A 72,089-nucleotide genomic window follows, 5' to 3' on the forward strand; every position below is an offset into this window, starting at 1 on the left:
TGCGCTCTAGCTGACCACAACAGCCAGAGGATACTCTGAGAAAGCAAGGCAGGAATCACACCCGTTCTCTTTTGCTTCTTCCCATAACATCCGGCACCACCCAGCTGACTTCTTACAAACTTCACAATCAGTTACTCTATGATCCTTCCTACTCACGGCACTGGTGTCGGATGGAGGGTTTAAACACTTAAATTGAGGCTGCTGTACCTCTCTTTGCTAACAAATACAGGTAAACCCCATTGTGGCCCTTCCACATCATTTTGGCTCATCAAAAACAGCCCACCTCCAGGAAGGTGAAGCTTGCTGATAGATAATCTAGTCCACTGAGCCTAACTATAGCAAGAAATTCTGAGGCAATTACCAAGGGGAGAGACGCTCTGCAGACCAAATACTCAGGCAACAGCGCAGGTAGCGGTTCACAGCAACAGCCTGAAATGCTCACGCTATTTGGTTCCCACCAAGAATAGAAAAGAGAGCCATCTCACAAATCATATGCTGTGTATTTCACACTGAGTCCATACAAAGGCTCCCTGAATTCTCAGATAAAAGTCACAAGAATTCTACTGCAGCAGAGCTAAAGGCAAGTGCTGGCTCCCACATGTGACTGGGAGCAGCTTGTGGGCTTCGTGGGGCAGATTCTGTGCCTCTGGAGAGCAGATGGAGAAGTTCCCCGACTCTTCCCGCAGTCTTCCTATCGACTGAGCCATAGTCCCCTTTGCTGATGTCCACCCTTCTCTCACAGAACTCACAATACCAGGGAGCCGACCAATCTCGAAATCACTTTGCTAGTCAAAGTCTCACCAGCAAGCGTAGAGTACCTGTGCACCTGCCTCTGGACATTTCTCTTCTGGTTACTTCCCAATTCCATTCAAAAAGTCCCCAGACCCAGCATCTTGCTGAAAAAAAAGAAAAAGAAAAAGAAAAGCAAGCAAGGTACATATCATAGACCTAAGACTTCAGTAGGGGGGTCTCACAACCTTAGAAAGTACCATTTTGAGCAATGTCCCAAGCTACCCCTCTTCCTAAGTGTCAGCACTTATGGTAGGAAAGGCAGGCAGTTGGGAGACAGGCTTGGGAGTCATGGACCATCTCCTCTATTAGACTCTGACAGCTCTAACAGGGTATGTGGAGGAAGAAAGGTTTTCTTTGTGCAGAAGGGGCCAGGGTTTGAATAGAATCCCACAAATGAACTCGTAAAACCAAAGAACAAGCCGCCTTAGCAGCAATCCAAACCAAAAGGGGCACTGCTGGATTGAGGGTACCTCCTTCCTCCTCGGGCTGGCTCATCTCTGGATGTCAAGAGGGATGAGACTGGTAGGAAAACGGAAGAGTCAAGTAGACCACACCCTTGAAGTTCTTGGTGATACCCGACACTGCATGTTCAAGTGAGTGAGCCACCCTCTCTGGCTTTTATCCACTAGGGGGTTAATCCAGCCTGGACATCCATAGACATTTGGGGATGGTTTTCTGTTTGTTGAGACAAAGTCTTGCTCTGGATCCCAGACTGGCCTCTGCAGCCCTGGGATGACAGGCATGTGCCATCGCACCCTGGATGTCACAGAAATCTTATGCTGAGCCAGGGATGAGGCAAGGACAGGACCACGGATTACACATGGTGGGCTCTCCATCCTCTGGACACCTCAAGAGTCTCCTGTGAGGGCTCAAGACTTCCCAATCTGAACCAGCTTCTTGAACAAGAGTGCATGAAGCAAGCGTGCACGCATGTGTGTGCATGTGTATGTGTGTGTTGTGTGTGTGAGGGGGGGAGAGAGGGAGAGAGAGGGAGGGAGGGAAGGAGAGAGAGAGAGAGAGAGAGAGAGAGAGAGAGAGAGAGAGAGAGAGAGTGTTTCCCCAGCCCCATTCCATTCATATGCCTTTTCCTAAGTCACCAGGACACACACAGCCCCAGAAACCCCAACTCATCTCTACCCACCACCTGTGTTCACATTTCTGACCACAGAGTCATTTCATCAGCTCCATCGAAAAACACCCAAACCCAACACACTCATGACTCAGTCTGATGATTCTTGTTTGTTTTGAGGATCTTTATTTAAGTGCCTGCGGTGTTGAAGTTTCATCGAGGATTTGTAAGGTCACCGTCCTGCTATTCTTGCCAGAGTCAGCGAGGAGGGACTGGCAGCCGGATCCACGGTGTTCACACATAAGGCAGGAGAATCCAGCTTCTCTAGATGGTCACCTGTAGTCCCGGGACACCTGAATGGGAGGTGACAGTCCCAGCTCCAAGGCTGAGAGGGCAGGGCACAGAGCTTGAAGATGGCCAATGTCCTAGAATCGCCTCTGTGCTGTGACTACACAGTGAGGAAAGCGAGCCACCTGCTCTGCTTCAAGCCCCACCCCTCTGACTAGTAGGGCAGGAGGGTGAGAGAAACCAACTGAGAAGCAGAGGTTAAGGGAGCCCAGAAGAACAGGCCACTCCGTGATGGGTTAGGATTGCAAAGCACCCATGCCCAGCCAGGCTCCAGAGCCAAAGTGGCTCTTTCTACCTACTGCCACCACCACAGCTCCAGCCAGAGACTAGAGAGTCTGATGGTGGGGCCGAGCTGGCCATGGTAGGGGATTTTACACAAAGCAATGGAGCAGGGCACCAAACAGACAAGTACACAAACTCAAGAACAAAGACAGAAAGGAAACAAGGCAATAACAGCCGTTATCTTTCCAGACACACTACACTCCCGGGGTCCCAAAGGCACGGCTATGAGATTTGCACAGCATCCGAGCTACAGCAATATGGGAGAAGACCAAGTGGGAGACCTTCGTTAACCTGAGCAGTTAGTCCAGGACCTGTTTCCTCAGGGCATCTCTGGACTAGAAGCTCTCCTGGGCCCACTGCACCTAGCCTGGGAGCTAGGTACCCAGTCTAGTGCAACCTAGCCTGGACGGGCTGCCAACAGAGTCCCTGACAGTGTCCCTTCTTTCTTCTTTTTTCAGCCAACCAAAGTATCATTCATTTAAATTACCACAGTGATTTCTTCTTGGCATTATATTCCTAAGACAAACAACACAACACTGAGGCAGGAGAGAGAAACATTTTTACAGCACACACACACACACAAAATCACTAAAAGCTACCTGGCACTTTTCATCCCCATGAAGAGAGAGACAGGTATACACACCATACAACCATACACATACATACATACACACACACACACACTCGTGGTCTGATCCCTGAAAATTTGAAATTTGTGTAGTAGCCACTCCTATTTATGCCGAACCTCTTAGAAGGGATGGGGCGGGGTGGGGAGCTTGTATGTTCACTCTGAAATGTCACATAGCTGTCCCCTAAATAAAACCAGACCTGATGATGACGGAAAGATCTGGAATAACAAAATGCCAGGATTCTCCTAGGTACATCTGAAGGCCCTTCCGGCTTTTGAGGGTGTGTGTATGTGTGCTGTGTGTTGGTAAACGTGTGTAGAGGCCAGAAAAGAACCTTGGGCATTGTTCCTCTGAAGTCATCCACCGTGTCTGTGACCAGGTGTCGTCACCAGAACTCACAAGGTTAGGTTGGTTGACTGCCCAGGCATTCCCCTCTTTGCCCTATACTGGATTAGAGGTGTGGGCCCTCATGCTAGTTCTGTTTTATGTGAGATCCAGGGACAAAACTTGTATCCCCTGCTTCTAAGGTAATCAGGCTATGAACTAAGCTATCTTCCCAGCTTTTTAAAATTATTGATCCTCCTAATTGTAGCTTTACTGTTATCTATAGTTGTTCTAGAAAGATTCTTAGAAATCAATATTCCCATCTTTGCTTCTTAGGAAGGTGGAAAACCCCTCAAGGAAGGAGTGCAAAGAGCATCTCAAAGGGGCATTCCAAGGGTGGCCGAGGTGACTCTCATCTGGCGATTGGACACAAGCTTGATGGTGACGTTCCAAGTAGATGCTGGACATACAGAGTGGAGTTGGAGTTTCATAAGTAACATTGGTTTTGGTTTCAACACCTCAGGTGAGAGCCGGTGCCCAGACCTTCATATCTCAGGCTGCAGTTGACCAACGTCCCCCAGGATGCTGACACGCCCGAAAAACTTTACCTGAAAGAAAAGGAAGAAGAATCACCACTTGGGCAGAGCACTTGAAACCATCTGACTCTTCCTGGCAGTCTCCACCCCATGGGCCACACGGTCACACTCTGTCCCTTTTCCTATTCCTGCTGTCTGCGTGGTCATCTTCATCATTATCGTCACCATCATCCTCTGCAGCCCTTGGTGTGCTCAACCATGTGGCTTCTTCATGTGCTGTCTGGAAGGCACATTCCATTCTCCCGTGTCACTCTGACCTTCAGATCTCACACAGGGCGCCCAGGGACCGACCCTCCACACATGGCCTCCACACCCCTTAGAACACAAGCTGCTTTTTCCTTAAATTCCTCTTTCTCGCCTTCCCACAGGTGTTCAGGCCCAGTGTCAACAAAGCATTTCTTTAAAATTTACCCAAGAGTAACTGCCTTAAAGCTTGTATATCCTGCAGTTTCTGTGTCCGCTAGGAATCCTGCTGTCATGACAGAAAAGCGGCTAGAGATGGTACAGAATGTCTGGTAATAGCTGTGTTCCAATAAAACTTTATTTATGGGCAATGAAATCTGAATTACACTCAACTTTGATGTATCCTGAAATATTATTCTCCTTTTGATTCCTTTTCAAACACGGAAATGTAAAAATCAGAGCTGGGCACGTTGGCACAGAACTGCAATCCTAACAGTTGGGAGGCGGGGGGGGAGGGGGGGGAGAGATACACATTTGAGAAAAACCCTGAGCAGCCCAGTGAGACCTGGGTGCACAGAGGATAGAAAATAGAACTCATGCTTGGCTTGGGAGCTCTTGTGAGAGTCTGAGCTCCATGATGCCTCCCCTCAGCCCGCTGAGTTAGAAGGATTAGCACTGTCGGAAGGCAGCAGAACCTTTCAGAGCTGAGGCCCAATGGGAGGCCTCTAGGTCACTGGGGACACAGGGGCAGGAATTCCAGGATTCCAATCTCTCCATTTCGTTCCCTAGCTCATTCCCTAGCTCACGATGTGGTGAAAGGTTTTGTTACCCACCGGGATGTGCTGCCTCACCAGGCGGCAAACCAACCAACCATGGACTGAAACCTCCAGCTCTGAGAGCCAAAATAAGCCTTCGGGTTGATGTCTCGGGCATCTGTCACAGCAACTGAGGCATTTGGCGCACTGGCCGTAGTTTGATGAGCTGGGCCTACAGAAGCATATGAGCATCTGGCTCCTGCTCAGACTGGGTGTTTGGAGCCACGTGTGAGCCTGCTCGTCTTCCTGCTCCAGCTCTAACACAGTGCAGACCACAGCAAGGGGACAAGCAATGCTTTTGCCATGAGTGAAAGCTTACAAGCTGCGCCACAGGAGCTTAGGAAGGGGAAAGCAGACCCATTAGAACCGATTCCTCCATCAGTGTTGGATTACGGGCCTTGCGTAATCATCCACGAAAAACAAAAGCGTAATAGAATTTAAGGACTGGCGATGGTTTCAGAGACCAAAACAAGAATCAGGCCAGAGCACAGAGTACTCTCCATAGCTACATCAAAACAAATGCCCACAAAGGACAGCCAATGGCGGTGGCTTGCTGGCCCCAGCAAGAGCTGGTGGACAGGAACAGCACAGCACATGGGTTCACTGAACAACATGTGGCACTGTCGCCTGCCTAGGCGCTCATCTCACGAGGGTCCCAGATGCACCTGCATGGATAGCTCTGGCAGGCCCTGTGCCTTCCTCCCATGAGCTGCTCACGGCCAACCCCCATACCTGAACATTCATCAGCCGCACATAGACAGGGGAGAGCTGCAGAGCAAAGGGGAACCCCAGCTTTCATGACAGTCTCCTCACCATCAGCTCCTCTCACAGAAGAACTAAAACCCTGGGACAGGAGGTGGGCAGAGGAGCCTCCAGACCCTAACCATTCCCAAGTTCCTTAGGAAGAAAAAGCAGCCAGAAGACGTTGCCATGGGAAAGGTATTAATGCCTTCATGTAAGAAGTACTTAGTCTAAACCTCAACCTGGGATGGGGGCGGAACTGGGGGGGGGGGGCACGGTCAGACCTACCCGCCCTCTGGAGGACAGAGTAGGCACAGTCTCCTACACCATGGTCATGTCACTGGTAGCTAATATTCCTATAGGAAGCTCTAGCCACAAAAGCGGGGCAAGCAAGCCTGCTTAGAATGCTGGTCCACACCCTGGAGGAGCCACACTGTTTCCACATACAGAAAACCCATCTCAGCAGGAAGCAGGGCTGGCAGGGACAGCAGCAATCTGGTACCTTGGGTGGGTTTTACTCAGCAGCTAGGTACCTTGAGCTGTGCTCAACCCATCTGCCAGGCTCCCTGACACACAACCAGCAGCGCTCACGCGTGCCTGTTCTCCAGGAATGCCTAGGCGGTGTAACAAAAGTCTTCCATAATAAACTAGGGATTTGCAAAGACCCAAAACACTGCAACAGTGCACAGGCCAACCAAGCACAAACACAAGTGAAATCCAAATGCCTCCTGAAGTATGGAATCATTCCAAAACTCCAGGCATTTTGTCCTCCAAGTGGTATTTTTCCCAGCGGTATGGAACAAACCAAGAAGGGGTGGGGCTAGTATGCATGAGACCCTAGGATTGATACCCAGGACTGGGGTTGAGTGCTGTACACAGACACCTCCCTGGCCTCTGACCTCTTCTCCCCGTGACTGGAAACTTGGGGAGAACAAACCTGACTGATCCACCCGCGCTCTAAGTCACGAGATACGATCAGAAAGTTGCATATACAGTAAGACACATCGAACCCACCTCACTGCCCTGGTGCCAAGCACATGACACTCCTCTCTCCACTCCATCACAAAACAACCCAAAGCCATGGCTCATTCACATCTGATTTCAATGTGTGTGCTTCCTGGAGAGAAGAAGAAACATTTGGTGGACAGGAAAAACAAGTCCCTATGAATAGGTCAGCAGTGTGCTGACAAGTCCTCAAAACGCTGCATGAAGCAGAAAGGTGACCTTAAACCTTTCTTTCTTCATTCTTTCATACTTACTGACATGAAAAGCTGTTCACAATAGGCTACTCGGGGGGAAGGGGCCCCAAGTCAGCCTTTGTAACATGGTCTATTTCAAAAGAAAAAGAAAGTCCCATAGACATGTACTTACACAGACTCTAGTGGCTACTGCTAAGTACTGAGATGACAGCGAATGCATTCTCAGCTGTAGTTCCCATAAACCTGGACATGAGGTAAAGCTACTTAGCCTCCCAGCAGCCAGTCTTCTCCGGCCTGGCGCGGCCTTGTGTCTGACTGATTCACCTCCAAGGTCATCCACTACGTCATTTCACTTCAACCACAAACAGCAGGAGCATCCATGGGGGAGCTCCCCACAGGTCAGTTCTTCAGGACACAAAGGGAGGCAGGGCAGGGCCTGGCACCAGTCCTGGATGTCTACAGGAGGCTCTGCCACAGGCTGCCACAGAAAAAAATGCCGGTTCCAGCTGAGAAGTCTGACAATGACTGAATGGGTTTCATATTCAGTGGAAGCAGCAGCAGAATACAATTTGCTCAGAGAAAGCTGAGGGATGGTGAACTGGCTGGTTTTGTGTGACAATTTGACACAAGCTTGAGCCCTCAGAGACAGAGCCTCAGTGAAGGAAATGCTTCCATGAGACCCACCGTAAGGCTTTTCTCATTCGGTGAACAATGTGGGAGGGCCCAGCCCATGGTGGGAGGTGCCATCCCTGGGCTGGTGGTCCTGGGTTTTATAAGAAAGCAGGCTGAGCAAGGCAGAGGAAGCAAGCCAGTAAGCAGCACTCCTTCATGACCTCTGCATCAGCTCCTGCCTCAAGGATCCTGCCCTGCTTGAGTTCCTGTCCTTACTTGCTGTGGGACAATGGTTTTTACCCTGTAAAGATTTGTTTCTTGTACTTGTTTAATAAACACCGATTGGCCAGTAGCCAGGCAGGAAGTAGAGACGGGGCAACGAGAATTATGGGAAGAGGAAAGTTTCAGTCTGCAGTCCAGATACAGACAACGCAAGATGTGACTGCCTCGCAGAAAAGGGTACCAAGCCATGTGGCTAACACAGACAAGAATTATGGGCTAATATAAGTTATAAGAGTTAATAAGAAGCCTGAGATACTAGGCCAATCAGTTTATAATTAATGTAGATCTCTGTGTGATTTCTTTGGGACATAACAATTACGGGAACCAGGCAGGACAGAAACCTCTGTCAACCCTTCCTTCAGTGGTAAACAGCAATATGGAAGTGTTAGCTGAAAAAACCCTTTCTTCCCTAACTTGCCTTTGGTCATGGTGGTTTGTCAAAGCAACAGAGATCCTAGCTAAGATGGGAGGCAGACACCAACTGAAAGTTGATCAGCACAGGGGGTATCAAAGAAGCCCCAGGACGATTCTACATGCAGAGAGATAAGATGAAGCTTCCTACAAGACTGAGAAAGGGGGGAAGTGAAAAATATTAAATATTAAATAATGTTGATGCAAATGAGCCAGGCATGGTGGCACACACATTTAATCCCAGAATTCAGGAGGCAGAAGCAGGCAGATCTCTGTAAGTTTGAGATTTACACTGTCTACACAGCCTGGTCTACATAGCGAGTTCCAGGCCAGTCAGGGCTACACAAAGATCCTGTCATTCAAAAAAGACAAAAAAAAAAAAAAGACCATAGCTACTCATATTACACACATTTACAGGATTAAAGAAGAATATTGGGAACAACTATACAAAAACAGATCTGTAAACTTTAACAGACATGGACAAAATGCCCCCAAAACTACTTCTGATCAAAACTGACCCAAGAAGAAATAAAGACTGAATATTCTCGGAACTATTCAAGGAACTGATGCATGCCATTATCCTAAATACTGCACACGGGCTGTCTCGGGTGCAGCTCTACTAAACACTTAGGAAACAAACGGTTCCAATCTGATTCAAACTTGTCTACAAAAGGAAAATAAGGAAACACACCCAACTCGCTTCATGAGGCCAGCATTAACTTGTACCAGAGCCAGACAAACACACTAAAAACAAAACGGAAAAGCAACAGGCCAGTCACAATGCAATGCACATAGAAAGTAATGTATGACCAAGCTCTTAACTCCAGAATCCTGAATTGACTGGAGAGTAGAAATCTAATGAATATAGATTCACTACCATAATGGGTTAAAGGAAACACTCAACAGAGCTAGAAAAAGGAATAAAATTCAAAGGTAATACATAGAGAAGAAAATCCCATGTAGCAACCCAACGGCAAACCTCACTCAGTGGTCAAATATTGAATGCATACCCTTTAAGACCAGGAGTAAGACAGCAAGGCTGCTACCATCACTTCTGACCCACAAGCACAGGCAGAGAGAGAGAGAGAGCTGACTGCCCCTGGTATGGACTTTTGAAACCTCAAAGCCCACCCCCATCACACACCTCCTCCAACAAGACAACACTTCTAATCCTTCCCAAACAGTTCCACCAACTGAGGAATTCACGCACAAGTCTATGGGGGCCATTCTCATTCAGACCAAACAGATCTACATGACAGCATGAGAGAACTGACTCCTGTAAACTGTCATACCACCTACAGCATGTGTGCGCACATGTTCATGCGTACACAGGCATGTACACACATAGACACAAATAACTTTTAAATAAAATAAGGGTATCGGAAATAAGGTCACAAATGTCGTGACCACATTTTATACAGGAACCTGTTTTTGAGACTGTCCCCAAAGTGACATCAGAGAGAACCAGACAGTAGACACTGAGCATAGAGCCCAAGTCCATGGGACTAGGGTTCACAATGGCCAGTATAGTATTAATACAATGGATTTGCTGGGTCCTGAGTCCTGGGTGCTGCGTCCTGAGTCCTGGGTCCTGGGTCCTGAGTTTCTGCCTAGAAAAACTGAGGAACACCAAGGGATTGGGGGGAGCAAACCCAAGTCCTGAATCAGACATCACCAGATACCAAGAGGGGAGTGTCTGAAATGCCAGTATATGGGTACACAGTTTCTCCTCATCCTTGATTCTCACCCTTGCATTAGGCCAGGGGAGGAAGCTGGCCTTTCAGAAAACAAAAGTATTCCCTACTACTTGAATACCTACCAAGTGATTCAGTTTTGTCAGTTGCTTTTTGATGAGTTTCAGAACTAGCAGCAATACCAATCCAGGACTGACAATCAGCCCAAAAAGGGAACTCGGTCTCATTTGAAGAATTGAGACGAGTGTGGATGTATTTTAGGCTACAGCAGCGCTGGCATCCAGGCAGTCAAAGAATAGAACCCTTTCGCATCTCATGTTCTAGACAGAATTTCTAAACAGATTTTAGAGTACCCTGTTTAAGTCTCTCCCCCTTCCCAACCAGTTATTTGAAACAGGTTCTCATTATGTATCTCAGGCCAACCTTGAACTCAAAGCCTCCTGCTTCAGCCTCCTGAGTATTGGAACTATGGCCATAGGCTTGTATATCCAGACTAGGGACTTCTCTTACTTAGTGGCATGTGAAAATAAAACAAAAACAGCCCATTCTGTCATGATTTCCACAGATCCAGGTCAGTCACCCAGTGGATTAGTTGTTTCTCTCTTTGTTGTGATAATGAGAAAATACCAAAAGCAACTGTGCTGGCTGGTTTTCCATCACCTTAACACAAGCTAGAGCCATCTGGGAAGAGGGATTCTCCACTGAGGAAATGCCCACACCAAACCAGCCTGTGGGCAAGCCTGTGGTACAGCCTCTCAAATGATCATTGATGATTGATATGGGAGGGTTCAGCTCACTGTGGGTGGAGCTACCCCTGGGCTGGTGGTCCTCAGTACTCTAATAAAGCAAGCTGAGCAAGCCATGAGGAGCAAGCCAGTAAGCAGCATCCACCCATGGCCTCTGCTTTCGTTCCTGCCCTGACATTCCTGGGTAATGAACTATAAATGCCTAGCATTTCACAGACACTCCCGTCTTGGCACCAGGTGATGCCTGAAACAAGACTTGGGTTTGCTCCCCCCAATCCCATGGTGTCCCTCATTTCTTCTATTCTAGGTGGAAACTCAGGACCCAGCAAATCCATTGTATTGATCCTGAACTCTAAGCTGCTGGGCATTGTGAACCCTAGTCCCATCGACTCGGGCTTCGTGCTCAATGTCTGCTCCTTGGCTTTTTTGAGACAGGGTTTCTCTAGGTAGCTTTGGTGCCTGTCCTGGGACTAGTTCTTATAGACCAGGCTGGCCTAGAATTCACAGAGATCCATCTGCCTCTGTCTCCCAAGTGCTGGGATTAATGGTGTGTGCCACCACCGCCTGGTGCCCCAGGTTGTTTTATCATAGCAAGAGAGACCCTAACTAAGACAGCAACTTAAAAAAGGAAGAGTTGCTTGATTTAAAGTTTGAGGGTACAGTCGATCAGGGCGGAGACAGCAAGGCAGGAGCATGAGGCAGCTGTCATGTGGCATTCAGTCAGGAAGCAGACAGGTGAATGTGGCTGCTCAGCGGGGCTCCTCCTTTTCATCCAGCCCAGGACCCCACCCATGGAATAGTGCTGACCACATTTAAGGTAGGTCTTCTCTTGATTAGCTCAGTCTAGAAACTCCCTCAAGTTTGGCAAGAGATTTGTCTCCAGGGTGATCCTGGAGCCTGTCAAGTTCAGTCAGTATTAACAGTCACGCCTAATATGAACAAGATTCTAGGAGTGGCTCTGAATAAAAAATAAAAAATAAAAAAAAAAAAACCAGCAGGTACAGGCACTTGCTGCTATGCTGAACAAATTGCGTTGAATTCCCAGAATCCACATAATGGAAGGAGGGAATAAACTCCAAAAAAGTCGTTCTCTGCCTCCAAATATACTCAGTGACATATATGCCTGTGTGCAGGCACATATATATACATACATGTTTATATGCATGCATTTATATACACACACATATATACTACTACATACACACACATATATATACATACAGTTTATATGCATGCATTTATACACACACACACACACACACATATATATATATATTACTACATACACACACACATATATATGTAGTACAACTGATTCACTCCCTTAAGGTTCCATACTGCACACCGTGCCACAGGCCTGCAGGAGGACTCGGACCCTTATTTATTGTAATAATAATGAAAGCCTGGAAGCACAGGATGGCCATGCACTACTCAGGAGACTGAGTTCTACACAGCAGGTTCCAGGCCAGCCCAGGCTATGCAACCCTGCCTCAAACAAGAAATAAAAACAAAAGTAAGGTTTAGCAAGATGAGCTGGCAGAAGTAGAGGAGCTCGCTATGCAAGCCTGATGACCTGAATTTGACCCATAAAACTCATAGAAGGTATAAGGAGAGAATAAACTTTACAAAGTTGCCCCTGACCTCCACACACATGTACTGTGACACATGCATGCATACACACACATACCATATACTTTTGAAGTATAAGCGGGAATACCTTTTAAATGACATTAATTTTTTGTTTGTTTGTTTTTTAAGAGGGCTTCTCTGTAACTTTGGTGCCTGTCCTGGAACTAGCTCTTGTAGACCAAGCTGGCTTGAACTCACAGAGATCCAACTGCCTCTGCCTCCCAAGTGCTGGGATTAAAGACATGCACCACCATCACCTGGTCATAATTTTCTTATTTCTATGTACTGACTGTGAAATAGGCAAAAGGCTTAGCAATAAACCCAATACAATCATTAATAACACTATATATGTATTATTTTGTAGTGTAACTGAATATTACTGTTGACTTCACTCTTTTCCTGACAAAATAAAAATCATGGGTTTCTTCCTACTCTAGTATCTAGAACCAGCAAGTCTCAATGTGTGGTTGTTCTTTATAAAATGTAAATGAGCCAGGTGTGGTGTCACACGCCTTTAGTCCCAGCTCTTGGGAGGCAGAGGCAGGAGGATCTCTGAGTTTGAGGCCAGCCTGGTCTATAAATCAAGTTCAAGAACAGTCAGGTCTACACAGAGAAATCCCCCCGCACACACACACACACACACACACAAAAGTAAATAAAATTCAAATGTGATTCATTAACAAACTATTTCTAAAACCAATGTTCCAGGAACAACCATGATAATACGACTTTTTGTTTGTTTGTTTCAGGACAATCATTTACCCACCAGCCCTGTGCTCTTCTGGATTCCTAGGTACTGTTACCAAGACAGTGATAGAAACAGGTCCCACCACAATAAGAACATCTCAGAGACTAACACTTAACAAGAACACAAGAACACTGTGGCTGAACCATCCTACTGGACACAGCCCGGGGAGAAGCCTCTGTCCCCTGCCCGCACCTATACTTGATGTCGAATACTGTGGCGTCCTCATCCTCATCGTCCTCCTCGTTGAGTGGAGCCATCTCTACACGCTCAGCAGGAGTGGTGATGATGTCATACTTGCGGGTCTTCTTTAACCTCTTTCCCAACCTGGAGGAGGAGAAACATTCATGAGACCACGGCCACGAGAGATGCTGATGAGGCCAAGCCTCCCTACAGATGGAGTAGCTCGTGCTGAGATAAGTTCACTTCCTGACATCTGCAGATAAAGCCTGCTACCGCCTCCAGACAGAGGCTGCAGCTGTACCCTGAAGGCTTGGTTAAGGCCCCAGAAGCTGGGGGCTAGAGAGAGAACTCAGGGTACAGCACTTGCTGTGCAGGCAAGAACACTGGAGTCCGAACCTCCATCACTCACCCTCAGCTGCAAGAGAAAGGTCAAATGCCAGATGGGTATAATGGCCCTCCCAAAATCTCAGCATTCAGAAGCCATACAGGGCATCTGGGAACAAGACAGCTAGTTAGACTAGCCCAAGAAGAAGCTTCCAGTTGAGCAAGAAACTCTGCCTTATAAACTAGAAAGTAATTGAGGAAGAACCCACAACAGACACTCATGCAAATGCATACATGTACTCCGCAGATATCTACAAACAAATATACATACATACACATGCACATACCCCACAGATATGCACACACACATAAAATACACACACCACACCAATATACACAGAGAGAGAGACACACACACCCCAAAGGTACACACACACAGAGATACACACCCCCCCCCCACAGATACATACATACATATACACTGGAGAGGAGGACACAACCCAGGTGTCCACAGGGCTGAGCTACAGCTTCCTAACCCTTTTCCTGCCTTTCCAAAGCAGGGCTATCTGAGCACTAACAACTCAACAACTGAGAGAAATAGTAAAAAACGCAGCAGTTCAAAAAGATAAAATTCATGCAAGCAATGCACGGTGAACCAAAGATCATATCATTCTCTGAAGACGAGAAAATGAGAGCCTGGCTTGAGGTACAAGCGCCACCCTAGAGGATCTGGGTCAAAGTCCAGACACAGGGAAGTTCTTTCAGATTCATCCTAAGTGAAATGTGATAGGGAGCAATCTTCCTCGAAGGTGAGGGATGGTGGCTGAGATGGATGATGCCCTTCTAAAGTCTGCATACAGTAGGCTCTTGGCATAAGTTAATTGGAACTGATAATAATGAACAGAAATTACACATCCCCCAGCCTCTCTCCTAAGAGTAGGACTTGTAAAAGTGAGTCAATGTTGTTTCCATGGTGAGGGCTATATTACTACACTGTTGCCTATGGTGTGCCAGAGGGACACTGCGGGTCCCAGGAAAAGAGCAGACACAAGCCCCTGGCATCCGACTCCCTGCATGAAGACTGCAATATTTTTCAGGGGGTGTCTGGAAAGCGCGTGGTGCCATGTAAGGAGAGCCCTCTTCTGATGACCGCTGATGCTCTCTGAGCCTGTTCCTCTGTGGTCTTGGATCTGTTCCCAAGGCTTTGTATTCTCTGCCAGCCTCCTCTTAAGAAAACTGGATGCTCTCTATGAAAAAGCAGCCAATCCAAAGCATCCTAAGTGGGGCACTGAAGAGGCCTCCTGCAGATGGCAAGCTGTTCCCCTGAGACCACTTGTCAAAGACACCGGCAGATCTTCTTACCTCTTGCCAAGAGAAAGCCTCTCAAGTTCTCAAAAAGCATCAAAATAGAACCTCACTTTTAGGTCCTCTAAAAATGTCTTTAGAACGGCAATGTGCTCTTGGCGTACCTACTACAAATTACCAAAAATAGGACTCACCAAACTGCCACGTCATTTGCATAGCAAACTTTAGCACCGTATCTCTAGCATAAATCAACCTGTGCAATCTATGGCGCCTGCTCGTCCAGCCCTTCAGGTAACAAGTCTGGTTTTTTGAGATTGAAGCTTTTCTTAAGGAGGGGAGGAGGAAGGCTTGGGAAACTCACAAGCTACAAGAGAGTTAAAAGCCTCATGATGCTCCTTCCCCAGGAGCAAGAACATGTGCTGGAGGTAGGGGACACTTCCATGGTGTGGATGCCTACAAGCTGCAGGGGGTTTCAGTGCACAGTGGAACGGGCTCTTCTGCCTCTAAATCACCCGTGTCCCTATAAGTGAAATGAAATTCCCAGCACCCGTATGGCAGTTCACAACTGCCTACAGCCGCAGCTCTAGGGGATCTGACACCCTTATACAGACAAATTTTCAGGCAAAACACGATTGCACATGAAATAAAAATAAATCATTAAAAGAAATTTTTAAATAAATAAAGCAACTCTCCTCCACAATGTGAGTGGGCCTCACCTACCCAGGCAAAGGCCTAAGTGAAACAAAAGGCAGTCTCTCCCTCGAGGAATAAAGGGAGGTCTTCCTGCCCATTTTACATCAGGTTTGGGGAGGGGTCGTCTCTTCGTTTGTTTTGTTATATTGGTTTCTGAAACAGTCCTGTTATGGATCCCAAACTTGTCTCAAGACTCATATCCTCCTGCCTCCCTCTCATGGATGTGTACCAGCTAGCCAGATCCACTGTCTTTGGACTCACTGAAACAATGGCTGCTTCTTAGCCTTAAGTATGTCTGCATTCAGACCAGAACCGAGGGGTTGGAGAAATAGTTCAGTGGTTAAGAGCACTGACTGCTCCTCCAGAGGACCCAGGTTCAATTCCCAGCACCTACACAGCAGCTCCCAACTGTCTGTAATTCCAGTTCCAAGGGAACCAACACCGTCACACAGACATAACTATAGGCAAAACACCAATGCACCAGAAATAAAAATTAATTTAAAAAAATACCAGGGTGGCCTACCAGGTGGTGAGGAGAAAACACAACCCTACCCAGCACCATTTAGACTGAGCAGGAGGAGACCCACATGCCTGCCTGCCCAGGGAAACCAGCTGATCAAGCACTATTATCATAGACAAATGGATGGGATGGGAGAGAGAGACAGAATGGTTCATGTCCTGCGTAGAAAGAGATCTGAAGAGGTAAAGGCAGTGAGAAGCAGGCTGAGGTGGGTGGTCTGCTTGCCACCAAGGGCCATGGTGATGTACAGGCCTCGCCTGCTGCTAAGGCCCATGTCTAGGTCTGTGGCCCTGCTGCACCTTGAGTCTGTGTTGATGTCTGTGACTCCTGATACCACTGAAGGTCAAGAGAACAGGGTTGCACAGGGTTAGCCCTGCCTCTCACTGGCTGCAACATTAGGGATTGCTGACCCAGCCCCTCATCAGCTGCAGCACGCAGGAGAGAAGACCCTGCACCTGATCCTGTCAACACGGGTATGGTGTGCCAGCCCTGAGAACGTGAGCACGGGAGATCTGGTCCTTCTCCTCATCTGCCATATGGTGGCATGGGCAAGGGAGAGATGCCTCCTCCTTGCCCCTCACCACCTGCATCAGGCAGGAGAGCTGGCCCTACCCCTTACTGGCTGCAACACTTGGGAACGTGCAAGCCTTGCACCTCGCCTGAGGACATGAGAGTAAGAGAGCTGTCCCTGTACCTCACCAGCTGCAACACTCAGGAGAGCAGTCCCTGTCCCTCACCTGGGCACCACAGTACAGCTGGCCCTGGTGGTATAAGTGTTGAGGAGTGGGCCCTGAGGATGTTAAAACAGGAAACGGGCCCTGCCCCTTGCTCCTTGCTGTGTGACTCACAGAGTCACACTATAGCTTCTGCATTTTCTTTTTCTACAAGGGTAAAGGACAGATACAAAGGGTCAGGGAAATGAATAGGATCAAGATATATGTAATGAAATCCACAACAAATAAATAAAGTTACAAAAAAAAGATCAGAACCTATACTATCAGATCTTCATAAGCAATTTCCTCCAAGTATATGGCCCACCTCTCTCTCCCTTCTTCTCTCAAACACACACACACACACATACACACACACACACAGAGAGAGAGAGAGAGAGAGAGAGAGAGAGAGAGAGAGAGAGAGAGAGAGAGAGAGAGAGAGAGAGAGGAGAGCACATACACTGCTGCTTCTGCGGAGAGCCCTTGCCAGAACATAAGGCCATCAGTAAGGGTCCTCATGTGTACTTCAAACACCAGTTCTGACATTATGAGCCAGAGAAACTGCATTTCAAACAATCAACCCTCTGAAACAAAATACCCTTTGCTAGGGAAGCACAGTCTTGCTGTCTCATTGCCAGGCATGTTAGTCAGACAAAGCCGAGACCCATGCAAAGTCAATACCCGCGGGTCCATTCCGGGCAGAGCTCACACCACATCACGCACTGAAAAGGACAACCACGGACAGCAGGGACACTGGGTAGTGTGGGGGCTGCCCTGCTTGGACAAGTACACTTCTTCCAAAGAGGACCTTTTCTTTCCCAGCTGTGCACTGGGCAGAAGCAGGGAATTCAGAAATAGAATGGGTCAGTGCTTTTCAGACTTCCAGGTCCTGGAGTCTAACTGTCCTGAGAGTATGGAACCAGGGCATCCTGCATCAGCAAAAGAGAATGTGAGAAACTTGGAAACAGTGGTCCTAGAAGCTATGCTTGTGTCGACGATGCTAAGCAACTCACAAGTGTGTTCACATGTGTAACTTCCTTGTCTTGCATTTGTGTGTGCGGGTGTGCACATGGGCGTGGTGTGTGGGTAAGTAGATGGTGTGTGCACTGTTCATATCCTCCTGTATCTCCCTCCACCTTATGTTTTGAGACAGGGTCTCTTGGCACATCCTCGAGCTCAATGATTGGTTAGACTAGGATCCAATTGTCTCCACCCTCGAAACACTGGGTTGCAGGCTCACGTTGCTCAAGTTGCTTTTTATTATTGTTGTTGTTGTACTGCAGTCCTCTGGAAGAGCATCCAGTGCTCTTAACTCCTGAGTCATCTCTCCAGCTCTACAGCTAGCTTTCGACGTGGTCGCTGGGGACCCAAACTCAGGTCTTATGCTTTCGTGACAAGCGTTTTACTAATCAAACCATGTCCCAAACTCCCACGGGCACAACATCTAAATAATCTATAAAGCAATATCATTGATAATTCAGTCTTCCAGGTGAGAAAACTGAGGTTCAGAGAGGTCATTCTGCACACTGCCACACAGTTAATCAGAAGTATGGTTCGATCTGAAGTTCCCATGACCAAGGAGCTCAGAAGTGCACTGCTGCCTTCACCCTACATGGCACTTAGGGTTTGAAGCATGCCACACAAAAGAAGAGGAAGAGGAATAAAGGACTAGAGAGATGACTTGGCTGTTAAAGGCTAGGCTCACAACCAAAAATATAAGATAGAAGAGTGAGGGTCTCAAGAGCACACACTCAGATCAGTTCAGGAAGGTCTTGCAGGACAGTGAGCACCTACCTGCCACAGAGGGCCAAAGGCTGCCTTGATGCTGATATACCCAGCAAGTTACCTGGAACCTCCACTCCACATACACTAGTGCCTTGGCTCCCACCAAAGACACACACACACACACACACACACACACACGTGTGCACAAACACACCTGTGTGTGTGGTCATACATTCAAGCATGCACCACGCATGCACACACATGCATGGGTAGGCATACATTCACACATGCAGAAGCACACATACACACACACACTACCCTTCACCTCCCCTTGACTTCAATACCTATAATCCCCCTTTCACTCTCTGAAAGGTACCACTGAACACAACTTACACACCCCATACCACGAGGATCGATCGATAAACCTCCAACAAACTCTTGTTGAAGCAAGACTCCCCTGGGGCATGCACTGCTTTGAGGCAGGCCAGCATCCACCACTGATCTTTGGCTTCTCCATCCTCCACGTTTGGCCACACCTCCAGCTCCAAAAGTGGACACACAGGATTAGGTGTGAGCCAGTTGATACACAGCAACCCTCTAGCCAACCAATAGCAGGGAAGAAAGGAGAAAGATAGGACCAATCAAAGCTGACCACTAGGTGCCCTGCTCACTAGCCCTTGTGGTATAAGCTATCTTGTCACCTGACAGAACAGAGGCTGAGAAGAAAGAGTGGAAGAGAGACCAGAGGAATTGAGATGAAGTTCTAAGCCTGCTTCAAAGCCAGTTCTCCACGAACACTACCACACTGCTCTCTCAAACGTGCAGGTTTTCAGTCCCACGTGACCTGGAGTCCTAATGCCAAAGGGCGCTCAAAAAGAAGACATGGCATGACCTGACACCAGCATTATAATAAATACCACCTTGGACACTTTTGATATTTTAATAGGAAGGCTGCCATGACCAGAGTAGTTCTCCCATTTGCTACAACCCTTTTAAACCCTTAAGAGTCACCGGGTGACAACGGCTTCACACTTTCTGCTCATGCATGCCCGAGTGCAGGTTCTCCAGTAGGGAGGCATGCAACAGCTTTTCACAGGGCTGTTGGCAAGCTCAGTGGCTTGAGAGAAAAGCAAAGAGCAAAGAGACTGTGACGTCAGAGATTACATGCTGCTCTTCCCCGCAAACTGAAACTCGCTGTTTGCGTGTGTGTTGGTGTGTGTTTATGGTGTGTGTGTGTATGGTGTGTGAGGGGTGTGTGCGTGTGCATGCGTGTGTATCTAGGGTGTATGTGTGTGTATCTAGTGTGTGAGGGGGCGTGCGTCCATGCACGTGTGCATGTGTGTGCATGCATGTGTATCTGGGATGTATGTGTGTGTATCTGGTGTCTGAGGGGTATATGCATGCGTGTGTGTGTGTGTGTGTGTGTGTGTGTGTATACATGGAGGCCAGAGGTCAATATCGTGTGTCTTCCTCAATCACTCCCCCACTTTATTCTTTTAGACAGGATCTCTCAGTAAGTTCAGAATTCACCCATTCACTAGACTGGCTGGTTAGTGAGTGCTGGGAATCTACCTGCTTCCATCCACCCCTCCCTCAACCCAGGATTGAAATTACAGGCAGAGCCCACCATACCAGATGTTTTATTCTGATGCTGAAGATGTGAGGGGGACCTGTTGAAGATCTGAGAGCTGGAAAGGAGAAAAGGGGAGTATACGAGTATGTGTGATCCCACTGTATACAGGTATAAAATCTTCCGGAATAAAGAGAAGATTAATGAAAAGACAAGAGGAGGTATTACAAAATAAATACATTTTTTAAATTCTTCCCCTCTGGAATGTCATCCCCAGGTTTGTTTACTCAGAGGGCTCTCCAGCAGTTGGCCAGAATCAAGTTTCCAATGAGCCTGTAAGCTTCACTTAGACAAACAAGGAAGCTGGGGAGCAAGCTCCAGGGCTAGCAGAGAAACTTGGAAAGAACCCTTCCAGACCTTCACTCAACAACAAGGCAGGGCAGAGCAACACTGAGCCCCAGTGAGAGGGCTCAGTTTGGAGCATGGCAGTCAGAGACATAGACCAAGGAGTCCAGAGACAGAGATTTGAATCCTAGCCCTTGTCTTTGTGCCTGTGAGTAAGCTACTCATCCTAAAAGCAAACGCCTTCATAGCTGTTTCTTTCCAGGTTCTGGGATTCTGATGGTGGATCACCCAGCCAACCTACTCCATAGGAGCTTAAGTTTTTCCCCATTTTTACCTGAGATCATTAAGGACACCTAAACCTTGTTCTGACTCCTGTCAACATCCCTCCTGTGGGACACAATCCACTTATGACTTGTAGGTATGCCTGGTCCTCTACCATCCTCTCCCCTGGGGTGACAGTAAGAGCAGCCACCACAGTGGGCTGAGCACAACACACATGATGCCTGATGCTAGAAATGCAGGTGGGTTCATACTATGAAGTTAAGGAAACAAAAACCAGGAGATGCCGATGAACCTAACCTAGTAAGTGGGACTCAAATTTTGAACTTGTCCCACACCAGCAAAGGACAGGAAGTGCTGGGTATACCCAGATATGCACAGAGTCTGGGTATATCCACCCCAGAGAAGTGCAGGCAGTCTGTGATACTTCCCAGGTGACTATAAGAGCAGCCCCAAGTTCCTTTGGGATCTTTTGGGGTTCCTGATTCATGAAAGAGTCTGTGAGACATTCTGCAGGACACAGCAGATAGTGACTGAACTGCCTTTGAAATTTCCTGCTTCATGGAATGTCTGCTGGAAACTATGGGCCTGTAGGCCAAAGATGGATGCCCCAACGGTACAGAGGAACTTTGGGTGACTGTCCAGGCAGCAAAATGTCTCTGTCATTTCTAGAGTTTGGAAGTTTCTTACTTCTCATTTACTAGGTAATATTATATCCTTCTGGAGTCTTTGATGGAGTTGAAGAATAGATAGTTAGTTATAGCTTTCCTTAGTTATGATAAAGATAAAATAGATGTAAATATTGTAACTGTAATTCTTGCTTGATAACTGTTTTGTTATATGTAATTTTACTATGTTAAAGTGAAAGCCTTCCTTTTTTTGTTTAAACAGAAAAGGGGGAAATGATGGAGGGAGGTCATTGGTTAATTAATAAAGAAACTGCTTGGCCTGATAGGTTAGAACATAGATGGGTGGAGTAAACAGAACAGAATGCTGGGAGGAAGAGGAAGTGAGCTCAGACGCCATGCTGCTGCTCTCCAGGGCAGACACGATGAAGCTCGGACCCAGGATGGACATAGGCTAGAATCTTCCTGGTAAGCACATCTTGTGGTGCTACACACATTAATAGAAATGGGCCAAGCAGTGTTTATATGAATACAGTTTGTGTGTTGTTATTTCAGGGCATAAGCTAGCCAGGCGGCCGGGAGCTAGGTGCTGCAGGAACGCAGCCCGCAGCTCCTACAACAGAATCAGCATTCTGTTCTGTTTACTCCACCCGCCTATGTTCTAACCTATCAGGCCAAGCAGTTTCTTTATTAATTAACCAATGACCTTCTTCCATCACATGCTGATTCCAGTGTTGGTACACACCTATAATTCCAGCATCCAGAGGCTAAGGCAGGAAGATGAAGGCTAGCCTGGGCTACACAGGGAGACCCCCCCCCAATCTCAAACAAACACAAAGCCACACACAGAAGTGGACACAGAGCCAGGAGCCTTCTGCAAAGGAGAAGTAATGGAGGGAACTGGTTTCTCCACATAGCGAAGCCACAATCACAGCGTTGAGTTACAGACCCACAAAGAGACGCTGTAGTAGACCAGAGCACCCAGAGGCAGACACTACTACATCCCAACATAGAATAAAGGTGGCACTATGGCTCGGAAAAAGCCATTTATCCAGTGTTTTGCTTACAGCCACCAATATCTCATACTCTATCATAATAAACAAGATAGATAGACTTAAGGGTAGGAAATAAAACCATTAGCAGGAAACATGGGAGAGATCCAAATGCCATAGAAAGAGAAGGGTGCTGAATTCAAACATAGAAAAATAATTTAAGTCAGCAGGGGGCATGGGGAAAAATAATAATAATAACTTAAGTCAAGATAAACGATAAGCTTGGAAAATATATCCAATTGCAGTGCAGATGTAAACTAACCTCCTTAACGGACAGAAGGAGTATCTACAAATCAATAAAAGAGGCCAATCATCTAATTGAAAAATGTGTCAAAGGACATAAAAGCAGGCAGGTCACAGGCAGAGAAAAAGCAAACAAATGGTTGTGCATCCTGCAAATTCAACCTTTAAAGAGATCCCATTATCCACTTGCAAGCTTAGCAAACATCAAAATGACTAAAGATACACAATGGGTGGGGCATGGGAAGCAGGTCTCATGATGCTACTGGGTGCACAGGCTGTTACACACACAGTTCAGTAACACCTGTCGTTTACAATGGTACAAACCTCACCAAGAATTTCCCTTTTGGGAAACTGCCTTAACCATATGCTTCAGCCTACATAATGTGCCACACAAGTGCCCACTAGTAAGAGACTGGCCACACAGAGCATGAAGTCTCCTCATTGTTGACACGGAGCTGCTGTCTCTACATGGACAAGAAACATCTTTCATATATGCACAATTGATATTTATATAATCCAAGATGAGACATATAGTATATGTGTGAAGAAAGAGAAGATACCCACATGCAAAATATAAATTTGGAAGCCACTGCCCCCATAGAACACTTGTTCGTAAAACATTAAGCCATCTATACAAAAATTACCTCATAGAATTTTCTGGAGAAGTACATAAATACATAAGACATATCTCAGAACTAAAGCTATTATTCATTATAGTATAATTCACAGAAGAAAGCATAGGATACGCTTTTGTGACCTTGGATTAGGATATCAGAAGCTAAAGCAGAAAATAAATAGATAAGTTGGACTTCATCAAAATAAAAAAAAAATGTAGTGCTTCAAAGAACACCATTCAAAAAGTGAAAAGAGCCAGAAATGGGATAAAATTGCATTTGCAACACAGAAATAGTTTTACATCTCAATAATGAAATGTGATATCATTTTTTATTGTGTGTGTTTTAGTTGGGTTTCTAATGTGACAAAACACTGATTAGGAAGGAAAGGATGTATTTGGCTTACATATTCTGATCGTAGTTGCTGAGGGAAAGCACCACCCAGACTGGGGTGGATCTGCCTACATCAATCATTAATCAAAAACAAATGCCCTATAGGTTTGTCCACGGGCCAATCTAATAGAGGCACTTCCTCAACTGAGATACCCCTAAGTGACTCTAATTTATATCAACTTGATATAAACTACCAGCAAGAGTGTTGGTGTGCGGATGTGAGATATAGATGTGTGTGTGTGTGCTTTCCCTGGTGAGGTGGTCTTGTGTTGTATAAATAAGCAAGGCGAGTTAGCCATAGAGAGCAAGGCAATAAACAGTATTCCTCCATGATTCTGGCCTCTGCCCCTGCTTGGGTACCTGTCCTGACTTCCCTCAGCAACTACGATCAGAATATGCAGCCATTCACATGTGCAGAGTCAGAGGAGGACTCCCGGTGTCTTGCTCTATTATTCCCTACCTTACTTCCTCAAGACAGGCTCTCTCACTGAACTTGGAGCCCGGTTTGCAGCCAGAAAGCCCAGGAATCCTTCTGTCTTCTGCTCTCAAGCCTCACGCACACTGCACAGCACTGGGGTTGCATGGTTACGTGACCACGCCTGGCTTTTTACACAGGCACTAAGGGGTTCAGATTCAGGTCTTAATGCTTCAGCAGCAAGAGCTCTTACCCACTGAACCAGCTCCCCCAGTCCCTAGGCAAGAAGATTTTAATAGCTCTCTAAAACAAACATACAAATGGCCGACAAAGTCATGCAGGGAAAGTCACACCATTGTCAAACAGCACCGTGCAAACCAAACCACAGTGAGGTACCACTTTACACTCTCTAGGATCAAAAAGACAGTCCGCAGCCAAGGTTAGCAAGGATATGAAGAACCTGAGTCCTCCCTATGCTTCTAGCGAGACACAGAATAGTATGATGTCATCATCCTAAACAACCATCAGCTTTTTAAAACGCTAAGCACAGACATTACCAAATGACCAAGAAGATCTTCCCTTTCTTCCCTTAGCTCCATACTCAAGAGGAACTAAATCACACGTCCACACAAACACGTGCAAATGTTCAGTACAGCATTGCTCAGAACGGCCCCAAAGCAGAAACAATTCAAATATTTATCAACTGAGAATATAGCATCTTGGGTACTTTTCGATTACTGTGATAAGACACAAGCACTAAAGAAGAAAAAGTTCACTGGGGGCTTGCAGTTTCATGACCATTGTGGCAGAGAGCATGGTAGCAGACAGGCAGCCGTGGTTCTGAGGCAGTAGCTGGGAGTTTATATCCTGATGGACAAGCAAGAGGCAGCAAGAGGGCCAATTGGCAATGGGATGGACTTTTGAACCCTCAAGACCCACCCCCATGACACACTTCCTCTAACAAGGCTACACTTCATAACCCTTCCCAGATGGTTCCCCCAAGTAGGGACCAAACATCCAAATATATGAGCCTGTGGGGGCCATTGTCATTCAGACCACCACAAATGGAGAAATGAGGGTGGCATACAGAACTGAAAAGAGGGCTCCACAGTTACAAGCACATACAGCTCCTACAGAGAACCCAAGTTTGGTTCCCAACACCCACATCGGGCAGCTTAAAATCACCTGTAACTCTAGCTGTCGGGCTAACCCAATGCCTCTTGACCTCTGCACTCACATGCAGATATCCCGACACAGACACCCACATATACCCATAATTTTTAAACGTAAATTGATCTTGAAAAAGACAAAGTGATACGGTAACAAATTAGGAAGCTACTACTCGGGGGAGGAGCAAAATGAACCCTGAGAAGACAATGCTGAGTAGAACGGATCTCATGTGATATGACTGCAGCCACGTGACAGTCCAAAGAGAGATGCCCACAGACTCGGGAGTCAATCAGCGGTCGCCCGGAGCTGGGAAAGGCGTATGGAGAGCGAGCCTCGACGGATGCAGGGTTTCAGCCTGGAGTGATGAACATATTCTAAAACTGACCTTAGTGATGGATGCATAAGTCTATAAAATAACCTAAGCAACACAGTGTTGAATGTTTTAAAGGGTGAACTGTGTAGACAGTAAAGTAAATCTCAGTGACAGTGTGCACGCATGTGTGTGTGCATGTATATGTATGTGTGTGTGTGTGTACTATTACATTAACTTGTCTCTATACTCACAATCTTTCTGGAAATATAAGAAATTGAAATAGTTAAAAAAAATAGCTTATGGACACATGAAAAATTTTTTACTATCTATTCCTATTTCTTGTGAAATTTGAACCACATGAATACACTCTCTGTTTTGGATTTGGTTGTTTTGAGAAAGGGATTCAGGCTGCCCTCAAACTTGCTATATAGCCAAGTATTACCCTGAGTTCTGCCTCCTGCATCTGTGTCCTGAGTGTTGAGATAACAGGCAGGGACCATCTTCCCGATTTTATGAACCCGGGCATTCATGCATGTTATATAAGCATTCTACCAACTGAACTACACACATTCCCCAGACCAAGATCTGTGTTTTAAAGAAGTAAATAAATGCCAAAAATTCCAAGTAGATCACTAAATTTGAAATGGACCTGGCTGCCCCTCCTGGAACTCACCCAGGGCTGGCATGGCTACTCCAGCTGGCTGTGTTCCCCTGACCGGGTGACTTTTGGGGGTCACATTCAGCAGCTCAACATATATCAGCATTAAGCCCCTAAAGCCCTACTGTAGCTGGAAGCAAAGGGTGGTCACCTCTGATATGAGGAAAACTCAGCCGAGAAAATGGAAACAGAATGTGGGAGTTGGGGAGAACAAGCAAGCAGCCACGGAGCATAAGTAGGGGTCACCCTGCAAGTGAGCCTTGATGCCTTGGTTGTAGCCAGAGTTCTAAGGACATATCTGATTTTTGACCTCTCTTCTGCACCTGCTACTCAGAACATGAGAAGTATCTAGACCTTCCCTAGAAAAGCAATTGAACTTGAAGAAATGGTAGAATTGGACCCCAGGATCCCCCTTTTCCAGTCATGGCTTCTGCAGGATCCCTTACAGAAGAGGTACCTGAGTCCCAGGTTAGCTGGGGTCTCGATAGAAAAGCCACCATTGCCTGTTATCAATGCTCCCTTCCCCAGCAAGCTGCCCTGAGCACAGCACATGTGTTGGTAGCCATGCAGCCTAGTTTCAGACCAGTATATGAGCTCTTGTCCAACGGGTCTCCAGACGAATAAAAGCCCATGGGACAGTCTCACTTAGCAAGAACCAGTGGACTTCGGGACAGCACAGAATACTGCTGGGACCACACAGCCTGCGTGCTCTCTCACAAAACTGATGATCCTCTTGGCAGCTTTAGTATCATTTTATCAACCATGCATGGGACAGATGTGATCATTCATGGAAACCCCATTTTTTTCTCAGACATTTTCCCCTAAGATTTCTTGGGAGCTGATGCTTCTCAGGTTTCTTGTCCTGGGATGCCAGCTGTCACTGCAGACCCTGGGAGCTGTTCTGATTCAGCGCTGACAGGACCCGTGGCAGGTCACCCCTATTTCTGTAACTATGCTTTATGAGATTGTTGTTCTTGAAAATGTATGCCTATGTTTACCACCTGTAGTTTTGTAAAGACAGGATGTACTTTGCTCAATATTTGGCCAAGTTAGCAAACTGATAAGTATTGGGTGTGGTTTAAAGATGTTTCGATGTAAACATATTTGACATATTTGTTTTTGCCAGAAGTTAACATTGGAGGCTAGGGAAAACTTGTTAGTATGGAAAAACATGTTTGTTTTGATACATAAATAAAGATGTCTGGAGCTATTAGGGAACGGCCACTTGTATGAAACTCATCTGGTGGTTGGACAGTTCATTTCTTCATGCCAACACTCCTGCCCAATCTCAGGAACCTTCCCCTGAAGCCAGGCTGCAGCACCGCAGCATTCAGGAGCTCCATCTGACAAGTGCCTACCCTGTAAGGAAGTCTTAATGAGCCAGTAATATCTGAATCTCATCTTGCTCTACTCCAGATGGGCAACTTCAATTAAACACGGCCACATGAAACATGGGATTGTCCCTTTACTGCAGCAATGACGTTAGGATCTCCAGCAGCCGGGCTGTTGGAGACTGTGTTGAGATTCTTTGTGGGCACCCACTCCTCACCTGGTCAGGGTGCTGCCCCTCTCCATGCTGCTGCCCCAATGTACCAGCAGGGACCCAGCCTCAAAGCAGCAAGTCAATAACTCAAATGCCACTGTGCCCTGTAAATACAGTGAACCCTTGAAGTGGACATGGTGTGAAGTAAACATGGGAACAAACATGATGACAGATGGTGACTAAGCACTGCCTTCAAATCAAAAGCCCCAGGAGCGGTGCATGGAGGCATTGAAACAGCTTAGAGGGCCAAGGTGCTCACTGAAAGGCCTGATCACCTGAGTTAGATCTCTGGGACCCGCGTGATGGAAGGGAAATATTAACTCCCACAAGCTTCCTACACAGACCCACCTCAGCACATGCTCACCTACATGTGCAAACACACAATAAATAAATGCACAAATAGCACACACATTTGTGCACCCACACAGTAAATTCAAAAATGTAAAAATAATAATAAAAAGGTCAGTACCATGCCCAGCATAAAGGGGGCAGCAGCAGCCAGCTCCTGTCCCTTCCTAGGCTGAGGTCCACTGTCACTACACCACTATGCATTCTCACCTAGCAAGAGAAGAGGGACCCCAAATCTTTACATTAAGTATTCTCGGCTCTTCCAGTTTTCAAACTCAGTATCAGATCCAAACCAAACAGATTAGCCTACCTGTCTGTGGCCTGAATTTGCAAGTTCCAGGCCTTCTGTTGGCAAAATTTGTCTCAGTTTCTTAGCTGTAGTTTATATGGTCTTGAGTGCCAAGCATGGGTGATATTTAATAATTCCACTCTAAGCCTATGAGCCCTGACAGATGTAATGATATGCCCATCAGCCAGGATTCCCCCCTCCCTCTTCCCTAGCAATTTTGCCATGATCAGCAAACCAATCTACTTCCTGTCTCCACTCCTTTGGGATTGGCAAAATGATACCAACTGTGGATAGATCCCAATACAGGCAGTCAGGACCACGGCCTTAGGTATTAGACAACATGAGCCAGACAATTCATAAGATCTCAACCACAGATCTAGGAGCTTCCAATCCAACTGCCCCCTGACCCGTCACCCTCACACTCTACAGGATGGTCTCTCTTGTCCTCCCAAACAGATACAGCACACCCTGAGTCTCCAGATGTTTTCTTTTTCTCAGCATCACTCAGCTCCCCGGCCCTGCCAACTGGTTCTTCCAACACCTTTTCCGGGTCTCCTTTGACACCATGCACCCCCATTGCACCCAATCACTCTTCAGTCACTCACTCCGTACCTAAGGCCTCCTTTGGACCACTCTTTTGAAAACTGCCCTTTAATTTTTCACCCTATATTACCCCTCAGTTTCCTCCAGGCCAAATCCTCTGGAAAGCATTGGATGTTTTCCAAATATATTTCAACAGTAGAAACATGAGTTGGACCCTTCCCTGTTCCCATTCAGCTCTCGCCTTTCAGCGAGACACATCCACATTCAGTGACTTGATTTACTCACCTATAAAATGGGAACCCCAATAAAGCACCCTTACCTGGAGCAGAAAACATAAACCGCCCAGCACAGAACTGTGTAACAATGAGGTCCTCAGGGAAGATCGTTCTATTTTAGGTTATCTGTCTCAGAATCCCAGGTTACCATCCCTCACTGACTTGGGAAAGTCAAGCAGGAACCTAAAGCAGCTACTCACATCCACAGTCAAGAGCAGAGGATGCATGCATGTATGTCTACTGTTCAGTTGGTCTTTGCAATTCTTAGCCAATCCAGGACCCACAGCAGGCCAGTTCCCACACAGCCAACTCAATCACGACAACCCTTTACAGACAAGCCTGTAAGACAATCTGACCCCAACAACTCACTGGGACTCTCTTCCCCGACGACTCGAAACTGTGCTGACAGCTAGAACTAACCGTTCCACTTGCTTTGTCTATCCAAGCCTGGAAGAAGCCCTCCTTCCCACTGCTAAGTCCGAATCTCCCTCCTTACTACAGTGCCTTCCCAGGCCACTCTACCTCTAGCCAACGCCACTTGGCTTTGATTTGTGACTCCCCCGTTGTGACTCCCTGCTTCCTTCCCACCAGATAGCAATAAAGGTGCTATCTTCCCTTGCCTACTGATGATCCTGGGTCCCTGGGATGCTCCCTGTTCAGCACAGCACCCTGTGTTCACAAAGGCACTTGTGAAACATTAGCAAGAATGCACTGTCTCTTCAGTCAAACTTTCTCCTTGTTGCTAGGCTAAGTGTTAGAGAGACCCATTTGACAGGCCAAAGGCAGCCTGCCATATCCTGGAGGCCCAGGGAGAGAGCACAGCTGAGCATACAAACGCTTGGGGTTACAGTTCTCTTAGCTATGGGTTTCTGTTCCAGCTGTACAGTGCAGAAGTGGGGGGTGGGGTCCGGCAGAAGCAGAGCCCTGAATGTGAAGAAAGCTCACACCTGAGAGGTTCCAGGGCCCAAGGCCTCCCACTTCTGGGGGAACACTGCCAGAGTCCTCTGTATCCCGCTCTCCTCTGAGCCATGCCTACCTAGAATGGGCTTCCTCCTCCCCACAGCCCCAGAATATAAACATGAAGTTTGGATTACTTGCAGACTGCTCTCAGATTAGGAGATATTATTGTTGCTTTTTTAAGTGAAACCATAAGAAAGAACATGATTTTAAATGCCTGCTCCCAGAATGTCCCCTTGCAAAGGTTTAGACTTAAGCATGCACCAGAACACTAAACACACAACTCAAGAAGCTACGGCTTAAATCCAGGAGGGTTTGTTTCCCTTCTGGTGGGACACATTCACCCCACCCTAGCCCAGCCAATCCCATTCCCACTTAGCCTTACACATGTCTGGTATCTAATGGCAAGAGTATACGTGCCAGGGTGTCTATGGAAACTCCATGTAAGCCAGGGGCTCAGGGTTACATTAAAGAGGGATTTGTTCTTTTCCCTTTTCAATTTGTTAGAAGGAACTAGAGGCAGGTGCCCGTGCCTAAAAGGCCTATTCATAAGGGTGGTCACAAGATACCGTCTTTGTTGGGGAGCTGAGCAGTCAAAAGGGCTTAGCTGAGATGATTACCAATTTCGCTTGAAACATGCTCGGAGGTACACACGGCTGCCTGATTATTTTGACCATATGGCTGCCTTGCTCCCGAGCAGAAACAAGACAAAAGATCGAGTAGAAACTACCTGTCTTCAGAGCCACAGCTTTTGGTACCATAGGACACTCGGCTGCTTGAAGGAGAAACTGGGATGTGTTTGACAGGATGTTATCCTAGGTATCCCAGCAGGCCTCAGAAGCATGTACTGTATGTAATTAATAACAGAGAGTGGATACCTAGCATGGTTCAGAGAACGCTCACATTGCCAACAAGCAAACCAGAAAGCCATATCTGAGAGCTGCTCAGCCCTAGTACCCTTGATGCTTGTGGCTACATAAGTAATGGTGGTTATATGTGTTGCACGCACATGCAAACATCCAAACGGGTATGCACATGGATTTGTGTGTTGACATTGGTTGTCTTCCTCAATTACTCTCCACCTTGCTTTCTGAGACAGGTTCTCTCACGGAGGCTGGAGTTCATCAATTCAGCTAGGCTGGCCGGCCAGTGAGTTGGAGGGGTCCTCCTGACACACCCTGCCCAGCCCTGGAGTAAGTGCTTATATTTAACTTTTCTCCTTATTATAAACAATAATAATACAAAATTTGGGAAACACAAGGCAAGTAGGAAACTTTAGCCCCTTCTCCAGGACCTAGATAGCAACTTGGGTCTGCAAGGGGTCACTGTCTCCAGAACACGGTGGTTACTCCCTCGCCACCACACGAGGCAATGCTAGATCACCTCAACTTTGTCTTCCCGATCCCTGGGGAAGCGCCAAAACAAATCCTTTTGGATCAAAGGATTTTACAGAGATTTTGAAATAAGAAGGGGTTGAGCACGCAGCCACCAGAGACAGTAGAGAAACAGTGCCTGTACAGTAAAACCGGGAGAGCAGCCAAGCCAGGGAGCGGGGAAGCTGCGGTTCCAATGTGTAAAGCTTCCCTGGCTGGCAGCCACATCACAGGAGAGTAAGGTTCAATTCTCAAAGCTCAATGAAAGGGATATTATAGGGGAACCCCTGGGGCAAAGGGTCTCTGTAATCTCGGGTCTATGAGTGTCATATCCTTGAATCCATGCAAGAATACCAGCACCCAATGTCAAAAAGGTAAAAAAAAAAAAAAAGAAAAGAAAAGAAAAGAAAAAAAAAATCTACCTCCTGCTCTTTCACGAAAGGCATCGAGCAGCCAATCCGGAGATGTCTGCCCACCTCCAAGACCTCCAGGATACTTACAAACACCATGTGATCATACCCACCAGAAGGTGTTCTAGAATCTTCTCTCCAGATTTGATCTCCTACCTAGAGTTTCCCTTGATAGTAAAATATTAACACATGGGGCAAGTAAAGTGGCTCAGTGAATAGCGGCTCTTGTCACCCATCCTAAGGAACTGAGTATGTTAGAAGGGGAGAATTGACTCCAACAAGTTGTCTCTAACCTACACACACGCACAGACACACACCGAGAGAGAGAGACAGACAGACAGAGACAGAGACAGACAGAGACAGACAGAGAGAGAGAGAGAATAAGTTTTTTGTAATAGAAAGTAAAACTAAATAAAAATCAAAAACATTTATTAATACATAGAAGCATCATGAATGCTAACCCTCTAAAACCAAAGCCCAACTAACTTTTGTAAGGTGCCTTGGTCTCGGCCACAGCATTTTATTACACAAATAGAAATATAACTAAGATAGGGAAATCAGATAAAATATGGGTCCTGGGGTTCAGTGAGTAAAAGCATTTGCCGTACAAGCATGAAAGCCAGAGTTCAGATTCCTAGAACCCACTAAAAAACCTGGGTGTGCCTGGGGAGGTGCCTATAAGCCCACACTGGGTGGATGGAGACAGGAGGATCAACAGGGGTTTGCTGATAAGTCATCCTTAGCTGAAAAACTGGTGAACCCCTAGATCAGTGAGAGATTCTATCTTAGAGGACAGAGTAGAGGGCCACAGAGGAGACACCCAGCATCTTCCTTGGGCCTCCACATGCATGTGCATGTTGGCACACACACAAAAGAGAGAGAAGAACGCTGTTCGGATCCCGCAGACACTAAAGAAACGGAGACCAAAGCAAGGAGATGCTACAGTATATCCGACACATGGGAAAGCATCAGTTATCCTGAGCGTCGGGTACAAACAAAGGAACCTCAGGCACGGCTGCACAGAGCATACCCTGGTACCCAACCAGGGAAACCAAGTAGGAGAACACAGGAATTCCATCACCAGGGGTACGCCCTGTTTTCCTACTGGTCTTCAGACACGTCCGAGGATACAGTGTGCATGCATGAACACATGACTCAGAACTGTAAAGGAGTCCAGGTGATACAGAATCATGCCATGAATAGAATTACATAAAGGAAGAGTCGCCCGCATGTACGGGTATGTGCACATGCTAATATATTTCTTTGCACATTCATATATGCATATGTTTATAATTGAGTGAAATGAACCCATACGTTCATGCCGCTTTATAATCTGCTGCATTCAACAACACATGGCCAATACTGTCACTGTCACTGTCTTTCCCATAGTCCAAGTCTTACTCAGTTCACACCACCCACCATCCCACGTCATCGCTTTTAGCAGCTCTAGAGAATTACATATCTGTACCTGCCCTGTTGTTATTACATAGCCCTATGCTGACATAGCCCTTAAGGAAGAGTCTTTTTCGGCTCACATTCTGAAGGTACAGTGCAGCACAGTGGGGACATCATTGTGGCAGGAGCATGAGGCACTGGTCACACGGCACCCGCAGTCAGGAAACAGAGAGACAGGAACACTGATGCTCAGCTCAGTCTCCCCTTTCACTCTAACTGGCACCCGGCCCAGGCCACAGGGCTGACCATATTTAAGGTGTATCCACTCACCTCAACAAACCCAATCTAGGGACTCTGTCACAGACATGCCTAAAGGTTCATCCTCTGCACGGTTCTCGAGTATGTCAAGTAGACACTCAGTATTAACCCGTCACAGACTGCCATATTCTTCCCAACAGTGTCAATGGCTGGGTATGTCTTGGTTTTTGTGTTTTGTTTCAACAAAGCCATTCTGTGTACCAGCTAGCTTCCAACTCATGATCCTCCTGCCTCAGCCTCCTCAATATTGAAATTACAGATGTCCCCAATCACACTCACCTCTACGTAAGTTATTTAAAATGTTTCACTATGAGACAGAACTGCTCTGAAGACCCTAACATGCACACATTTCATCTTCTTCTAATCGTTAGCATCAGAATAAGAACATCAAAGTGAAAACCATGTGGACCTTAGCGGGGTGGCTGCCTATCTAAAAGTTCCTGGTTTCACAACATGGATCTTTACTTTTACTAAACTTGGATTCAAGTATTTTCTGTTGTCTAGCAAGGTGACTCCACCAGGGAAGACAAACAGGAAGACAGAGCACTAATTTAAAAGCAAAGATATCACACTCTCTTCCCCAGTTTTTCTGCATGGCTAAGACAACGAACAGGTACCACCCAAACCCCTATCCCATAGGCATCCCACATTGGCCGTGCAAATAGTCACAGGGGACACTTGGAGAGTCGTCAACAATGTAAAATACTTGGGAGGTCAACATTCTTTTGCTAAAAATATCTTTATTAAATGCCAGCCTATTCTTGGAATGACACTAGGTGCTAGAGAGCCACAGAAGCCCTGCCCTTGGCAGTCGGCAGCCTGTTACTGCAGAGGGACCGGAAATTCAAAACTCAACTGGGTTTGGGGAGCTTGAGTGAAGGCGGCCTGACCAAGGAGTCTTCCCAAGTGAAAACACAAGAGGGTCAACAAAGAGCTAGTTGAATAGACTTGGCATCCCGGGGGAATCCAGGCGAGAGGCAGGGTGGGACAACATGTTCGGCCAATCTCTCTCTTTCCCAGAGACCAGTAAGTGAGCATCTGTTCTCCACCCTGACCTCCTGGTAATGATGCCCTGCCTCACCACAGGTCCACAGCGCTGGGGCCCAGATACCTCTGAAACCATGAGCTCAGATCAGCAGTTCGTGCTCAGCCCCCATTTTTATCAGGATTTTTGATGCAGCAGCATGAAAAACCAACAGAGTATTTTTCCCTAACTTTCTGAGTTCGTGGTACATTTTACACAACCAGAGCCTTCAGCAATACATGAAAAGCAAGAGTCAAACATGGTGGCTCGTGCCTGTAATCTTAGCACTTGGGAGGCTGAGACAGGAGGTATATTGGCTGGATTTGTGTGTCAACTTGAAGAAGCTAGAGTCATCGAAGAGGAAGGAGACTCAGTTGAGGAAATGCCTCCATGAGATCCCTCTATAAGGCATTTTCTCATTTAGTGATCAATGAGGGGGGCCCAGCTCATGGTTCTATAAGAAAGCAGGCTGAGTAAGCCAGGGGAAGCAAGCCAGTAAGCAGCACTCCTCCCTGGCCTCTGCATCAGCTCCTGCCTCCGGAATCCTGATCTGTTTGAGTCCCTGTCCCAACCTCCTTCAGGGATGAACAGCAGTGCTGAAGTGTGAGCCAGATAAACCCTGTCCTCCCCAGCTTGCTTTATGGTCATGGTGTTTTGTCGCAGCCGTAGAAATCCTAACTAAGACAGAAGAATTGCTTGATCTTGAGACCAGCTTTCTAGGTTCAACAAAAGAAACAGAAACCTAAAGACACAGTTAAACCTGTCAGACACTTGTGCGTGTATGCATGCTTGCTTGTACTCATGTGTGAATGTGTGTGTGTGTGTGTGAGAGAGAGAGAGAGAGAGAACATGTGCCACTGAATGACATGCCCAGCCCTAATTTTAATATATTTAACCCATACATCAAAATTGTATAATTTGAAAGAAAATACCATTACTTCAAAGACTTAGAAAAAAAAAGTCAAGCATCCCTTAATAAATACCACGTGTATCTCATTATTGAAGCACCTCCCAGTTCAGAAAGTTATGTTTCCAGTTCTCCAAAACCACAGGTGGCTAATGGTTACCAGATAGCAAAGGAGAAACCGGGGCCTTGTAGGATTGGAAAAGCCGATCCGAGAGAGAGAGAGAGAGAGAGAGAGAGAGAGAGCCACATGATGCCACTTGAGAGCCCTTGGAGTCCAGCACAGCTAAGGGCAGAGGAGCACTGGGCAGAACTTATATAAAGGCTCAAGAACAAACACAATGCCAATCATGAAGAGACGTCCTTGCCCACAGGTCCAAGAATTTGATGTAGGAGATTGAGAGAACCGAAGAATGAGACCATCACTCAGCAGAAGAGGGAGGATGAAGGGCAGAGCAACAGGGATCAGCCAGGAACCCCAGCCTAAAGAACATCACTGTGACCCAGGAGAGAAGGGGAAGGTGCAGCCCAGGTGAAAGTGGTGGTGGGCAGGACCACTTCAGCGGGCAAAGTTTAAACAGGAATGAAATGGTCTTGGGAATTCTAGGTGATTGGAAGACCAGGACTCAGGGCCTACAGCTAAGTAATGGAAAGCAAGTAGGTACAAAAGACCCAGTTGTTCTGAAAGCCCAGTTAATCAAGTCCACAGGGGGACATGACTATAGACAACAGTCACAGAATAGAGCACCCCACAGCAGAGTCGAGGTGCAGCCCCGCCTTCAGCCATACAGAACCATGGGGTGTTCTGAAATCCAACACTTGTCCCAGACTCCGAGGAACAACATCTCCAAAAGAACACCAGAGGACTGGGTACCATCAAGGCCCTTCCCTGCTGTAAAAACACGACAGATCCTATCTCCATCCGAATCCAGAGTAGCAGTTCTCTGCCTGGAGACTCAACTAACAAGCCTGCCTTCCCAGGAAGAGGATGGATATGATCACAACCAGAAGCCGTTTATCTTCTGAAGTGGTCTCCTTCCTTCCACACCCAAGCCAAGGACTCTCTCTTCCAGGCCTGAGTACCACATCTCCTACTTAAACTCATTGCCCTGCCCTCCTCCCCCAACACACACATCTGGCCACACGATGCCTTGTCTTCTCCCCCACTCTTGGGTAATAGAGAGCAGACTGGCAAAATAGTTCAAATGCCTTCTTTTAAAAGTATACAGCTGTGTGGGCTGGGACTATTTTGAGCTAAATGCTTCAGCCCTCCAGGCTCAGAGCTGCTTGCTCTAGACGTTCGCAGACTCCAAGTGAACAGTGAGGAAATCAGCAAAAGACATCGCTGCCTCAGCTGAATGCCAGCCCCTCCTTCTGCACAGAAACACTAAGAGGGGAATCTCACCCTCAAGGACTCTGCTGCGCATGCGAACTGGGCAATGCAGCATGGTGGGATATAGGGTGTAGAGGCAGACAGACACAAGGTTAGGGCTGGACAGGCCAGATAAGAAAGCAGTGACCCATTCAGCTGCCCAAGAAAACCACTCAGGGTCCAGCATGCAGTCTTGGAAGACGCAGAGGACAAATCCAACCAGAGATAGGAAAACACAAGCCGGGGCCATGGGTATAAAAAGAAATAGCAAGAGATAAAAACAAGACTCAGAAGAACTGGTTAAGAGAAGCAAGGTGAACTGGGCCAGTGTATAAGGGCCCCGAACACCTCACATAGGTAATTCCATGCCTAGGCTGTGGCTACAAAGACCCAGTGAGGTTCATCAGCAGGAATGAGGAAAGTGGGAAGGTTGGGGTGAGCCAAAGCAGGAAGTGGTAAAGGAATCCGGAACCACGGACCCTCTTCTCCGTCCTCAGACTACCGACATTTCATTCATCATATGGGCCCCAAAGGAAATGCCTAGACTTAGTGTCAAAACTAAGAGCACCCTCTCTACACGGAGTTCCTAACCTTGACTTTCCCAGGTCTAATTGCTCTTGTAGCGTAGATGTTCTCCAAAGGTACAAGCCCCTTGCCCTATCTTCACTAGCTCATCAAAATAGTATGGGACAGAGGGTCAGTAACCACACACACACACATTTCCTGACTGGTTGGTGGGAATAACAGGATGTATTTGTCTTTTTTCCTACAAACCAGGATTTCCCTAGCATTCCAGAGAAAGGGCCAACTGACCTCCCCTGTGAACCCGCCTGCCTCACTAGTCCAGGGATTGCCTAGATTTCCTGGACACTTTCTCCTTGGCCTTGAACAACCTACAAAACCTCCCTGAGGTCTTCTCAGGCCCCTGTAAGTGTGCTGGGACAGCTCAGTCTAGAAGCTCAGCAATGGAAAGTCACCGCAGCTGTCGAGGGTCACCAAACCTCCTGAAGCCTATTATCAATTCAGGTGCATAGCAGGCGTCCCCGGGTTCCTCAGGCATCCCTTTCTCTCCTTTTTTCTGTAGGTGAAAAGAGGGCACTAGCGGGTGGGACAGGGGAAAAAGAGCTGCAGAGGTAGGGGGAGAACAGGAACGAGGTTCACATTAGAAGAACTCCAAATTATCCCTCCACCGCTGAGTATCTGTGTAAGCCAGCCACCCCTTTGAATGTTACCTCGTCTGTAATGTGGGCATACAAATAAATTCCGCGGAAGGTGGTCTGAACTCAGAGAGTGTAAACCGCTGAGTAGAGTAAAGCAACGGAATCTAGGACCTGGGACACACCGAACAGCCTTAAGGGGAAACGGTTCCTGAATGTGACCAAATACACGCGCCCGCCCTCCGGATCCCACCCTCACAGGGAGAGCAGAACGCTGCGCGTCTGGCGGGAGCGCGCCAAGACCGAGCACCTGTGCGCACAGGTGGGGCCGGCGCGCGGGGACAGCAGCACGGCGACACCGCCCGCCGAGCCAGCTGAGCAAGGCGCCGGGTGACGCGACCCACCTGAAGACGCGCAGCAGCAGGCAGGCGATGAGCAGAGCGCTGAAGGCGCACGCCACGATCACTGCCGCCTTCAGGGTGGGCAGGTCGCGAAGCAGGCTGGAGATACGGGTCACCACGGCGTTGCCGCTACTGTTGGAGCCGCCCCCGCCCGTCACGCCAGGTCCCAGCCGGGTGGCATTCCCCAGGCTAGGCGGAAGCTGGTGCTCCGCTTCGGGCTGCGAGGCCGAGGCGGACTCGGCTGTGCGAGCGAGGACGGCGGGCGCAGCCAGGAGAGCGAGCAGCAGCAGCAGCGGCGACAGCAGCGGCGGCGGCGGCGGCGGCGACAGGGCGCTCATGGTGCGCTGTGCGCACGGTGCGGAGGTCTGCCTCCCGGAAGCCTGAGCCCGGGAGGCTTGCACCCAGGAATTCTGCGCCCCGGAGGCTTGCACCCCGGAGGCCTGCGCCGGGGGCTCCCGCGGCCGAAGCGGCTGCGCTGTGCTCAGCAGGAAGCTGCAGAGCCCGGAAGAACCCGCGCCGCCGCCGCCGCGCAGCAGCAGCCGCCACCAACACGTTGCACCGAGTCATTCGACGGGCTTCGGCCCCGCGTGGGCGGGGCAGACCTCGGCTGGGTCCCCGCTGCGCTCCGCCCCTGGGTGGCCCCAGGCTGTTTGAGACCTGAGACCCCACCGAGAAATCCTAAAGGCCTGGCTCACTCTGCTCAGAGTAGTATGCTGAGCGGCTCACGCGATTTCTCATTCAATCCAGCAGCCCCCTCTAGAAACAGGTATTCTCATGTCCTCATTAGTTGATTTAGCACGCAGAGCCAGCTCTCGGTAGCGCAAATTTCCCACCTGGAGCTTGTAAGCATTTTACACTTCTGCTGGTGAACTAGTTTTCTGCGCTCCCACCTTTGGAAGTATTAACACCTTCTCCAGACCAGCCTGGCGTTTCAAACTCCAAGGAGTAATTGATTGTCGTGCTGTCTCTGGTATATAAACTAAATGATGCTGGAGCGGAAAACAGCTACGGACACTTCTGGGAGCCCAAGAATTGAGGCAATGCTGAGTGCATTTCTCGAGCTAACCCCAAGTTGGTCTGGGAGGCACTCCTCCAATGATAGGTAAATATTTACACACATAGAACAAGAACCAGGATACTTTGAACAGCTCATTTCTGGTTCTGCTAGAGAGACAGACAAGTATAATATAATGTGTGTGTATATATATATATATATATATATATATATATTATTCATTGTCTATATCTGCATAACCAAACTTCCATAATTACCCCCAAACTTAGTAGCTCACAACAGCCACGTATATCATCTCAGACCTATCTGGGTTCTCCGGTTTCAAGGTGTCTTGTTAGGAGCTCCTAAGAAGGCTCACCTAGGAGAAGCTCTGTCTCTGGACTCAGTCAGCTTCTCCAGGCAGAATCAGCTCTTCATCGGCTGTGAGATTAGAACCTCCATTCCCCCACAATCTATCTGTCATAGGTTGTCTGTCCTGAGTTCTCTCATTGGAGACTTTTTGTGTGTATGCGCGGGGCATGGGAGGAGGGGGTTTCGAGACAGGATTTTTCTGTGTGTCTTTGGCTGAGCTGGAACTTGCTTTCTAGACAAGGCTGGCCTCGAACTCACAGATATCCTCCTGCCTCTGCCTCCCAAGTGCTGGAATTTGGCATCTTCAAAGCATTCAAGCCCAGTTAGCAATTAAATCATCCAGCATGATAGAGTACAATTCCATAAAACACAGTCGCAGGCGTGACATCCCGACATTTTTTCCTGAACCAATTCGTTAGAAGCATGCCACAGATCTTATTCGCACTTGAGGAAAGGCGACTGTAGTGTTGCAAATACCAGGAAGCAGGGAGCATCGGGGCCATCTCCCAGCTCTCTGCCATATACAATGTGATGAATTTTTATTTGCAGAGGAGGGAAGGGCAGATGAGCAACATTCAGATTCCCAATAGTCCTTGCCCACCAGGCACTGTGTAATGTGTGTTTGCAAGCATGTCACAGGGATGAGAGCTAAAGATAGATCATATGCTCAGCATGATGGCACACACCTTTCATCCCAGCACTGAGGAGACAGAAGCAGGCAGATCCCTATGGGTTTGATGCCATCCTGGTCTATACAGTTAGTCCTATATAGCCAAAGCTACATGGTGAGACCCAGACACCCTTCTCCCCTCTCAAAAAGAAAAGAAAAAGAAAAAAGAAAGAGAAGAAATATATGGTTAAGTTCTTCCAACTCTGAACTACCATTGACAGAGAGTCTTCGTTTTCATGACTATATACACAAACTCTCTAAAGATCTGGATGTGAGGTTCATAATTCCCAAGCCTTCTCTGAAACAAGCTTCAGGGGCTGCAGGCTTGCAATCTGTTCCTTAGAAGAAAGTCCGGCATAATAGAGCACAGGTGTGCCCAAGTTAAACCCTCTCAATGAGGATGGACATGACTGTTGAGTGGTCAGGGCCAGAAAGGACTTAACCAGTGAATAGGAGGTTTTTAATATTTAATAAGAGTAACAGGGCCAAGCACAATATGGTCACTGAGAAAAGTCCACAAGAAGGGGGAAGCAGGCTAGAGAAAAAGAGCTGAGATCCCATTCCTAGCACCCACATCTGGTGGTTCACAGTTAACTCCAGTTCCATGGGATCCAGTGCCCTCTTCTGGCCTCCCTGGGCACTGCACACAGGTGGTACACACAGAGAAGCAGGCACACAGACATACACATACACTAAAATAAGTATCAGACTTCTCTCCTTTTGTCACAATTTATGAGCTGTGGGTCCGATTACTTGACATTGACTTAATTAAAACCAAGAATATAGAAAGCATAAATGCTAAACTACCTTAGGAAAGTGGCATTTTAGGATCTTCAATTCTTCCTAATTAAGGTTCACTTATACATTGTTCCATATTAGAATACCTAAAGCATTATGATATAAATAACTGTGTACAATGGCCTTTTTAACATGGGAAAATAGTAACAGGCAACAGGGACCAACTTCAGTTGATATCAAACCAAGGGCTGCTGGACCAGGTTAGGCTGTCTTCGAGACTACTGTCCACTAGAGCAGACATTCTAGAAGCATGGTCTGTGGACCCCTAGGGCTCCTCACACCCCCTCAGGGCATCCTCAAAGTGAGAAATAATTCTAGAAGGGTGCTGAGAGGGGATTTTCCTTTTGCATTGAGCTGACATTTGTGCCAATATCAACAAGGGTGACAGCCAGACTCCAGGCAAGTTCTACCTATGCTAGGTGTCATCTTCAAAGCCTTGCTCTGCACCAACACAGAGCCAATGTCACTTCAGAATTCCCTTGATAGAGCCTTGAGATTATTAAACCTTGACTCTGAGGAGCAGGACATGTTATTGTCGTATGTGATAAGACAGGAAGAATCAAGAAGTCACTTTAGTTTCATGCTGAGAACCGGCAGAGGAGGAAAAGCAGGTGTGTGGTTCTTGGAGCTGCGGACCAAGTGGCCATTCTTTTCCCTGGAACACCATTTGTCATCAAAGAGTGACTGGCAGACTTCAGAGTGGGTCTGTGGTGGGCAATGTCTCAAAAATGAAAAAACAAAAACAAAAAAACAAGCCACCGCTTCAAGGAAGTGAGCTGACGTACGGCCAGCAAATACTCCCCCCCACCCCATTCTGTAGGCTCGCTCTCCACTCCTCTGATTGTTTCCTTTGCTGTGCAGAAGCCTTTAATTTCATGTAATCCTCCTTGTCAATGTTTTGGTTTATGTACTGCGCTTAGAGTAATTAGCAGAACAGCTTTTTGCCTCTGACTACATCCTGAAGTGTTTTCTGTTATTTCTCCTGGCAGTTTTACTGTTTCAACCTCTGTGTCAAAGTCCTTGATCCATTTCAAGTTGATTTTTTTACATTTTTATTAGATATATACATTTATTTATATGTGAGCATTTTGCCTGTGTGTATGTATATCTACCATGTGCATGTTTGGTGTCCACAAAGGTCAGAAGAGCGCATCTCATCCCCTAGAACATGGATGGCTGGGAAGCAACCACATTGTGTGGGTGCTGGGAATTGAACCCAGGTCTTCTGCAAGGGTAAGTGCTTTTAATCACTGAGCCTTCTTTCCAGGCCCCTTTTTAAAAAATATTTTTAAGTTTATTAATTTTACTTTCGTATGTCTATGAATGTGTTTCCTGCTTGCATGTATGTGCACCGTGTGTGCTGTTTGGATTCTCGTGGAACTGGGACTCTGGGTAGCTGTGAGCCACTATGTGGGTGTTGGGAATAAAACTGGGTCCTCTGCAAAGGCAGAAAGTGCTCTCAACTGTTGAGCCATCTCGCTAGCTCCTTGAGATGATTTTTATGCATGCTGAAAGATACAGATTTGTGAGGGCCCACAGTTTTGAATCTGTTCCATCTTGAGTAAAGGTCAGAGAGTTCAGACCTATTCTTGGAAGAGCAACAAGATATTTGACCAAGGAAGTGGCTACTGGTAGCCTTACTCTTCAAAGGCCAGTCAACAGGATGTTTTGACTTAGGGTGTGGTTACCAGGTGTTCTGAGATATAAGGAGGTAATTGCGCTTGCTTGTTCTTAGTCTCCTGGAGTTCTGTGCCCTCCCCTTTTGTTTGGGGTGTATAAGGGCTGAGAGTAATAAACTCGGGGCTTTTTGCCTTTTGCTACTGTAATTCACTGGAAGCCCTCCCCATTCTCTTTTGTCTCCTGTCTCTTTCCTCAATCCACACTTCCCTTCTCAGGAACCTACGGACTAGTAGGGCCAAACCCAATACACACTTCATTTCATTCTTCTGCAGATGGATACCCGGTTTTCCCAGCACTGTGAATTTAAGAGGCTATCTTATTTTTCTCTCTTTTTAAAGATTTTTTTTTTTATTTATACAGTATCCTGCCTGTAGGGCAGAAGAGGGCACCAGATCTCATTATAGGTGGTTGTAAGCCACCACGTGGTTGCTGGGAATTGAATCCAGGACCTCTGGAAGAGCAGTCAGTGCTCTTAACCGCTGACCCATCTCTCCAGCCCCTATCTTATTTTTTATGGTAAGATATTTACCCATTTGTCAAAATCTGGGTGGCTGCAATATAGCCATGAGGGTTTATTTCTAAAGACTTCTATTCCATAAGACAGATATTTGTTGTTGTTTTTTGTTTGGTGGTGGTGGTTGGCTCTGGGTTTTGATTTTTGGTTTGTTTGTTTTGTTGTTATTGTTGTGTTTTAATAGTCTCACTGTAACTCTCCCGGCCTGGAACTCACTGTATAGACCAGTGGCCTCAAACACACAGAGATCCATCTGCTTCTGTCTCCCAGTGCTGAGATTAGAGGCATGAGCCACTGCCCAGCCTAAGACAGATGTATTGTGGTGAATCATAAACATTTATGATGTGCTTTGGTTTTTTACATTGTGTCGTGACTGCTGGCTCTGAGATCATGGAAATGGGAGTTTGCCACACTGGTGTGTCTTTAATGACGCCAATCCCTTTAGTACCCTTGCTGTCCCATCCAGAAGTTTCAGTTGACTCTGTGAAAACTGCATGTTTTAATTCTTCTGTACTGCTTGTTCCTGATTCTCACTGTAAGCCTTACTTAAAGCAACCAACAACCATACTCCACCCAAATCATCTTGAAATTCCCTCCACCGATTTAAGTAATTGACTACTGATGTCCTGCTACAATTAAATTGTTCCACTACTTCTCAATTTGGTCTCACTCAGATTCTCAGAACATGAGCAAAATGAGACAGAATCTTTGCCAGAATGTGATATAAATATCATGTAATCCAGTTCCCAATAGAGTCCACATTTCCAGTTGAAATCTCACAGGTACAGCTTTTACAATCCACATCTCTATTCTAATCTTCTGAACTTCCACCAGACCCACAGCTCCAGACTCTTCCAAAATTCTCCCCTAAACCATTCCAAACACCTAAGAACCACTTAGTCAGGTTTAGTCACATCGGTGACTAAATTTTTTTGTCACCAATAGGACAGTGGATTTGATGTCCCCAGCAGAGTTCTCATCTTGCCCTCTCCTATCTAGAGACTCCTCTGGCCCTTCTGTTCATTCCACACAATCTTCCATAAAGTTCTGTGGGCATTGGAGGAGGATATGAATGTCTGATCATAGTTTCTCATTTATGCTGAGTGTTGGACCATGTCCTATAAGACACTCTGACCAAAGCCACTTGGAGAGGAAAGGGTTTATTTCATCTTGTATTTCCAGGTTGCTCCATCATTGAGGGAAGTCCAGGCAGGAAGGGTTTATAGCTGAGTTGGTGTTTAGCTTTGTCCTTCGGTAGTGCAGAATGTGTTCTGATACCAAAAACACTAGTCCATAGGGGTGAAGGCACTAGATAACTAGCAACTCAACTTCTCCAGGTTCCATGAGCTGTGTAGGTGTTGCCTTCAGCAGTAGGGCCTTGTCAACAGCCTGGTTGTGTGGAGGCTCCCATGGAACCTCTTTGGCCAACAACTCAATTAGATATAACCCACTCCTGGTACTGGAAGCTTCATTTGGTGACAAGAGATGTCCAGTAAGTTCTCTGTCTCCCCACCATTTAGCTGCTTCATTTAGATCACTCTGGTTATTCTAATGTAATTGGCCCCCATAATCTCATAGGAAGTGGCACTATTAGGAGATACGGTTTTGTTGGAGTGGGTAAGGCCATGTTGGAGGAAGTGTATCACTATGGGTGTGGGCCTTGAGAGTTCCTATGCTCAGTATATCACCCAGTGTCTCAGACAACTTCCTGTTGCCTAAATGATATAGTATTCTCAGCTACTCTTCCAGCACCATGTCTGCCTGCATGCCACCATGCTCCCCACCGTGATGATAATGGACTGATCCTCTGAAACTGGAAGTGAACCACCCCAATTAAATGTTTTCGTTTATAAGAGTTGCTATGGTCATGGTATCTCTTCACAGCAATAGAAACCCTAACTTCAACACCTCTGGTTTGGGATTATCTATTGCCTGTGTTTTCATTGGTGTAGCTAACTTCCTCAGGTTGGAGTTTTCCTCCTAGTACCTTCTGAAGAACTGGGTTTGTGGATATTGACTCTATCATGAAATATTTTGTTTTTTTCCATCTATGGTGATTAAAAGTTTTGCTGGGTATGGTAGTCTGGGCTTGCATCAGTTGTCTCTTAGTACCTGCAAGATGTCTGTCCTCTTCTGGCTTTTAAAGTCTTCATTAAGAAATTGGGTATAGGGGCTGGAGAGATGGCTCAGAGGTTAAGAGCATTGCCTGCTCTTCCAAAGGTCCTGAGTTCAATTCCCAGCAACCACATGGTGGCTCATAACCATCTGTAATGGGGTCTGGTGCCCTCTTCTGGCCAGCAGGCATACATACAGACAGAACATTGTATACATAATAAATAAATAAATATTTTTAAAAAAAAGAAATTGGGTATAATTCTGCCTTTATATATTACTTGGCCTATTTTCTTTGAAGCTCTTAATATTCTTTATTCTGTATGTTTAGTGTTTTGATTATTATGTGGCAAGGGTACTTTTTTTCTGGTCCAGTCTATTTAATGTTCTGTAAGCTTCTTGTACCCTTATAAGTTTGTCCTTCTTTAGGTTGGGAAATTTTTCTTCTGTGATTTTATTGAATATATTTTCTGGGCCTTTAAGCAAGAATTCTTCTTCTATTCTTATTATTCTTAGGTTTGCTCTTTTTATAGTGTCTCAGATTTCCTGGATGGTTTTTGTTAGGAATTTTTTTAGATTTAATATTTTCTTTGACTGATGAATCTATTTCCTCTATCCTAACTTTAATGCCTGAAAATCTCTCTTCCATCTTTTGAATTCTGTTGCTGATGCTCCTGTTCACTTACCAAAGTTTTCCATTTCCAGAATTCCCTCTGTTTGTGGGTATTTTTGTTGTTGTTGTTTGTTTGTTTTTGGGGGTATTTATTTCTATTTCCATTTTTAGACCTTGTTTCCATCAACTGTTTTTTTCTTGGTTTTCTTGACATTCTTTAAGAGATTTATTAATTTCCTCCACTTTTTTTGGTGGTCTTTTTGCCATGGGTTTCAGGTCCCCTGGAACTGGAGTTATAGACAGCTGTGAACTGCCATGTGGATACTGGGAATTCCAGGGACAGTTAGGTCATCTCCAGCAAATACAGTGGGCTAAACAAGCAATGGTTACATTAGTTTAAATTTGATTGGCTGTAGTATTTTTGGACTTGTCGGGGCAAGCCCACACATGTATCAAAAAGTAGGGAGAAGGGTTGCAGGATCTGCCCTTTCCTGATTGGCCAGCTCTAGCTTGTCAAGACTAGGCATGCTGTGGTTGGGAGTGGGCCAGGGAAGAGGCCATAGTCCGGGGCTCACCAGAAAATGGTGAAGTGGCAAACCAGAATGGTGGAGCTGAGGGCCCATGCCAAAGGCCAGGCCAAGGCACGCAGAGCTGCAGGCTGGGATCAGGCCCCCCAGCTCTGCCCCCTCACTCACTTAAGTGCCATTATCATCACCTCCACTGGGTGAACCGCCCATGAGTTGCACCACTTGCTTAAATGCAGAGGTCTTGGTTGCAGCTTCCCATGGACTGACCCAAGAGGCAATTACTCTGTTACCTGCTCCAAGAGGGGGAAAGAGTAGATCCAACCCCATTGTTTTTCCATTGGGGGGGTAGTGTCCTCTTTCACCAAGACACACACAACTGGAGGGATTCTCAAAATAAGGACATCTCTGTGTGTGGTAACTAGAACTGAGAGATAGCCACTTCAACTTCAGTAATTATTCAAATCAGACCAAGATGAATGGAAAGAAATAAAAAGATGTATACATATTTCTGTAAGCACAATAAACACAATAGAAGTGATTTAATTCCCATATGCCAATGGATTGAACCTCTTCAGGCCTCCATTTTCTCGAAAGTAGGGATATTGAAAGGACTTATGCCGTAAGAGTGTGTCAAGGGCTAAGTGAGTTAATATTTCAGCATGCTTACCACACTATCTAAGAAATGGTAATTGCATAGCAAGTGCTAACTATTGACAAGCTATCAGCGCAATGAAAAAAGATCATTGAAACAGCAGAGAGCATTTGATTGTAAATTGTTTCTCTACCCTCCAAGGCTTGTTGGATAGCCAGGGGAGGGAGCTGCTGGCATCTTGCCTAGCGCACTTACTTCCAAGAGGCAGGGACTGATGTGCAAAACCAGATTCCTTAAGTAATGAAGTCTGATCACCTTTGAATTCAGAGCAGGGACAGCCAGTGACTATTTCCCTCTTCTTATTGGCTGACTCTGCTCAGTGGAACTGAGTCTTGGGCAAATTGCCTAACCTTGTGGAAGGCAGACATCCCCATTTTCTGGGACGTAGCGGAGGAAGACACCAGAACAACAGTGAAAGATTGGATGGCAATGAACCAACAGATGAACGGCACTCATCCCAAGCATGTGACTTTAGGACATTCATATTGTCTTCCTTTCCTTGTCCAGCACTCGCTCTAATTCCCGAGATGAGAAAGAAATAGGCTTTTCCTACATCTTAATGTTGTGACTTTTACATGTCATGTATATTTTAATCTTGATTGTTTTATTGCTTAAAATAGCAAGAACCATCTTCTCATTTTTATTTGATTTTGAAACTGGGTCTTTTGTGTCCTAGGCTGGTACCAAACTTAGAGCTGAAATGACCTTGAATAATTGATCCTGCTGCCACTAATTCTCACATGCTACAATTACAGGTGTGCCATTACCCCCAGTTTTATGTGGTGCCGGTGAACAAAACCATACATGTGTGGCAAGCTCTCTACCAACTGAGCTACACTCCCAACCACATCCTCTTTTTAATATATTCTGGAAAGAAGGTTTACGAAGATGGCCAGGAAAGTCACCTGGCCTGTGGAGCTGGCATGACCTCAGCTGCATCCCGGCTCATTCACCAACAGAAAAGAGAGGACTGTGGACCAGGAAAATAGATAAAGGCACTTGGTCAAGCCTGGTGACCTGCATTTGACCCTGAAGCCTACATAAAGGTGGAATGAAAAAAACAACTGACTTCACAAAGTTGTCCCTTGACCTCCCCATGCACACCTTAACATACATAATATACATAACATGCCTCGCGTGGAAATGAGAAGTTCACGGTTAGCTCAGCTACATACAGAGTTTCAGATCAGCTTGGGCTATGCAAAAAGAAAAAAAGAGAATAGAGCAGTGCTGGTGTGTGGTAGGGGAACCTTCTAGAACGCTGGTCAGAATCTGTACAGAGGCTTCGGTTCTTATAAACCACACATACTGAGTACAAGTGAAATCCTAGACTCACACGACTGTAATCTCAGCTCTCGGCAGGTGTCTTTGTTAGTTTTCTATCGCTGTGAAGAGATACCATGGCCAAGGCAACCCTATGGGAGGAAAGCATTTAAACTGGAGGCTTGCTTACAGTTTCAGAGACTCAGTTCAGGGCCGTCACGGTGAGCAGCATGCAGGCAGGCATGGTACTGGAGAGGTAGCTGAGAGTTGTTTTATTTCTTGATCCTCAAGCAGGAGGGAGAGAGAGACAGAGACAGAGAGAGCCTGGCCTAGAGTAGAAAACCTCAAAGCCAGCCCACAGCACACACCTCCTCCAGCGAGGACATACCTCTTATTTCTTCCAAACAGCTCACCGACTGGGGACTAAGCATGCAGATATTTGAGACTATGTGGGACTCCTAACAGTGGAGCAGGCGCTGTCTCTGACTCTTTCACCTGCTTTTGGAACCCTTTTCCTCCTTCTGAGTTGCCTTGTCCATGCTGAATATGAAGGGATATGCCTAGTCTGTTGCAATTTGATATGCCATGTTTGGTTGATACTCCTGGTAGACCTGTGAATCTGGGGGAGAGAGGAAATGGGGGGAAGGACTTGGAGGAGGGGAGGGGAGGAGGGGAAACTGCAGGCAGGATATATAAAGAATAAATAAACAAATAAACAAACAAATAAATAAATAAGAGTCCCTGTCTCAAAAAGAAATAAAAAGGAGGAAGGAAAGGGGAGGAGGAAAAAATTAAAAGGAGTTTGGACAAAAAACAAAAAATTAGTGATGAAAGCCAGCAAGATGATTCAGCAGAAAAAAGCATTTGCCACACCTGAGTTCAATTCTCAGAACCCACACAAAGGTAGAAGGGGGCCTCACCTTTATAATTCCATAGTTAGCCTATGCCGTCTACACACATTACGGTAGTCTCAGAGCCCCCCCCCTCACACACACACACACACACACACACACACAACATGAGAGGTGGGGAAAATGGACTGCCCTCCCTCTCTACAGAAGATGCAATCACATCTCAGAACTGCTGCATCTGAAGGACAGGACAGGGCATGGGACGGTGGGGCCCGGCCTCCACTTGCTTGTGATCTCTGGGTCTGTGGAGCTGACAGGGCACCAGCTACAGCTCATTTTACTCCCTGCTAGAAATGAGGATTATTCATATGATATTCATGCCGGGTTTTATAAATAATTCATGTTTTTCTTCACAAAGTAAAATAGCCTGAAGCTAGAATGTTTAAAAGAAATGTCAGCGCCTTATTCATAAAATAATAATGTGCCAGGTTGCAGATTGTGAGAAGCCTGTATTGAAAATACACCTCGTTCCAGGTCCATTTTCACCCTGGAAAAGGCTTCAAGTCTCCTTGCCCCTTGCCACGTGATAAGGCTGTTACGTTCTCACCAAAATGGGGCTTTCCCAAACCAGATACCTCTGTTTGCGGAAGTCTGGAAGGTGATGGCAATTTGGCATACTTACAAAAGGAAAGCCCAAAATACACAAGTGGCTTTTTTAACTCCATGAAAATAAATTATAAACAAAAGATAAGGGAGTCTCTGGCACACCGCAGCCAAGGGAAATGAGGCCACAGGTTGTTAATGTTCCCATGAGTCTGTTTCCCAAGCCTGACCAGGAACATCCCCCTACACAGCAAAAATGATTCTGGGGACCGGAAGTTACCATGATGCGCGTGGGTTACCTCTTCCCACCCAGTATCACGCACTGGCTCTTAAACAAGAAACTTCTCCATGCAGTTCCCTATGGTGATTTGTAAAATATCAAGATGTGTTTGTCAGAATATCTTGAGGTTTGTTGATGACTTTTCCCAGTATGAGGAGCTTTCTGTGGAAAATCAGAAAAGTCTCAGGCAAACAAGGCCCATCTTGTCACCCTGCAAGGCAGAGGGAATGTGGGCTCCCGCAACAAGGACAGGAAAGAGAAAGATAATTGTACTGTTTTATATAATGGAGTCATTTAACACTGTGGTGTGTTGTCTGTTCAGAATATCGGGTTTGGGCCAGGTAGCACCGCCTGTAATATCAGCACTGGGAAGCCGATGCATGTTTAAAGAGGCCTCGCTACATAGCAAGTTCAAAGGCCAGCCTGAGCGTACAAGCATGATCCTATCTCAAAATACTAAGGACTGAAGATGTATCTCAGTGACAGAGTGCTTCGTTAATAGGCCCAAAGGCTGGCTTCTACCCCCCACCACCTTGAAAAAGAAACAGTAGGCTATGGTGTTCTATCATATCAGTGACATGCCTGTTTCTTTATGTCATTGTTATTTTGTGTATGTGCTTTCTCTACATTGTATATCTGTGCACTATGTACATTCAGTACCTGCAGAGGTCAGAAGAGGGCGTTGGATCTCCTGAGACTGGAGCCATAGACAGTTGTAAGCCACCATGTATGTGATGGGAATCAGATGCAGAACCCGTGAGAGAGCAGCTGGTGCCCTTCAACACTGGGTCATCTCTCCAGCCTGCTGGTGCCTTTCAACACTGGGCCATCTCTCCAGCTTGGGGTGCCCTTCAATACTGGGTCATCTATCTCTCCAGCTTGGGGTGCCCTTCAACACTGGGCCATCTCTCCAGCCTCAGGACCATTTACACCATCAGAGCTCTGAGAACTGTCAACAGCTTTTTAGGCCCACACAAAGTCAGTACTATTGCAGTTAAAATTGCTTTATTATTTCATTTGTTTCTAAAACAAATCTTCCAAAGGCCTGTATTTAAAAAAGAAAGAACCTGAACTGAATGCTAGCACGTGCCTGTAATCCCAGCAGGTGTGAGACCGAAGCAGGAGGATCAGCTGAAGCGGCAGCTCAGGCTGCAAACACCTATTTTACAAACAAAACTGAACAAAAAGCAACTCAAATCTGTGCACAGCTCTTTGTCACTCGTGTGTACAGCCCAGGAAGATCCATTTTTGTCCCATTTTAAGGATTGGAGTATGAGGGCCCAACTTGCCAGGCTTGGACAGGAGTTGGCTGTGGAGCTTTCTGAGTCCCCTTCCCGGCCTTTTTTCTACTGGTCCACTTTACATTTGGTTGGTATTGTCAAACCATGAAAACAGCCGACCGTGGCCCAAGAAAAATATTTCCTTCAGTTTCTCAAGTGTCTCCTAGAAGAGCTGCAGACAGCTGGTGATGACATAATGTTGGCTGACAAGAGCCCTCTTGGCCAATGGAGCCATAGCAATGGCTGCCACCCACAGGGCAGCTCTTCGGAGGGGACTTCCTCGGGGCACAAAGTCCTGAGGTTCACAACACAGGGAGGCCAAGATCTGAGTGAGGGGTCCACCATCTGTCCACAGCCCTTTCACAGCTCAGCATTTTCCTCACACACATCAAAGCTGCTTCCGAGCGAGAGGCGAGGACCAGCTGGGCAGAATTAGGTTTCAGCCTGTTTTCCACCAGAAAAACTGAGGGTGAGGAGCCGGGCAGTTCATCCTCCAGATGGCTCGGTGTTTAATTAACGTTGACAGCGGTTCGGACCCCAACCTGCCCAAGTAAATGCAACAGCTGTTGTCTGTGCGCTGGGTTCCAAGTGGGAGTCACCCCAGGTACAGAAACATCTCCATCCCTGTCTCAGCCGTGACTCCCACATGGCGTCATTAGCCTTGCAGCCAAGCCCCAAACTAGATGACATGATTGTAGGGAATATTGTTTTAATTCCCAAGTAGAGCCGGGGCCTGGGAGGATGAAGGGAACACAGAAGAGGTACACTGTGGGATCGCCCTGGTATGTAGCTTCGGCCGTTGCCCGCAGAGTGGATCCCAGAGCTGATGCGCGCTACACGGGCACTCTAGCCTCAGTCGGGAGCCTTCTACCCCACGGGTCATTTTGCTACTCATTGCCCCAAAAGCACAGCTCGGCATTCCTGCATATTTTTTTTTCTTGTTCCTTTCTGCCCTTGAGAACGCCACCCTGTTAGGTACCAGCCCGCTACCCAAACCTTCACGCTAGGTTCTAGCCACCTCATCTCCTTCTCTGCTTTATTTCATGGATGACCTCAATTATCTCTCCATTTTTAATTGAATTTGATTGTTTTAAAAGAAAAATCCCAGATGGGTGGTAGTGGCACATGCCTTTAATCCCAGCCCTCAGGAGGCACTGGCAGGCGGATCTCTGAGTTTGAGGCCAGCCTGCTCTACAGAGTGAGTTCCAGGACTTCCCAGGGTTACCGACAAACCCTGTCTCAAAGAGGTGGGGAGAAAGAAAGAGAAAAGAAAAAAGACAAGGGAGCAACCACGAACAGAGAAAGTTCTAGCCAGAGACCTCTGGAGGACTGGGCCCAAGCCAGGGATCTCAACGAGAGGAGGTTGGAGCCAGGGACATTCAAGGGAACAGGCCTGAGCCAGTGACTTCTACCGGAGTAGGCTCAAGGCAGTGACCTCCACAGGAGCAGGTACAAGGAAGTAACTGCCAAGGGAGCAGGCCCAAGTCAGACACCTCTGCAGGACGGGGTCCTAGCCAGGAACCTCCATGAAAACAGGCCCAAACCAGCAACCTGTGCCAGAGCAGGCCCAAGCCCACCACCTCAGCAGAAGCAGCCCCAAGCAAGCAAACTCCTTGGGAGCAGGACAGAATGATCTCAGGGAGTGCAGAGCAACCTCTGGGAGCACTAAGTAACCTATGGGGACACCGAGTGACCTCTGAGGTAACTGGAACCGAGAACCTGACTGCACCACAAAGAGTAACCCTCTGAGCGTTGCTTCCAATGGCACCCGGAAGACTGATGACAGAGACACATCCCGATCTACACCAATCAGAGGAAAAGATGTGTAGACAAGGTAAGAACACAACATCACAAAAAAAAACAACACAACAACAACAAAAGCTAGAGGCTCTATAACAGCAAGACTTGAACACCCCAATATAGATGAAACAGAAGTGACCTAAAAAAAAATAACTCTAGGAAAATTTTTGAGGCCCTCAAAGAGGAAATGAACATTTCCCTCAAAGAAATGGAGGAAAAGAGGGAAAAAAAAAGTGGAAAAAAATCAACAAATCCCTTGAAGAAAGCAAACAAACAAACAAAAAAAGCAATCAAACAGATGAAAGAAATGACTCAAGACTTGAAAACAGAAATAGAGACAGTAAAGAAAACACAAACTCAGGGAAATCTGGAAATGGAAAACATGAGAAAATGATGAGGAACCACAAATGCAAGCATTAACAGCAGAATTTAACAGATGGAAGAAAGTCTCAAGTGCTGAAGGAACAGTAGAGGGAACAGACTCGTGATCTGGCATGGAAAACATTAAATCTAACAAAAGCTTAACACAAAATATCCAGGAAATATGGGACACCATGAAAAGATGAAGCCTAATAATAGGGATAGAAGAAGGAGAAGAAGTCAAACTCAAGAGCACAAAAAATATATTCAACAAAATCATAGAAGAAAACTTTCCCAACATAAAGATATGCATATGAAGATACAAGAGGCTTACAGAACACCAAATAGACTGTATTTAAAAAAAAAAAAAGTCCCCTCGCCACATAATAATCAAAACACTAAACATACAGAATGAAGAAATAATATTAAGAGCTGCAAGGGAAAAAAGGCCAAGTAACATATAAAGGCAGAGCTATCAGAATTACGCCTGAATTCTCAATGGAAACAATGAAAACCAGAAGGTTCTGGTCAAGTGTTATGCAGACATTAAGAGATCACAGATGCCAGCCTGGACTATTATACCCAGTAAAACTTTCAATCACCATAGAAGGAGAAAACAAGATATTCCATGATAAAACCAGATTTAACCAATACCTAACCACAAACCCAGCCCCACACAAAGTACTAGAAGGAAAACTCCAACCCAAGGATGTTGGCTACATCAACAAAAACACAAACAATAGAAGATCTCACAGCAGCAAATTCCAAAGAAGGGGAAAGCACACAGATTAACATCACCAACAATAAAAACTAAATTAACAGGAACTAATAATCATTGGTAATTAATATCCCTTAATAAAAATAGACTCAAGTCACCTATAAAAAGACATATGCTAGCAGATTGAATACAAAACAGATTCCATCCTTCTGCTGCATACAAGAAACACACCTCAACCTCAGAGACAGATATTGCCTCAGATTAAAGGGTTGGGAAAACATTCCCAATCAGATGAACCAAAGAAACAAGCTGGTGTAGCTATCCTAATAGCTACAAAATAGTCTTCAAACTAAAATCAATCAAAAGAGACAAAGAAGGACATTTCATATTAGAGGAAAAATCCATCAAGAAGAAATCTCAATACTAAACATCGATGCCCCAAATATAAGGGTATACTCATATGGGAAAAAAAAAAAAAAACACTACTAAGATTTAAATCACACGTTAAACTACACACACTAATAGTGAATAGTAGGAGACTTCAAGACCCCATTCTCACCACTGGACAGGTATATCAGACAGAAAATTAACAGAGAAATAAGGGAACTAACAGTTGTTATGACTCAAATGGACTTAGGAGGCATCTATAGAACATTCCATCCAAACAGAAAAGAATATACCTTCTTCTCAGCACCTCATGGAACCTTCTCAAAAACTGACCGCATATTAGGTAACAAAGCAAACCTCCACAGATACAAAAAATTGGAATAATCCCATGTATCTTATCAGATCACCATGGCTTAAAACTACAATTCAATAGCAATACTAATTTCAGAAATCCCACAAACACATGGAAATTAAACAATGCTCACCTGAATGATCAGTGTATTCAAGGAAAAAATTAAAGACATCCTAAAATTCAATGAAAATGACCACACAACATACCCAAATTTATGAGACACAATGAAAGCAATGTTCAAAGGAAAGCTCATAGCACTAAATGCCTACATAAAGAAGCTGGAAAAGCCCACACTAGTGAGAAACCAGAACACCTGAAAACTCTAGAACAAAAAGAAGCAAACTTACCCAGGAGGACTAGACAGCAGGAAATAATCAAATTGAAAGCTGAAATCAACAAAATAGAAACAAAGGAAACAATGAGACAAAGAGTTGGTTCTTGGAGGAAATCAACAAAATAGACAAACCTTTATCCAAACTAACCAGAAGACAGAGAGAGAATAGCCAAATAACCAAATCAGAAATGAAAAGGGGCACAACAACTACACGGGGGAAATAATGACACCTTGAAATCTGCAGGCAAATGGATGGATCTAGAAAACATCATATTGAATTTGGTAACCCAGACCCAGAAATCCGAGCATAACATGTACTCACTTACAAGTGGCTTTTAGACATAAAGCAAAGAAAGACCAGCCTACAATTCACAATCCCAGAGAACTTAGACAACAAAGAGGATCCTATGATAGACATACATGGGAAGTAGAAAAATACAAGATCTCCCAAATAAATTGGGAGCATGGGGATTGTAGGAGAGGGGAGCAGGGGAGGGGAGAGAAAGGGGCAAGAGTGGAGAAAAATATATAGCTCAATAAAAACAATTTTTTAAAAAAAGAAAGAAAAATCCCCCCAACTTTACATGTCTTCTTCCTTGCTGCCAACATTCTGTTAGCTCATTTCCTGAACCCCTGGGTGGCCTTTGAAGATACTGCGGCCTCCTCCCAGGGCCAAAGTGGCCCCTGATAGCTAGAGTAGCTTTCTCTGGGCTTTCCACCTTCTACTATGATGTCCCTGTCCAGGCTGTGGAATAGCCTCCTCTGGGGCTTTATCTCAGTCTCCAAGAGTTCCTGCCCTGACTTCTCTCACTCTGCCCTGCTCCCTACATCCTCAGCCATGGCTTTGTTTCAAGTGACTTTTTCATGTTTACCTCATGATCGCTTTCAGGCACTCCTGATTGCAATAACCTTCTGCTCTGTAATATTCTCTGTAATATTCTCACTGTGAAAGCATAATGGGGCATTGTGATGATACAAAGGGTGTTGTTGTGGCATAATAGGGCATTGTGATGGTATAGTGCAGTATTATGATGTCACGATTCAACATCCTCCTGGCACAGTGAAGAATTGTGATAGCGTAATGCAACATTGTGATGTCACCATTCAATACTGTGATGGTACAATAGAGCATTGATATGTTGCAATTACGACTGCACAATGCAACATAGTGATCTTATAATACAGCACTGAGATGTCAACAATACTGCATTATGATGTTATAATTCAGCACTATGATGCAAACAAAAGTACTGTGTTGAGGAGTGTTATTTGAAAGTGTGTTACTTTTGTTTATGCTGTATTTGTTTAGCTTTGTGAAGCTGTGATTCTCTGCCTGCCTAATACGCCTGATGGTCTAATAAAGAGCTGAATGGCCAATAGCAAGGCAGGAGCAAGGATGGGCGGGGCTGGGAATATAAACAGAAGGAGAAATGAGGAAGGGAAGGAACAAGCAATGAAAGAACAAGGAGAGGAGTACACGAGGGGACCAGCCACCCAGCCAGCCATGGAGCAAGAAGAAAAGTAAGAGATACAGAAGAGAAGAATAAAAGCCAAAGGCAAAAGGTAGACAGGTTAATTTAAGAAAGGCTGGCAAGAAACAGGCTAAGGCTGAGCATTCATAAGCCTCCGTGTGTGATTTATTTGGGAGCTGTGTGGTAGAACCCCCAAAAAGCCAAAAGAGTAAAACATCAGACAGCAGCACTGTGATAATACAATTCAGTATTGTGTGTCAGAGTCCAGCCTTATGATGTCCTAATGGAACTATGTGATGTTAAGATTGAATGGTGTGATGTCATAACGATGTCATTGTGGTAGTACAAAGAGCACTGTCATGGCACAGTGAGGTATTGTGATGACATGTTACAGCTATTAATGTCACAATTCAGCATCGTGACATCACAGTTCAGAACAGAGATGGCACAATAGAACATTATGACTTCACAGAGCAGCATAATGGTAGCCTACTCTACTGTACTAAGATATCACAGTGCCTCACTGTGATGGCACAAGGGAGCATTGTGATGTCATAATTCAGCTTTGTGAGGACACAATGGGTATTATGAGGGCTCAGTCAAACATTGTGATGGCACAGTGCAGCTCTTTTGTGACATATGGGAGCCATGTGGTGTCGTAATTCATCACTGTAGTGTCACAATTTGTCACATTCTATTGTCACAATTGAGCACTATGGCTGCACACTTCAACACTGTGAGGGTATAATAGAGCATTGAAATCTCACAATGACGCAATATGACGAAACAAGGAAGCCCTTCGATGTCACAATTCAACACTTTGGTGAAATCATAGAACATTGTAATGTCACAATTCAGCACTTGACATCACACTTCTGCACTATGACTGCATAGAACCCATGAGCTCAAAAATCAAGCCCTTACGCCACAGAGTTGGGAGGTAGAATGTTCCAGAAGTGTCAGGTTGCAGGAGGAGTCCTTGTGAATGGACTTGGTAGGTACAACAGGCACTTGGTCTCCCTTCTTCTGCCATGAGTGGACTCAGCATTCAATGTCTTCTTGGATATAGAACTGGCCTCACCCTTAGGCTGGCACTTGATCATGAACTTTATAGCTACAAGAACTGTGAGGAGAAAGCGGGGGGTGTGCCCAGCCAGCAATATTCTGTGGCACCAGCCCAGAAATACTGATATGATCTCCATCACATTTCATAACAGAGTGATATTTTAAATGCAAAATCAATGCCCCCTCACTGAAAACCCCTACAAATTCTGAAGCCTTTGTCTAAAGCATCCAAATTTCTTAGTATGAACCTAGCTTCCTGTCCCCAGCTTTTTCTACCCCCACTGCCCATGCACCCCAAACCCTAACTTTGATAGTAAGACCCTATTCTAAAGCACCACATACTTGGAGGCATAGAATGTTGAGGAACCAATCTGGATGCTAAATGTCTGTTTGTTTGGGGGGGTGTTTTTTATTAATCATTTTAATTAACAATATTTTTATTAATTAAATGTTTTCATACAATATATTTTGACCATATTTTCCCCACCCTAGACTCCTCCCAGATCCTTCCCCACCAACCCACCCACCCAACTGCATATTCTCTCTCTCAAAAAAGCCAGCAAAGATTCTACCAACTGAAGCTACTGAAGGGCCATGGTCATGATTCCCAGCCTATCCTCCAGCTCTGTGGTCCTGAGCAGCTTTTATTTGTGCATCTATTTATCACTGAAATGATTTAAGACAACTGTCTGGATCCCAATAAACCGCTGTTTCCTCCTTTAAAGAATGGAGTAAATGAGTTCAGAGCCACGTGGAGCTCACACACAGGCACGGTAGTTAAGATGATGTTTGACATCTAGCAAGCTTTCAGCAAATTTTAGCTGTTCTTTCTATTCGTTATACAGTTAGCACAGAACATTCAGTAGAGGCTGGGTCTTTCTCTCTCTTCCATAAATAAATTAATTTAGGTCTCTTAAATATAATTATACCACAGAAAAGGCATCTCTTGGGGCAGGAGGGGGCCACCTAGGTTACACATTAGAATCCCCTTGGGAGCTTCTGCAAACCCTGATGCCCAACCCCAGACCAATTAATTCAAATCTTCCCTGATGGAGCTCTGCATCAGCACACTTAAATAGCTCCCCTGGTGACTCTAATGGGCAACCAGGTTGAGAACGTCTGCCTCTGGGCGCTGTGTTTACTGCTCTTTACCTCTTAATTGTGGTCTTTCCAAGTAGTTATCCCAAATCTAGCTGTTGTCAACATGAAAGTGTTTAAGGCCTTTCATCTTCCTTCTGTTTGTCTTCGAGGCAAGAACTGGAGAATTCTCAGTGCACCTGAGCGAGCAAGACTGCCTCTCCTCTTAACCCACCCCCTCACCCCACTCCACCTCCCAAGCCCCCAGCCCCCTCCCACCCTCCAGCAGCCTTAACACCTGCCTCTCACTGAGCCAGGCCACCCCTTCAGTGCCTTAGCAGCTTAAATTTGGGGAAATGTAAGAGGTCATGTCCCTGGATGGTCTGAGGAAACAGATGATGCTGTTTCCTAGCCAGTCCTTCTCATTCTGCACAAGGATTTTGTTTACATGTTCAATTTGCTGACAATCTGATGTGAGATTCCCCTCTGTATGCTGTGAATACCATTGGTTAATAAAGGTCTTGGGCCTGGCAAGGCAGAATAGAGGTAGGCGGGGAAAACTAAACCGAATGCTGGGAGAAAGAAGGTGGAATCAAGGAGAAGCCATGAAGCCACTGCCAGGGACAGATGTGCTGAACCTTGCCAGTAAGCCACAGCCCCGTGGCAATACACAGATTAATCGAAATGGGTTCAATTAAGATGTTAGAGCTAGCCAATAAGAAGTTAGAGCTAATAGGCCAAGCAGTGATTTAAATAATATAGTTTCTGAGTGATTGGGGTCTAAGCATCCAGGAATGAACAAGTGGCCTCCAACAACAACAATCTGTTTTTTATAATATTTACACCAGGTACAGTGGCTCATACCTATAATCCCAGCACTTGGGAGGCTGAGGCAGGAGGATTGCCTGGCCAGCCTGAGATACATAGTGAATTCCCTGTCTCATAAAGCAGGGTAGAAGTAGATTGTAGAGATGGCTTAGTAAGCATGAACTGTTCAAGCATATAGATGAGTTTGAATTCCCAGTATCTACAGCAAAAGCTAGGCATGGCTACACGTACCAGTAATCCCTCAACGTTGGAAGGCAGAGCCAGGTGGATCCTGTAAGCTTACTATCAAAGAAGTCTAGCAAAGATGCCAACCTTCCAGTTCACTGAGAAATAGATTCTCAAGTCCTCCTGACCTCTGCATGTACACACACGGGCATGGCCACCCACACTTGCAGGTTTATGTGCTACACACATGTTATAAATATATACAACATACTCACTTATACACAGAAACTTGGATATAAAATGTGGGTATGTGAACTGTTGACATGACCACTTCATGGTATGGTTAAGGGGAAGATTTTTATCATGGCTATGAGAAAGAGACATCCAGAGGCATCTGGAAGAGTCCAGCGCAGAGAGAAAGTAGATGGAACATTGGCCAGCGACTGGACCCAGGCAGGGTTATCTGTGGCAGAGGGGAAATAGCAGCGGATAAAGAGCAGAACATAGTAGAGAAGCAGGGGCAAGGGAGCTGGAGGGAAACATAGCGAGAATAGCATTATTATAAGGAGAAGGGGTAGCTGGAGGGACTTCGGGGTGAGGGAGGAGGTGAGAAGAGCTAGGATGCTAGCGTGGACTTTGAATGTGTCACAGGCGCTAGTGATATTGAAGGAGCCTGGGGGCCGGTATGAGCTTTCAAATACTAATAGGCACCACATGTCCCTTCAGCCATAGGTAAGGGAAATGACTCCTGTTAGTAGATGGAAACCAATTTCACAGATTCCTGAGGAATGCTGGCTTTTGTCTAACCACCAGAAATCCTACTACAGTCCAGGTTGCGCTCATTTCTGGGCTGCCTATTGGAGTTTAGGGAATTGGAGTTTCCTTTGGACCTGCCAGTGGGTATTGTACATTATCTGGCTATCCTTTTGGAAGAGAGCTCCTGTAAGATCTGAGCGTTCATATTTGTTTCTGGGAAAGCGATACGGAGCTCGTATACAGATTCATACGCAGATCCTGAAATAGTGCAAATAGGGCCAAGAGGGGAAGAAAGTCTCTCCTCACCCAGGCACAAGGGAAGGAAAACAAATCACACTTGAGATGACCAGTGAGTGTTGGTGAGTGTCAAATTAGCTGTAGATGTTGTGTGTGCATCTCATCCACACATAAGTTTTCAGCACTTCGTTAGGGATGAGTAGTAAGTACACATTTAGAGCATTTTCCTTTCCCAGTCCAGAAAGCAGAGGAACTCCATTTCAAGTAGATTTTAATAAGGCTATAATGTTAGCAATATATTTAAGGGAATGTGAGCACTCTACTAATTTACCAAGCGACACCTCATTAAAATCAGTAATTAGCAATTGTTCAATGTCCAAACTTGCATCATTAACAAATGCAGCCTTGGCATTATCAATGCTATTTGTGCTTCATCCTTAGGAGAAAAGATGGTACCCTGGTCTCTTTTCCTGTTGCTATGATAAAATACCCTAACAGAAGCAAAGTGAATGGGAAAAGCTTACTTGGCTCACAATTTCAGGATGCTGAGGAGTCTAAATGGCTAGTCACATCACATCCCTAGGCAAGGGTAGAAAGCAAGGAATTCACGCATGCTCAGCTCAGCTCTCTCCTTGTCATTCAGTTCAGGGCCCAGTTCATGAAATGGTGCCCCCTACATTCAGGATGGGTTTCCCCACCTGTAATAATCCAATTAAGAAAATCTCTCAGGTGTGCCCACCGGCCAACCTAACGGAGAATAGTAAAGATCAGTAGGATTCCATGGGGATTTTTTTTTGTTTGGTTGTTGGGGGTTTTTTGTTTGTTTATCTGTCTGTTTGTTTGTTTTGGTTTCTAAGACAGGGTTTCTCTGTGTGTAGTTCTAGCTGTCCTGGAATTCGATCTGTAGACCAGGTTGGTCTCAAACTCACAGAGCTCTGCCTGCTTCCACCTCCTGAATGCTGGGATTAAAGGCAGATGACACCATTGCCCAGCCATCCCATAGGTATTTTCCAAGACAAAATACAGACATGGACATAGAACTGGACCCGGGGCTGCATCTTTCCGGGACTGAGGCTGCAGTGGTCATAACTGGCAGTGCGGTCTCCTCGTCAACCCCGAAAACATAATGGTGTTTATTAAGATGCTGTACCCACGTGCTGCCCCTCGCTTCTCATTGAGGTTGGCTTTGGGTTTTATAGGTGCTTTAAGAGCCATAAACATAAATAGTTTATATTAATTTGATTTTATTCCTAGTTACGAGATAATAAAAATAATTCTCCTTACTGCTGTCAGTTCCAGATCATCTAGCAGGTCTGTCCAACCTTTTGACGCTACGACAAAAGATCAGCGTCTACAAAGTTCACACTTGACAACTCTACGGTTCAGTTTTATATATTTTTGTAAACGCACACAATCTCACAACGTTTTAAGTAAGTTTACAAATTTGCAGTCACATCCGTAACTATTGTTGATTGCCTGCGTCCTGTTACTGGCAGTCTCTGTCAAGACTGGTGTTTATGGGTTCTTGGTGTTTTAGGCAAAAAAAAAAAAAATGGACAAAAGTAGTTTACCAAGTAGTTAACTCGCAAAGGATTTTATTCAGAAGCAAAGAGAAAGTATAATACAAACACTGTGCAAGGGAGCGTCTGAAAAGGGCCCTGAAACACTTCAAGGGAGCGTCTGAAAAGGGCCCTGAAACATTTCAAGGGAGCGTCTGGCACTGAAAAGATGCACTCAAAAGCCCCTAGTTACTGCTCTGGCTCCCTTCAGTGAGTCCAGGAGGAAGAACTTGTTGGTAGGGGTGAGTTGTGGGCGGTTTTCTGTTTTGACTAATAGGTTTGGGTTACATAGCTTTCGTTCACTGTGCATGGCCTTCCTCGTGACACTCTGATTTATTTTGAAGGTTTAAGTTTATTTTACGTGTTGCGAAAGCTTTGCCTGCATGTATGTCCGTGCACCACATTAATGCCCGGTACCCGTAGAGGCCAGAAAAGGGTGTCAGATACCAGGAAACTGGAGGTACAGATGGTTGTGAGCTACTGTGTGAATGCTAGAAATCAAACCAGAGTCCTCTGGAAGAGCAGCCAGTGCTCTTAACTGCTGGGCTGTCTCTCCAGCCCTTTGCACCTGACTTTTATGGTATCCATGCCTACTCACACACAGTTGTAACATGGCAGATAGTTTTTCCATAAATTGTTGCTCAGAGGGCACAGGTTGCCCTCTTGTGTATGCACCTAAAACAAGCCCAGACTGTATGCGCTCATGTCTCTAGTAACCAGCACGTATTCCAGAACATGTTTGATGGCAAATATAAGTTACTAAGGGGTTGCTAGGTGTTACTAGGGGCTGTTGGGATGTGGAAAACAGTTGAATTATTTGGAGAAGAGGATGTGTATGTTCAATGCAGGCAGGCATCCCTGGTTGCTGAAGGGTATGTGTGTGGGTCAAATCAAGTGAGTTCCAGAGTTGCTAAGATATCCCTATGCTTTCCTGCCTCAGGTCACACACTGAAGGCTGCACACACTCGATTGTGCTGAGCATTAAGCCATGCTGGAGTCCCTCCCTGCTCTACTAGAAGTTAGAAACAGGGATTTAGAGTGCAGAACACATCCTTGTGCTCCAGGACCATCTGGTCACTAGCAACAGAGGCTGCTTTGTCACTCAGTGACCACAGACTCAGGCCCAGGTCATTTTACCAGCATCCCTGCCCCCCTTCACCTGTGCCTTTCAGTACTCACTCTGAGTCCTGGGTGCCTTGTGGTGCTCACTCCATGTAACAACCACTCAGGTAAAAAGATGAAGCCACCAACACAATCTGGGTCAGACCTGGTGACGATTCTGTTCTGGACACTGTCTTTCTTGGACACTTGACTTTGAAGGCCTCTGTTTCCCTGATGTAAACAAGAGAGATTGTTGCTGCCACTCTCAACTGCTATGACATCAATGTGCTATGCAATGTCACCAGGCATGGCATACCCCTTGATTTCTGAGTCATGTTTCCTAAAGGACTCACACCAACAAGCGTGTGTGTGTGTGTGTGTGTGTGTGTGTGTGTGTGCCAACCAGGTCTCTGTGTGTGTGTATATGTGCCAACCAGGACTGTGTGTGTGTATGTGTGCCAACCAGGTGTGTGTGTGTGTGTGATGTGTGGTGCCTTTCCATATGTTGTGAATATGCTGTATTACCATTTGTTAATAAAGAAACTGATTGGACCAGTAGTCAGGCAGAATAGAGCTAGGTGGGAAAGCCAAACGATATAGGGAAAAAGAAGGCATAAGGAGGTAGATGCCAGCAGCCACCTAAGAAGCAAGATGTGAGATATCAAGCCATGAGCTTCATTGGTAAAATATAGAACAATAGAAATGGGTTAATAAGTTGTAAGAGCTAGTTAATAATAAGTCTGAGCTAACAGGCCAAATGGTTTGTAATTAACATTGTCTCAGAGTGGTTATTCGGGAACTGGCAGGCAGGAAAGAAAACTTCCATCACGTGTGTGTGTGTGTGTGTGTGTGTGTGTGTGTGTGGCACGTGTGCACGCCAGCCAGGTCTGTAAGTAAATGTGTGTATGTGGAGGCCAGAGGTAAATGTTCGATGTCATCCTCTTTTAATTTGCTTTCTATTGCTGTCAAAAATACCATAATCAAAACTAACTCAGGGAGGAAAAGGTTGGTTTCATCTCACAACTCCCAGGTCGCATTCCATCTCTGAGGGAAGTCAGGGCAGGAACTAAAAGCAGAGGCCATAAAGAAATGCTGTTCATGGTCTTACTCCCCATGGCTTGCTCAGCGCGTTCTCTTATAGAACTCAGGGCCCCCTGCCCAGGAGTGACTTTAGCACAGTGGACTGGAACTTCCCACATCAGTCATTAACCAAGAAAATGCTCCCCACAGACTTGCCTATAGGTCAGTCTCCTGGAGGCTTTTTCTCCTCTGAGGTTTCCTCTTCCCAGATAATCCTAGTTTATATAAAGCTGATAAAAATCAAGTTGACACACCTTCCTTAATTTCTCTCTGAAAAACAAGAATCTGAGACAAGGCCTCTCACTGAATCTGGAACTCGTTGATTCTGCTAAACTATCTGGCCAACAAGTCGGGAGGAGGGGGGGGTTCCTGCCTCTGCCTCCCAAGTGCTGGTATTACTGGCACCTGGTTTGTTACATTGATTCTGCTCCTTCTTAGGTGCTCACACGTGCAGAGCAAGCTCTTTACCAACGGAGCTTTCTTCCCATGTTGTGTGATGTTTTACTCTTTTGAGGGGCCTACCACCCAGCTCCCAAATAAATCACACGGAGGCTTACTCTTGGCTATAAATACCCAGCCATAGCTTGGCTTGTTCGTCAGCTTTTCTTAAATTATCCAGACTACCTTTTGCCTCATGGCTTTTGTCTTTTCTGACTTCTGTAATCTTACTTTCACTTTTACTCTGTGTCTTTCTATGTAGCTGGGTGGCTGGGTGGCTAAGTGGCTGGGTGGCTGACCCCCAATGTTCTCCTCTCCTTATTCTATCTTGCTCCTCTTCTTCCTCATTTCTCCTTCTATTTAGTCTCTGTGCCTGCCAGCCCCACCTATCCTTGCTCCTGCCTTGTTGTTGTCCGTTCATCTCTTTATTAGACCATCAGGTGTTTTAGGCAGGCAAAGAATCACAGCTTCACAGAGTTAAACAAGTGCAGCATAAACAAAAGCAACACACCTTCAAATGATACTCCCCAACATTACTTCAGACTTCTTGCTTGTCTCGGGACATGTCTTGGCTATGAAGGAGAATGATTTCTTGTTTCCTTTGTTCATTTTATACTTAAGATCAACCCATAATCTGATTTCAACTGATTTTTCAAAAGTCTCCTAGACTTGTTAATAAGAACCAGAGGCTAGAAATAGAAGCTTAGTTCACCTTTCTGAATATGTGTTGAAGCCTTGACTTACATCCCATCACCACTGATCATCAGGACCTATTTATGAACTTTTGTTCTTTAACCCACTCTTTCTGGAAGCAAGATCTGCTCTTGGATGGTTCTGCTCCCCCACAGCTTTAATCTGCCTCTTCTGAGGTTCAGTCTAAGCAAGGTTCTTCTTCCTTCCCCATGTTTTCAACCCTTTGCCCCATCCACATGGACATATTCCCAGCTGCTCCCTCGACCTGCCAGTGGGAGCCATAAGAACTCATCCCAGGGTCTGCGAAACCTTTTGTTTCAGAGGTACCCTGGTCTCCGAAGTTTGAAGTTAATAAAATCGAGGTCTTCCTTTTTTTAGATTTATTTATCCATTATTTTTATGTGTATGTGTATATGCCTAGGTGAGTTTATACATATTATGTGTGTGTGCTGGAATCTGTGAAGGTGAGAAGAGGCACTGGATCACCTGGACAAGAATTACAGTTGTGAGCCACCCATGATGTGGGTGTTGGGAGCAGAACCCATGTCCTCTTCAAGAACAATAAATACTCTTAACACTGAGCCATTTCTCCAACCCCACTCTCTTTCTCTGTCTCTGTCTCTCTTTCTCCCTCCCCCCCTTTCTCCTCTCTCCTCTCCTTTCTTTCCTTCCTTTCTTCCTTCCTTCTTTGTTTTCTTTCTTTGACAGGGTCTCATGTAGCCCAGACTTGCCTTGGAGTCACTATGTAATAGAGGTTGATTTTCAATTTCTGATGCTCAGGCACTAAAATATCTAGTTTATGCAGTGCTGGGACTCAAACACAGAGCTTCATGCCTACTAGACAAGCACTCTACAACTGTGCTAGATCCCCAACCCCAGGCAGGTCTTTCTTGAACAAAGGAAGAGGAGTTTCTCTGAAGGACCTGGGCTGATACGAAGAGGCAAAAGGGCCCTTGGCTGCCCCTGTTTCTCCCAGGCACAGGGAAGAGACAAGAAGGCCCTTTAGGGTTAGGGAAGATGTGACTATATGTGATATATTGCAGGGCCATGGAGATATGAATTTCTACACTGGCTTCTGCTAGGCAAAATTAAACAAATTTCAATTTTTATTTTTAACTTTAATAAGGTGTGAATAAGCACTTCAAATGCACACATCTGGCCTGCTTGTTTACCCATGTGAAGCTAATCAGAGCAAGGCTGATGGCAGAGCAGGAGTGGGAAGGTTAGGCAGAGGGTGTTTACCTAATCCTTCTCCAGCTAGATCAACCTCAGAAGAGGGAGGAAGGCCCTGCTCTCTGACTTTCCCAATGATGAGAGGACCCTTGAACTCTGGGGAGAGACTGGCAACTCCCCAGAGCCTGCATCCCAAGAAACCCTACGTAGTGTTACTGATGGTCGGGGGTCAGGGTTGGAGTCACATGTTTGACCTCTTGCCCTAAGAACTGAAAATCAATATTCATATAAATTTGCAAAATTAGTACGATAACTTTATTCAAAGCAAAGCAATAATATAGATTCAGAAAGGATAAAACTGCCAAGGTCAGCAGCAGGCCATGGACCTGGGGCACACACAGTCTGGAGTCTTTTATGGGATCAAAAAGACTGAGGAGATAGGAGGGTGCATGGTCTGAGTGGTTCTCTACTTTGATTGAAAGATTAGGGCATATATTAGTTTTCCCTACTGCACATATCCTTTCCCATAATGCATTTGATTTTAATCATAACCCATGCCCAATTACAAATAGGCTTAAGATGGCAAATAGGATTCTCCCTAAGAGTTCATTTGAAGGGCAGTTTGCCTTGCTACGCATACACCCAAAACCAAGCCAGCCCAGCCCTTCTATTAATCTCACCTGGAGACGTAGGGCACATGCTTGAACAGAAGATCCTAATTTTGAGTGCTACTAGGAGCAGATAGAAGTGTATAGTGTTGTTGGAAGAGGAGTGGACATGTAACCAGAAAGAAGTGTGGGGTCCAAGCAAGTTCCGAGTTCACTAGGTACATCCTGGTAAAGAAGTTAGACTTCCAAATGCCCTATCACTGAGGGGTGGGGGAAGGGAGCTACATAACCAGATCTAATAGGTCTCAAGCCACTAATCTATTCCCTGTTTGCCAACCTCAGTACTCAGTGCCTAGAGATGAGGAGGGAGGGGCTTCCTATATAGACAAGGGTTCATACAACCTGAGACTGGAAGGCCTCCTCCCGGGCAGAGTTCCTGCTGGCTGTCCAGGACTCTTGAAGACCCAGAGAACTGGGATTTCTGAGATTCTGAGCCCTACTTTCCTTCCAGCATTTCCCAGAAATTCTACTTCAAAGAGCAGCCCTACAGAGCTATGACAATATGGTATTTGATGGTTGGAGGTGCCACATCAAAATGCCCAAAGGGTGGCTTAAGATACCAAAAACTGTGTTTCTCATAACTCTAATGGTTAGGAGTCCAAGGTATTGGTGTCCCCAGGGTTGGTTTCTTTCTGGTCTGTTACCATCTTCCCCCTAGGGATCCCCAAGATAACCCCTCTGTTTGTGTCTGTCCTAATTGGCTCTTATAAATTACTGGTTGGGCTGGGGATGTCGCTCAGTTGGTAGAGGGCTTGTCTGGCATTCATGAAGCCCTGTGTTGGGTTCTCAGCATAAAATGAAGCACATATCATGCCACACACCTGTAATCCCAGCACCCAGAAGTTCAGTGATATCCTTGACCCCCATAGTAAATTCAAGACCAGCCTGGGCTACATAAGAGACCCTTTGTAAAAAACCACAAAGCAGTCATGCTAGGCACAGTGGGGCACACCTAACGCCAGCATTTGTGATGCCGAGACAGGAGAACTGCTCTGATTCTAGCCTGCCTGAGCCACAGAGATAATCCAGGCCAAACCAATCACGTTGCATTAGGACCCACACACTAAAATCTTCATTCTAACTTAATTACCCCTTCAAAAAACCTTATTTCAATATACACATTTTAGATTGGTATAATTTAACCTATACCAGATAGAGAATGATTAATTTTTTAATTTTCGTGTGTGTACATGTGTTTGCACTTGTGTGAGGCTGTAAGTCAACCTCTGGTATCACCTCAGCAGCCATCTATCTTGGTTTTTTGAGACAGTCTGTCTCTGGAATCTAGGGTGCACTAATTAGGCTTTGCCGGCTGACAATCCTCCCGTCTCTACCTCGCCAGGTCTGGGACTATATCTGAGCACTGTCATGTCTCTTACATGGGTGACGAGCATTGAACTCAGATCCACATGTTTGCACAGCAAACATGGACTGAGTTTAAGGACTGAGCCACCTCCCCAGCCCATGTTAACTAATTTAGTTTTTAAATTTTATTTATTTATCCGCGTGTGTTTGTATGCACAAATAAGTCCCACAGTGCACAAGTGGAGCTCGAGGTGTGTCTTTCCTTCTGCCATGTGGGTCCCCGGGATGAAATTCAGGTCATCAGGTTTGGTGTCAAGTGTCTTCACTCTCTGAGCTATTTTCTGTTCTCGCTGGGGGCATAGTCAGTGGTAGAGGACTTGCTCTGACTTATAGCCTAATGCCACATGGACAGAAGATTGAGTAGCCCATGGTAATTCTATGTGTCATCTTGGCTATGGTGTCCAGTTGTTTGGTCAAACACCAGTGCTGATATTTCTCAGGTGAGATTAACGTTGAAATAAGTAGAATGCCATGCGTAGTGTTGCTGGTGGTAGTGCTGGTGATGACCTCAAACTCACTATGTAGCTGTGACATATATACATACATGCATACATTCCAACAACATCAACGTGGGAGACCTTGAACTGGTGGTCCTCTTTCCTCTACTTCTCAGACACCAGCAGCATCAGCACTCACTTTTAAAACTGGCCATATTCATTCCCATTATTACCCCCCAGTACTGTGAGGGAGCCAGACTGTTGGAGTTTCCTGGATGTTAGCCCAGCTCCAGGTTCAGGGAGAGTCCCTGTCGCAAAGGAATAAGGTGGCGAGGGATATGTCAGGACTCCTGACACCCCCTCCAGTCTCGGCATACACGCACATAGGCACATGCAACCATACACACAGCACACACAAGGTGCAGAAAAACAGTCATTGGCCCTCTGGTCTCTGCATACATGGAAATGGGCTCATGCTGCCCTACACACACCACATACGAGGGGGGAAGCAGCCATGGGGCAATTTTCTTTCTCCACTTAGATTAGGAAAAGCCAGGGTCATAGAACTTCCACTGAGTGTCCGCGCTGCTGGTGGGCCAGTCTTTTCCCTCACACTACACACTGAGATCCTAACAAATGGATCAACAGTCATTACAGACTTTCTGGGTGTGCGATTTCACAGCTCCCATTTTCAGAAAATCACACATCTTTGCTCTATTTGCATGAATGCATGTTTATAGTAACAACTTAGTAATAAAAAACCAGCTCCGAAAGTTATCTTTGTTCTTTGATGTGACTGCAGGGATCTTTCTCACAGCTGCCGACTAGGATTTTAAAGATTCACACAAAGGGCTGGAGAGATGGCTCAGAGGTTAAGAGCATTGCCTGTTCTTCCAAAGGTCCTGAGTTCAATTCCCGGCAACCACATGGTGGCTCACAACCATCTGTAATGAGATCTGGTGCCCTCTTCTGGCCAGCAGACATACACACAGACAGAATATTGTATACATAATAAATAAATAAATATTTTTTTAAAAAAATATTCACATAAGTCGAGTGATTTTTTTCAGTTCTCCGTGATCTGGGGTGATTTTACAGTCCCCCTTAGTGACACCATGCCTGATAGAATACTGATGGACACAGTTCCCCACTGCTCCTGTTCTTTGATGTGGAAATGGACTGGATTCCCTATTGCAGAAACTCTGCTTCCTTGATCTTAGCACACACAGAGACAAATAACAGATACACACACACACACATACTATACACATCCCACACACATACACACATATACATACACATACCATGCACACACACCACACACACATACATACACTACACACACCACACAAGCAAACACATACATACACAAGCATACACACATATATACATATACAAGTATACACACCCCACAGACACATACGCTCATATACATACCATACACACACACCACACACATACAGACGCATCCCACATTCACATCACACACTATACACACCACACACATACACAAACACACACATACACACAGACACAAGCACACACACCACACACAGACGCATCCCACATTCACATCACACACTATACACACCACACACACATACACAAACACACACATAAACACAAGCATACACACACCACACACACTACACATACCACACACACAAGCATACACAAGCATACACGCATATACACACGCAAACATACACACACACACACACTCACACTCACACATACACACATTCCTCAGATGTCACTTCAGTAGTCTCTACAGACTCAGCTGCCCGGCCCAGCCATGTCCACCCTCATCATGATGACGCTTGTATGGTTTGGGTGTAGACTGTCCCCCTGGGCTCATGTGTTTGAACACTTGGTCCCCAGCTGGCAGTACTGTTTTGTGTGAGGTTGTAGAACCTTTGGGTAAGGGCTACCTAGAAGACATGTGGGTGGAGGTTGGAGCCTTGAGGTTTACAGGCCATGCACAGTTTCTGTCCCACCTCTGCCTCCTGCTCTGCTGAGATGTGGGTGCACAGCTGCCACGGATGAGCTGGCCCCATCTCTACCAGTCCTGCCGTGATGGACTATGCCCTCTGAGCCGCGAGACTTCAGCTGCTGGGTCCACAGCTAGGAGACATGGAACTGGCACGTACCCAGTCTCCCCTCCCAGCCCAGAACTCTTCTGCGAGTCCAGAACATCTGTGCACACACAGCCCCTGGAGGGACTGCTGCAGAGGCCTCTCAGACTCCGCATACCCCCAAGAGTGTTTG

At 46.0% G+C, this 72,089-nt stretch overlaps 1 protein-coding gene across 1 annotated transcript; it reads right to left on the bottom strand.

Annotated features, from left to right (window-relative positions):
* Nucleotides 1-2,035: 2,035 nt before the first annotated feature.
* Nucleotides 2,036-39,120, bottom strand: Fam174b (family with sequence similarity 174 member B). Its single transcript, XM_057756294.1, has 3 exons — nucleotides 38,551-39,120; nucleotides 13,293-13,424; nucleotides 2,036-4,052 (listed from the first exon to the last, which is right to left on the bottom strand). Exons 1-3 carry the CDS (start codon nucleotides 38,883-38,885, stop codon nucleotides 4,049-4,051), a joined length of 471 nt encoding a protein of 156 aa, XP_057612277.1. The 5' UTR covers nucleotides 38,886-39,120; the 3' UTR covers nucleotides 2,036-4,048.
* Nucleotides 39,121-72,089: the final 32,969 nt, after the last annotated feature.

The sequence above is a fragment of the Chionomys nivalis genome, chromosome 23 (assembly GCF_950005125.1).
Source record: "Chionomys nivalis chromosome 23, mChiNiv1.1, whole genome shotgun sequence".
In the NCBI taxonomy this organism is placed as follows: domain Eukaryota; kingdom Metazoa; phylum Chordata; class Mammalia; order Rodentia; family Cricetidae; genus Chionomys; species Chionomys nivalis.

Coding starts and splice junctions, on each gene's coding strand:
- Fam174b (XM_057756294.1), bottom strand. CDS start 38,885: ATGAGCGCCCTGTCGCCGCCGCCGCCGCCGCCGCTGCTGTCGCCGCTG. Junction 13,425..38,550: donor CTGCTGCTGCGCGTCTTCAG/GTGGGTCGCGTC, acceptor CTCCTCCTCCAG/GTTGGGAAAGAGGTTAAAGA.